The following is a 60,948-nucleotide window of genomic DNA, read 5'->3' on the forward strand; positions in this document are numbered from 1 at the left end:
CTAACCAGCCCAGTTTGGACCAATTAATGGTGGAGGGAGCCTCTAAACAGCCAAGTTTGGACCAATTCATGGTGGAGGGAGCCTCTAACCAGCCCAGTTTGGACCAATTAATGGTGGAGGGAGCCTCTAAACAGCCAAGTTTTGGGAAATTCATGGTGGAGGGAGCCTCTAACCAGCCCAGTGTGGGCAAATTCATGGTGGAGGGAGCCTCTAAAAAACCCAGTTTGGACCAATTCATGGTGGAGGGAGCCTCTAACCAGCCCAGTGTGGGCAAATTCATGGTGGAGGGAGCCTCTAAAAAACCCAGTTTGGACCAATTCATGGTGGAGGGAGCCTCTAAACAGCCCAGTTTGGGCAAATTCATGGTGGAGGGAGCCTCTAACCAGCCCAGTTTGGACCAATTAATGGTGGAGGGAGCCTCTAAACAGCCAAGTTTGGACCAATTCATGGTGGAGGGAGCCTCTAACCAGCCCAGTTTGGACCAATTAATGGTGGAGGGAGCCTCTAAACAGCCAAGTTTTGGGAAATTCATGGTGGAGGGAGCCTCTAACCAGCCCAGTGTGGGAAAATTCATGGTGGAGGGAGCCTCTAACCAGCCCAGTTTGGACCAATTAATGGTGGAGGGAGCCTCTAAACAGCCAAGTTTGGACCAATTCATGGTGGAGGGAGCCTCTAAAAACCCCAGTTTGGACCAATTCATGGTGGAGGGAGCCTCTAACCAGCCCAGTTTGGACCAATTAATGGTGGAGGGAGCCTCTAAACAGCCAAGTTTGGACCAATTCATGGTGGAGGGAGCCTCTAAAAACCCCAGTTTGGACCAATTCATGGTGGAGGGAGCCTCTAACCAGCCCAGTGTGGGCAAATTCATGGTGGAGGGAGCCTCTAAAAAACCCAGTTTGGACCAATTCATGGTGGAGGGAGCCTCTAAACAGCCCAGTTTGGGCAAATTCATGGTGGAGGGAGCCTCTAACCAGCCCAGTTTGGACCAATTAATGGTGGAGGGAGCCTCTAAACAGCCCAGTTTGGGCAAATTCATGGTGGAGGGAGCCTCTAACCAGCCCAGTTTGGACCAATTAATGGTGGAGGGAGCCTCTAAACAGCCAAGTTTGGACCAATTCATGGTGGAGGGAGCCTCTAACCAGCCCAGTTTGGACCAATTAATGGTGGAGGGAGCCTCTAAACAGCCAAGTTTGGACCAATTCATGGTGGAGGGAGCCTCTAAACAGCCCAGTTTGGGCAAATTCATGGTGGAGGGAGCCTCTAACCAGCCCAGTTTGGACCAATTAATGGTGGAGGGAGCCTCTAAACAGCCAAGTTTGGACCAATTCATGGTGGAGGGAGCCTCTAAAAACCCCAGTTTGGACCAATTCATGGTGGAGGGAGCCTCTAAACAGCCCAGTTTGGGCAAATTCATGGTGGAGGGAGCCTCTAACCAGCCCAGTTTGGACCAATTAATGGTGGAGGGAGCCTCTAACCAGCCCAGTTTGGGCAAATTCATGGTGGAGGGAGCCTCTAAACAGCCCAGTTTGGACCAATTAATGGTGGAGGGAGCCTCTAAACAGCCCAGTTTGGACCAATTCATGGTGGAGGGAACCTCTAAAAAACCCAGTTTGGACCAATTCATGGTGGAGGGAGCCTCTAAACAGCCCAGTTTGGGCAAATTCATGGTGGAGGGAGCCTCTAACCAGCCCAGTTTGGACCAATTAATGGTGGAGGGAGCCTCTAAACAGCCAAGTTTGGACCAATTCATGGTGGAGGGAGCCTCTAACCAGCCCAGTTTGGACCAATTAATGGTGGAGGGAGCCTCTAAACAGCCAAGTTTTGGGAAATTCATGGTGGAGGGAGCCTCTAACCAGCCCAGTTTGGACCAATTCATGGTGGAGGGAGCCTCTAAACAGCCCAGTTTGGGCAAATTCATGGTGGAGGGAGCCTCTAACCAGCAGAGTTGGTGGAAATCAGGGTGGAGGGAGCCTAGTATTAGCAGAATTGTGCAACGCTTATGGTGGATGAGTATGAGGATGCGGAGGAATTGGAGAGGTTGAGTACAGACATGGAGTTTCATGTTGGGGTGCTTTACACAGGTGGGCACAAAAATGACGGCTCTACCCAGTGGTGGTTCATTTTTATCAAAGTGAGCCTGTCGGCACTCTCAGCTGACAGACGGGTGCGCTTGTCAGTGATGATGCCACCGGCTGCACTGAACACCCTCTCAGATAGGACGCTGGCGGCAGGACAGGACAGCACCTCCAAGGCATATAGGGCAAGTTCAAGCCACAGGTCCAACTTCGACACCCAATACGTGTAGGGCGCAGAGGGGTCGGAGAGGACAGGGCTGTGGTCGGAAAGGTATTCCTGCAACATGCGCCTATACTTCTCACGCCTGGTGACACTAGGACCCTCCGTGGCGGCACTTTGGCGAGGGGGTGCCATCAAGGTGTCCCAGACCTTAGACAGTGTGCCCCTCGTTTGTGTGGACCGGTGAGAACTTGGTTGCCTACTGGAGGAACTGCCCTCCCTGCCGCCAACGTCACATGCTGGAAACATCTCCATCATATTCTGCACCAATTGCCTGTGGCAAGCATTGATGCGATTGGCCCTCCCCTCTACCGGAATAAAAGACGAGATGTTGTTTTTATACCGGGGGTCAAGGATAGCAAAGATCCAGTACTGGTTGTCCTCCATGATTTTGACAATACGCTTGTCGGTTGTAAAGCACCCCAACATGAACTCAGCCATGTCTGCCACAGTGTTAGTTGGCATGACTCCTCTGGCCCCACCGGAAAGTTCAATCTCCATTTCCTCCTCATCCTCCATGTCTACCCATCCGCGCTGCAACAATGGGACGATTCGAAGTTGCCCGGAAGCCTCCTGTATCACCATCACATCATCGGACAACTCTTCTTCCTCCTCCTCCTCCTCCTCCTCCTCCATTAAACGCAGTGAAGCGGACAGATGTGTGGACCTACTCTCCAGCTGTGACGGATCGGATGCTATCCCTAACTCCTCTGTGTGATCTGAGTTATCCCTGATGTCAATCAGGGATTCTCTCAGAACACACAAGAGCGGGATTGTAAGGCTCACCATCGCATCCTCAGAGCTCACCCTCCTTGTGGACTCCTCAAAGACCCGTAGGATGTCACAAAGGTCTCTCATTCATGGCCACTCATGGATGTGAAACTGAGGCAGCTGACTTAGTGGCACCCTAGGGTTTTGTAGCTGGTATTCCATCAAAGGTCTCTGCTGCTCAACCACTCTATTCAACATCTGAAACGTTGAGTTCCAGCGTGTGGGGACGTCGCACAAAAGCCGGTGTTGTGGCACATGCAGGCGTTGCTGGAGAGATTTTAAGCTAGCAGCGGCTACTGTCGACTTGCGAAAGTGGGCGCACATGCGCCGCACTTTCACCAGTAGCTCTGGAACATTGGGGTAGCTCTTTAGGAAACGTTGCACCACTAGGTTGAAGACGTGGGCCAGGCATGGAACATGTTGGAGTCCGGCAAGCTCCAGAGCTGCTACCAGGTTCCGGCCGTTATCACAAACGACCATGCCTGGGCCCAGGTGCAGCGGCTCAAACCATATTGCCGTCTCATCGAGGAGGGCATCCCTCACCTCGGAGGCAGTGTGCTGTCTGTCCCCCAAGCTGATCAGCTTCAGCACAGCCTGCTGACGTCTACCAACGCCAGTGCTGCAACGTTTCCAACTCGTAGCTGGGGTCAATCTAACAGCGGAGGAGGAGGCGGTGGCGGAGGAGGAGGCGGTGGCGGAGGAGGAGGCGGTAGAGGAGGAGGAGGAGGGGGGTGTTCTTCTCGTGTCCCTGCCAGGAATGTTAGGCGGGGAGACGAGGTACACCGGGCCAGTTTGGGAAGCAGTCCCAGCCTCAACTACATTCACCCAGTGTGCCGTCAGTGAAATGTAGCGTCCCTGTCCGCATGCACTTGTCCACGCATCGGTGGTCAAGTGGACCTTTGTGCAAAGCGCGGAACTAAGGGCCCGCCTGATGTTGAGTGACACGTGCTGGTGCAAGGGGGGACGGCACACCGGGAGAAGTAGTGACGGCTAGGGACGGCATAGCGAGGTGCCGCAGTTGCCATCAGGTCCAGGAAGGCGGGAGTTTCAACAAGCCGGAACGCCAACATCTCCTGGGCCAGCAGTTTAGCGATGTTGGCGTTCAAGGCTTGCGCGTGTGGGTGGTTAGCAGTGTATTTCTGCCGCCGCTCCAATGTCTGAGAGATGGTGGGTTGTTGTAAAGAAACGCCTGATGGTGCCTTTGATGGTGCAGGAGAAGGAGATAAGACAGGACCAGGGGAGGATGAGGTAGAAGTCAACAAAGTGGCGGAGGCAGATGAAGTGGTGTCCTGGCTCGTCCTCTGGAGTGCATCGCCAGCACAGTCAGCAGTGGCAGTGGCAGAGGCAGAGGCAGTGGCAGAGGCAGTGGCAGTGGCGTGAACGGCAGGCGGCCTTTGTCCTGCCGTTGCTGCCTGCCACTGATTCCAGTGCTTGGATTCCAAATGACGGCGCATTGAAGTGGTGGACAGGTTGCTCTTCTCAGAGCCCCTAATCAATTTCGAGAGGCAAATTGTGCAGACAACACTATATCTGTCCTCGGCGCATTCCTTGAAAAAACTCCACACCTTCGAGAAACGTGCCCTCGAGGTGGGAGTTTTTCGGGGCTGGGTACGAACTGGAACATCTTGGGAGATTCCGGGTGTGGCCTGGCTTCGCCTAAGCTGCTGACCTCTGCCTCTGCCTCTAGCTACCCTTTTTGGTGCTGCACCTGCCTCAACATCCACACTACTTTCCCCGCTTGACATCCCCCCTGTCCAGGTCGGGTCAGTGTCCTCATCATCCACCACTTCCTCTTCCAACTCCTGTCTCATCTCCTCCTCCCGCACAATGCGCCGGTCAACTGGATGCCCTGACGGCAACTGCGTCACATCATCGTCGATGAGGGTGGGTTGCTGGTCATCCACCACCAAATCGAACGGAGATGGAGGAGACTCTAGTGTTTGAGCATCTGGACACAGATGCTCCTCTGTTAGGTTCGTGGAATCGTGACGTGGAGAGGCAGGTTGAGGGACAATGAAAGGAGCGGAGAACAGCTCTGGGGAGCAGGGACAGTTTGGGTTATTGTTCTGTAAAGCTTCGGAATTTTGGGAGGAAGGAAGACAAGACTGTTGGGTAATAGGAGGAGAGGAGGCAGAGTCTGACTGGCTGCTGGACAATGTGCTGTAAGCGTTCTCTGACAGCCATTGCAAGACCTGTTCCTGGTTCTCGGGCCTACTAAGGTTTGTACCCTGCAGTTTAGTTAATGTGGCAAGCAACCCTGGCACTGTGGAGTGGCGCAATGCTTGCTGCCCCACAGGAGTAGGCACGGGACGCCCTGTGGCTTCACTGCTACCTTGCTCCCCAGAACCATTCCCCCGACCTCGCCCACGGCCTCGTCCACGTCCCTTTCCGGGAGCCTTGCGCATTTTGAATTCCTAGTTAGAAATTGGCACTGTATACCAGTAGTAAAAATTGTGGGTGCACGTAACCCCAATATATTCTTTGAATTACCAGTCAGAAACTGGCACTATATGGCAGTAGCAAGAAATGAGGGTATTTGTATTCCCAATATATTCTTTGAATTCCCAGTCAGACAATGGCACTGTATACCAGTAGTAAAAATTGTGGGTGCACGTAACCCCAATATATTCTTTGAATTCCCAGTCAGACACTGGCACTATATGGCAGTAGCAAGAAATGAGGGTATTTGTATTCCCAATATATTCTTTGAATTCCCAGTCAGACAATGGCACTGTATACCAGTAGTAAAAATTGTGGGTGCACGTAACCCCAATATATTCTTTGAATTCCCAGTCAGAAACTGGCACTATATGGCAGTAGCAAGAAATGAGGGTATTTGTATTCCCAATATATTCTTTGAATTCCCAGTCAGACAATGGCACTGTATACCAGTAGTAAAAATTGTGGGTGCACGTAACCACAATATATTCTTTGAATTACCAGTCAGAAACTGGCACTATATGGCAGTAGCAAGAAATGAGGGTATTTGTATTCCCAATATATTCTTTGAATTCCCAGTCAGACAATGGCACTGTATACCAGTAGTAAAAATTGTGGGTGCACGTAACCCCAATATATTCTTTGAATTCCCAGTCAGAAACTGGCACTATATGGCAGTAGCAAGAAATGAGGGTATTTATAACCCCAATATATTCTTTGAATTCCCAGTCAGACAATGGCACTGTATACCAGTAGTAAAAATTGTGGGTGCACGTAACCACAATATATTCTTTGAATTACCAGTCAGAAACTGGCACTATATGGCAGTAGCAAGAAATGAGGGTATTTATAACCCCAATATATTCTTTGAATTCCCAGTCAGACAATGGCACTGTATACCAGTAGTAAAAATTGTGGGTGCACGTAACCCCAATATATTCTTTGAATTCCCAGTCAGAAACTGGCACTATATGGCAGTAGCAAGAAATGAGGGTATTTATAACCCCAATATATTCTTTGAATTCCCAGTCAGACAATGGCACTGTATACCAGTAGTAAAAATTGTGGGTGCACGTAACCACAATATATTCTTTGAATTCCCAGTCAGAAACTGGCACTATATGGCAGTAGCAAGAAATGAGGGTATTTATAACCCCAATATATTCTTTGAATTCCCAGTCAGACAATGGCACTGTATACCAGTAGTAAAAATTGTGGGTGCACGTAACCACAATATATTCTTTGAATTACCAGTCAGAAACTGGCACTATATGGCAGTAGCAAGAAATGAGGGTATTTATAACCCCAATATATTCTTTGAATTCCCAGTCAGAAACTGGCACTATATGGCAGTAGCAAGAAATGAGGGTATTTGTATTCCCAATATATTCTTTGAATTCCCAGTCAGACAATGGCACTGTAGACCAGTAGTAAAAATTGTGGGTGCACGTAACCCCAATATATTCTTTGAATTCCCAGTCAGACACTGGCACTATATGGCAGTAGCAAGAAATGAGGGTATTTGTATTCCCAATATATTCTTTGAATTCCCAGTCAGACAATGGCACTGTATACCAGTAGTAAAAATTGTGGGTGCACGTAACCCCAATATATTCTTTGAATTCCCAGTCAGAAACTGGCACTATATGGCAGTAGCAAGAAATGAGGGTATTTGTATTCCCAATATATTCTTTGAATTCCCAGTCAGACAATGGCACTGTATACCAGTAGTAAAAATTGTGGGTGCACGTAACCACAATATATTCTTTGAATTACCAGTCAGAAACTGGCACTATATGGCAGTAGCAAGAAATGAGGGTATTTATAACCCCAATATATTCTTTGAATTCCCAGTCAGACAATGGCACTGTATACCAGTAGTAAAAATTGTGGGTGCACGTAACCCCAATATATTCTTTGAATTCCCAGTCAGAAACTGGCACTATATGGCAGTAGCAAGAAATGAGGGTATTTGTATTCCCAATATATTCTTTGAATTCCCAGTCAGACAATGGCACTGTATACCAGTAGTAAAAATTGTGGGTGCACGTAACCACAATATATTCTTTGAATTCCCAGTCAGACACTGGCACTATATGGCAGTAGCAAGAAATGAGGGTATTTGTATTCCCAATATATTCTTTGAATTCCCAGTCAGACAATGGCACTGTATACCAGTAGTAAAAATTTTGGGTGTATATAGCCCCAATTCTATTGCTAGGGGACTTGCAGGGTATTTCTGGGGTGAAGGTGGGGGGGCACACCGTTGGAACGGGTATCGGGGTATATATCGGGTATACGGGAATACACTGACAGTGTATTCCATTCAGGATCCTGGGAAAGCTGGGTTGCGGCGATTGAGCCCGTTAGTGCCACGTTACACTGACAAGCTTCTCCCTGGAATTTAGCTCTTATAAGAGCTGTTGGTTGTCTTCTCCTTCCTATCTAGCCTGTCCCTGCCTACCCAGAATCTAACCCCTAGCTAACTGGACGGAAACCTCCGTCCCCGGTGAATTGCAAGCTCAGAATGACGCGAAGCTGGGCGGCGCTGTTCTTTTAAATTAGAGGTCACATGTTTTCGGCAGCCAATGGGTTTTGCCTACTTTTTTCAACGTCACCGGTGTCATAGTTCCTGTCCCACCTACCCTGCGCTGTTATTGGAGCAAAAAAGGCGCCAGGGAAGGTGGGAGGGGAATCGAGTAATGGCGCACTTTACCACGCGGTGTTCGATTCGATTCGAACATGCCGAACAGCCTAATATCCGATCGAACATGAGTTCGATAGAACACTGTTCGCTCATCTCTACTCAAGACACTTTAGCCTTTTTCAAATAGATTGAAAAAGACTCAAGAGTCTTGAGCTGAAACATTGCATTTTTGTATGGGGCAATAATCCCACAATTTTCACCACTTTCTACGGAGTGCCGCCTATTTTTGCTATATATATTTATTTATCTGTAAAGATTTAATTTTTAAAAAATTACTAAAACTTACAGATGGGATCCTCCATGTATATAAAGTTCTTTTCTATGTATTTTTTCATTAAGGTGCAATCTGGGCCTTGATCCCTGGATCACACCTAGTCATGATATATGCACTCTACACCAAACTTAAACATTGTATGTTTACTATTGATGTTTAGCAAGAAGTTAAAACCCCTCATTGATATTAGTGAAATCAGCGACTCAAGCAGTAGATTGTCTGCCTTGCATACATCATCATTAGTATTCACTGCACACTGGTGATGTCACAGTGCAGTGAGTACTAAGCTGATAGTCAGGTGAAAGTGATCATTGACCAGTTTAGGGGGCCTGAGAGCTGGATGACTTGACAGGTGTCATTAATTAATTGATTGCTGAAATCTACCAAAGCTAAAAGCTGGTGTAGATTTTAATGCAAATCTAGTGATTGGCCGCGGCAGTCATGTTAGGCTCAAAACTTCCAGCCAGTGGCGTAAGTACCGGGGTAGCAGGGGTAGCGGCTGCCACAGGGCCCGGGACATTAGGGATCCAGCGACAGCCACTACCGCAGTGTTTTTTTTTTTTTTTTCTTAATAGGCTGTTTCTGGCTGGAGTTACTCCAGCCGGTAACGGGCCCTATTTACTTACCGATCTTGGCAGTGGTCGGGATCGGTAAGTGACGCCACAGGCCCCACAAACATCATTATTATACTCAGGGGTCTTTTCAGACCACCGAGTATAATGATCGGAGGTCCAGGGGTGGTAAGGTAACATAAAAAACCATGTTACTTACCTCTGCAGGCAGGCTTCAGGCTTACATCTGTGACTCCCTGACACCTGCATCCCGGGTCATGTGAAATCCCGGATTTCATTGAAGGTGGGCGACACCACCGAGGACTGCAGCGTAGCCGGGGATAGGTAAGTAACATTGTTTTTTATGTTTGTATCCCCCCCTTCGGTCTCCGATTATTATACTCTGGGGTCTGAAGAGACCCCAGAGTATAATAATTGTACATGGGTGTCCACAGTGGGGCATATTAGTGTGTGCAGGGGCCACTATGGGGATAATACTGTGTGTAGGGGCCACTATGGGACATAATATTATGTGTAGGGGCCACTATGGGGCATAATACTGTGTGTAGGGGCCACTATGTGACATAATAATGTTTGCAGGTGCCACTATGGGGCATAATAGTGCGTACAAGGGCCACTATGAGGCATAATAGTGTGTACAGTGGCCACAATAGAGAGCGCAGGAATGCGCGGGGGGGGGGGGCGGTCGGGGTCTTCGGCAGGTGTCGGTTGGGTGAGGCCCATGTCAAAAGTTCGCCATGGGAGAAGGCCTCTGTTCGCACTGGTCTTCTGCGCCACTCCTTGTCGGAGTTTTACGCTTTGCTGGTCTCCCCTTCTCCAGACCACAGACCTTCTTTTTTGTCTAAATGGTTATAAGATCCTAACTAGGAGGTATCATGTCCCTTCCCTGCTACACAAGTTCTTTCCATCTGCCTCCCCCTCTTGCTGGCGCTGTGGTTCGGAGGGGACACTCTTTCACGTCTTCTGGAGCTGTTCGGCCTTGCGAGAATTCTGGGATGGTGTCCACCGCTTGACGTCCCAGATTTTTCAGACTACCCTTTCTAATACACCGGCCTGTTTCCTCCTGCATCTTTCTGAGATCCCTCGCAAGGCTTATCTCAAATCAGCAATTCGCCATTTGATAAATGCCACTAGGGCCTGCATTCCAGCTCTGTGGAAGTCCCCCAACCCCCCGTCTCTTCACCATTGGGACCGCAAGGTCGAGGACATCCAAGCAATGGAGGATCTGATGGCGTCCCTTCGGGACACTCATGAGGCTTTCCTGAAGGCTTGGACCCCCTGGATTCTTTTCCAGGGTCCGGGCTGTACAGAGACATTATGGGTTAGGCCTGGGTCTGGGCGAATGGTATATCCCCGCCCCCCCCCCCCCTTCTTTCTGGTCGCTTCATGCTTTTTCCCCTCTTTCTTCCTCTGGGTTTTTTCCTTTACCTCCCCCTGTCCTCCTCTCTCCATCCCCCCCCTTACTTATCTCTCCCTCCCCCCCCTCTTCCCTCTCTTGACTTGTTGGATAGTGACCGGTGCCTCTCCCGGTTTCTTTGCTATGGAAAGATCCAGCCCCTGTGTTTTGCTTCTTGGATTGTGTTTATTGGGCCTTTGCTGTTCGTTGGCCCTTTCTGTTTTGTACCTATTATGATCATCGTTATGATCTGTTTTCCCCTTTTGTTATACTCTGTTTTTATAAATAAAGAATTTATTTTAAAAAAAGTTCACCACGGGGCCCCGCTGTTCCTAGTTATGCCACTGCTTCCAGCTCAATCAGTCCCAGCATTGAAGGAAATGGAGATGTACCACCAGAATAGGAGACTAGATGTATAAATCCCTTCTGCTTTTAATTTTCACCGCCCCTGGGTTTTCTCAGCTATCCTTAAAAACCACTGTAATATTGCACTATAGTTTCTGTAAATAGTAAATCATTTGCTATTTTACTTTCCAGAAGGATATATATGTGAAATAATAATCTTGAGGGGTGTCCGCTGTCACCAACATTATTTGTCTTAGCATTTAGAACCCTTTCTACAGGCAGTTAGGTTAGACCCATTAATAAAAGGAATTTCCATAAATGACTCTACCACCTATGCCACTGCTTTTGCAGATGACATTCTTTTTACATTAACCTCCCCAAAAGACAGTTTACCAGCACTGTTGTCCCTAATTGAAGAATATAATAAGCTCTCAAATTATAAGATAAATTGTGACAAATCCGAACTCTTACCGATAAACTTGACCCCTAAAGATATTTCTCAATTGAAACAGATCACACCGTTTGCCTGGGCCGAATTCCATGTTAAATATTTAGGTATACTGCTACCTAATGATTTTTCAGCAGTATATAACCTAAATTTCCCTCCCCTTATAAAAGATATAAAGTCTTTGTTAGCATCATATTCTAACTTACCAATTTCGTGGTTTGGGCGAAAAAATTTGATCTCGACTTATATATTGCCTAAAATATTGTACAAGATGACTATGCTCCCGATACACTTACCTCCTAAATTTTTTACGAGCATTAGATCCTTATTTCTCCGGTTCTTATGGAAGAATAGCAGACCACGTATTGCTTGGTCCCAATTGATTAGACACAGGCATGTGGGTGGCATCGGACTACCAGACATTAAAAAATATTATAAAGCTATACAATTAGCTTGGTGGATCAAGTTGGCTGTGTCGCACTCCCCTTCTAGCAGACTGATTCCCCCGATTACCAGACTTGCACTTTGGCTACCCCATTTGCAACAGTTTCGGAAACTACTACAAGAGCCTCTTTTGAAGGGCTGTGGAGAGGTATGGAGAGAAATGGCTTTGAAGAACTGTTGAGTTGATCCAATAGGACACACTCGCGCTTTCTGAAAATATGGTCCCCCTGGACTGCTTTGCCACGGGAATCACAGCTAATTTTGGATGAATGAAGTACTTCTCCTTTATCTGGACTTGATTTCTTACCTTCCTATTGTTACTTCCTTCCCCTCCTTCCCCCTCCTTTCCTCCCTTGTTCCCTTTTTTCTTCTACTTGTATTTTCTGGGTTACCATTTACAGTATTCCTAGAGGTAACGTAAGGCCTTAACCTGTCTGAAGGTGTTCTCAGCAATCAACCATTGATATCCTTTGCACTTTTTTATGGACTACCTAAAGAAACGGTTGCACTTATATCCAACTGTTACCCTTTATGGACTTTAGCAAATTATTCTACTGCTATTGTTATTATTATTATTATCTCTTTCAAAACTGTTTGAATTATTGCGTTACCATACTTTTTCTTCCTCTTGTTATATTGTGTATTATAAATGTTTGTACCCCCACTTACTTCAAAAAAATTTTCATTAAAAATTTGTATTAAAAAATAATAATAATAATAATCTTGCTAATTTCCATCTAGACAAAATATTTAGAAAATAGCTTAGACCCCCATGCACATAAGGCCCAGTTCACATGTATGTTCAGTATTCCGTTCTGGGAGTCCGCTTGGAGACCCCCCGAATGGAAACCTAATGCTTTAAATAGCAGTTAGCTAAGAAACCACACGGACCCCATAGACTATAATGGGGTCCGTGTGGTTTCCGCTCAGTGTCCACACAAGTCATATGGAGAGAATAGTACTGCATAAAGTATATATGTGGACATTTTACTGGGTATATAATAAGATAGCTTAGATAAATACACTCATTTACAAAATGAGTCGCGGTTTTGAAAATCGCAGCATGTCAATTATATCTATGAATACACAGGCAGCTTTCCCGTAGCTATAATGGTAACAGAAATTCTGCAGAGGAAAACTAAGTGAACTTTCTGTTCAAAGCGCTTTAGCGCGGCGTTTCCGTCCCGTGGGGCCTTAGCCTAAAGCTGGTTAAAGTCATTGTTAGGCTCTAGCTCAAACATGAAGGTTTCAATTTCAGCTGGTTAGAGGGATGTGATATTTACTCCACTGGCTATTACTAGGTTGGAGAAATAAATTGATGGTACCAAATATTATTGTGATTTTTTTTACCTTTTTGTCTCTGGAGGTGTGCAAGAGCAAATATTCACTTAGAAGGTGGTACTGACAGTGAGAGTCCACTTCACACTCCATCTTCTGATTATATTATAGTGAAAAATGAAAACACGCATACAGATTTAAAAGCTGCTTTGTCTTATGCTATAAAGCTGTACGAAATAATAAAGGAACTTTTAAAACCAAGATGACCTCAGCTGCAGCAGAGCAGGTTGTTGCAGAAATTCTATGGCATATTTCACTTGAAAACCATTTTCCAAACTTTTTGCATTACTTGTACTATTTATTTGTCTATTATTTCATATTCCTTGGGGACAGGTGGTGCTTCTTGTTAACAGTGTATTCTTAACTCAGCTAATACAGGAGCCACAGGTGGTCAGGGACTAAAAGCAGCTATTTGTAGTTACTAGGTTGCATTAACTGGTCCCTGTTAGCTGAGCTGAGCGCAGGCAAATGTCATGGAAGTGGTCTTGCCTTTTTGATACAAGAACAGAAACAATGGCTAAATAGTTTGATTAGTGAATACACAGAAGCAAAGTACAGTGGGTATCTGGAGATGGGAATTGACATACAGATATGCTTTTAATACAAGTACCATAAAAAAGAAAGCATCTATTAAAAACCGTTTCAATAATAGACCAAAAACTCAATATATACAAACATTCAAGTCCAGTTCTTGCTTTCTTCTTGAGATTTATACTTTGAAGTTAGTACCATAGAATGTTAATTCAATAATCAAAACTCAAACCAGTTTACTTGTGTCTGTGGAAGTTAAAACACAGAGTTTCATTAAATGTTTGCTGTATATACAGTCCTGAAAATGAAATATTTCTCCCAGAAAATTATTGACAATTGTATGTTTCATTACACACATGTTTATTTCTTTTGTGTATATTGGACAACAACACAAAAAAACAGCCAAAACAAAAATTATATATATATAATAAAAATGATATAATGGGCCAGACTACATTACTGGCACCCTCAACTTAATATATTTGGTTACATACTCTTTGGAAAAAATAACTGAGATCAATCTCTTCCTATAACCATCACCAAGCTTCTTACAACTCTCAAGTGGAATTTTGAAACACTCTTCTTTTGCAAGCTGATTTGATTTGATTTCGTGATGCCTTGCTCACAGTCAAGGCACCCTGTGGAAGAGGCAGCAAAACAACCCCAAAACATCTTTGAACCTCCACCATATCTGACTGTTGTAATGCACTGCATTAGAAGCAACGGTAGCATTATGAAGAACAATTTGTCTCGCAAAGATTAAGACCTCATATGGCTCTGAGAGCGGAAAAATAAAAATGAAAATCGAAATATGCCGTCGGCGGGAAGAAGTTAAATAACGGTGTTTTTTTTAGATTAGATGAGGCTATACTATTGTGTATATATTGTGGATTTCAGATTTGCTCAGGTGGAATAAGTGATTTGCTGTAAGAACAGCTATATGTATTTAATGAAAGAAATGTAAACTCTAGTCCAAAAAACTTCTTAACGAAATATATTTCACTAACAGGATTTGTTTGGTTTGTTAAAAACCAAACTATTTGGAATTTTCTATACGAACCCGGCTTCAAATCAAATCAAATAGGCTTTATTGGCACGTCCAAATGGATATTTGATATTTGGCATTGCCAAAGCTAGTAAAGTGTGTGTGTGTGTGTGTGGGGGGGAGTTGGAGTCGAGGGGGAGAGTATGGGGGGGTGGCTGATTTGGAGTATAACAGTCCGTGGAGTCTCATCTTTCTCTTAGTTGGTGACAGCTATATGGGGAGGTGGGGTAGGGCGGGTGGTTTGGGGTATAACAGTCAGTGGAGTCTCATCTTCCTCTTAGTTGGTGACCGCTATATGGGGAGGTGGGGTGGGGTGGGTGGTTTGGAGTATAACAGTTGGTGAAGTTTCATCTTCCTCTTCTTTGGTGACAGCTGGACACGTATTGGGCAACGATCTCCACAGTGGCCTCTTCTTCTCCCAGTAGGATGTAGAGTTTACTCTTCTCGTCTGCAGATATGAAGTCTGGGATGTGGGCAGAGAGTCTTTGGTAGTAGACAGACCTCACAGCTGAGTATTTGGTGCAGTGTAGCAGGAACTGGGTCTCGTCTTCTAGGGCCTCCTGGTCACAGTGCTGCCACAGTCTGTTCTCCCATGGCTTGTATGTCTGCCTGTGTCGCCCCATCTCCATCTCCAGGTTGTGGGTGCTCAGTCTGTTTCGGCTCAGGGTCTGTCTGTGTTGCAGAGACTGGTACACAGTGAGTTTCTTGGAGTTATTTATTGCGCTTCTCCATTCCTCGATGTACCGCTCTTTGACTCTCACAATGACTCCTTTTATTTGAGCCTTGTTCAGGGCATGTTGGGGGTTTTGGCTTGGCAGATGGTTGATGCTTGGTTGGGGGGTATCAGTTTTTCTCAGGGCTCTGTGGCTCAGCCAGGCTTGGTGGTGGTAAGAGCCAAGACTGCTGCCCTGTATGTGTGTCCAGAATGATAGCGCCCTCTTCTGCATGGTGAGCCATAGGGGGAGTCTGCCTAGCTCTGCCCTGCAGGCCATGTTGGAGGTGCTGCGATGGACATGGAGGAGGTACTTGCAGAACTCCAGGTGGAAGATCTCTGTTGGGCTGGAATCCCACTTTGACTGGTCTGGGTAGGTCGCTGGGCCCCAAACCTCACTGCCATAGAGAAGGATCGGAGCGATGACTGCGTCAAATATCTTCAGCCAGACCCTCACTGGTGGTTTGAGGTGGTACAGTTGTCTTCTGATGGAGTAGAAGGTTCTGCAGGCTTTTCCTTTCAGGGTTTCTATTGCTGCTTTGAAGCTTCCTGATTGGCTGAGCTCCAGCCCCAGGTAGGTGTAGCTGTTGGTTTTCTCCAATGTGGAGCCGTTCAGTGTGAATTGTGGGGTGGGGGCTTTGTTGTGGCCCTTCTTCTGAAATACCATGACTTTGGTCTTCTTGTGGTTGATGGGTAGAGCCCATGTGGTACTGAATTTTTCCAGCACTGACAGGCTTTCTTGGAGTTCTTTCTGGGTGGGGGACAGGAGTAGGAGGTTGTCAGCGTATAGCAGGAACTTCACCTCCCGGTCGTTCAGGGTGAGGCCTGGAGTTGGTGAGGCCTCCAGGGCTGTAGCCAGTTCATTGATGTAGATGTTGAAGAGTATTGGGCTCAGGCTAGCGGTGCAACCATCTCTACCTTTATCTTTTTGGATGACTTTTTAAGATAAGCTCCCATATGTGTGTATTCTGGGATATAAAATATTTCTTGTATCTGCATTTTTCCCCTCTGCAAGTTCTGTCACTAATTCTTTTTTGTCCCAAAGCTAGTGGATATTCCACAGACAGCTCATGAAAATAACATATGCTCATCAAATCCCTTGCTCACTCAGAAGCAAAGGCACCATTTTAGAGAAGTGGTGAGCAGTTCCAATGTGAATAAAACACTACGAGTACAATGCTTTCTATTATCTCCAGCAACATCTGTCTTCCTGAGGGGTCTATGCTTCTCTCTGACTAAAATCTCCTCTCATCTGCCTTCCCCTCTCCATAGACTTCTATGGACAGATAGAATTTGATACCTCAGTGAACTGGGGTGTAACTTAAGGGTCACGGTCTCTGGTGCAAAAGCTCAGCTTGGGCCTCCCATGAACTTCTTACAACTTCTAAATTTCACTTTTCTTCTCTTAGTCCAGATACAATATTTTCTATTAGCTCCAGCAACATCTGTCTTCCTAGGTGGCCTCTGCTTTTCCCTCTCTGCTGCTATGAAGAAGATGCTTAGGATTATCAGAAGCCCAGGAGAGGTAAGTATTTTTAGTCACCTACCCTGGGCTGACATCTATTGGAAAGGGGTCCAGGAACATGCTGTATTGAAGAGTCCGCAAAAATAGTACAATAGTATTTTGACAGTCCATGATAATGGACCGTTAAAATAAGTCATGAAAATAGTCCCCATTCACTGACAACAGACGTCACATGGTCAGTTTTCACTATCATGTGAATGTAGCCTAAATGTTGTGAGGGTAACTGTGTGATCATTCAGCTTCTGTGACTGTTTACAGCAGCGACTACTACAACCACAATATTTACGCCAGTGCTGTGAATGTATAGTTCATCTTGGAAAAATCAAGACAGATTTCAGAGGAGATTTCAGAATAAATGTCACTTTAGAAGTGGGGGTCGGGAAAGCCTAATAAGCAGAGAAAGACATTTTTTGGTAAAACTATATTGCTTATATTTGCTTATACTATTGATTTGTGCAGGGCTTATGACTCTTTATCATGATCATTCATTGCTTTATTTGTATACAAAGTCTAGTACGGCAAAAACAAATTAATTATCATTTAACCTCTTGTTGGCATTAATAAAAGCAGGAAGCGTATTCAGTTTACACATCTTCCATAATTCGTTCTTCTTTCAGGATCAAAGCTTCAGCAGAGTTATATTGTTTTACATCTTTATATTTTCTTTAAGAAAGTTAATGATGTGCACAGTAAGATTAATCATAATGTTACAGGGACGTCATTCTGCATGTCAATCTCCACTGACTAAATGAGGTTAAATGAATTATTTCTCACACAGATGGCCAGACTTTGCTTCCATAACATAAAAATCTCAATTTAACCATTAGTAACTATTTTGGATGTCATTAGTAGTGGTAATTTATTTGGGAAGATACTTGATATTATATAAGAAATTTTTGAAAGCCAGAAATCCAGAAAGTGATATAACCAATAAGGCTAAATCCCCATGTAGCGATGCGCAGCAAAACCCCCCACTGCGGATAACAACAAAATGTATTGCGTTTTTTTCCGCAGCATCTATCTTTGTGACTTCTCAGAGTTTTCCTCTGCGGTCATTTTTGAAAACGCAGCTTTTTCACTGTTGATTTTTTTCTGCAAAAAATCCAGAATCCCATCCATTTTGCAGGTACTGTAAAACTCAGCGCTTTTTGCTGCGGCATTTCTCGTAATGTTTTTTGTAATGAGGGGATCCAACCAAAAAATGTAACTTTTCCTCAAATTCGCCCAAAAAAGCCTATATTAGGTTAAAAAAAAACACTTTAAAAAACCCACCAGTACTCTAGATAAATAAAGAATTGTAACGGCACCTACAAAGGGAATGTACCACTAGAAAATGTCCTATTTTTAATTAAGTTTTTTAGCTATATATGTTTAAGACTTTTTCAATCAGAAGTCATCTCATTTACAACACAGACAGTTTAGCAATAGAAGATAACACCTCTATGGATAACACCACTCCCTCCCATGTCTAGAAAACTCTCCCTAGCAGCACACGATAGTGTTTCACTCGTTATTTAGCGGCTTGAACTTTGTGCTGGGAGCGGGGCTCCTAGAAGTATAGTCATCTTCATTGCTAGGTGTCCCTGCCTCCAAGAGACATACTGTCCCATATCAATTACAATTCAATTATAGATAACTATACTGAGAGTCTCGCTCCCAGCACGAAGTTCAAGCCGGAAAATCTGGTTGACACATGGACTGTGTTTCACAGGTGAAACACGGTCATGTGCTGCTCCCCTTAAAGTGGTTGTCCTGGCAAAAAAATATAAATAGGCTGGGGAAGTAAAAAAAAAAAATCTTCACCTTTCCTTGGTGCTCCTGTGCCTCCCATGGTGCAAGGAATGGTTACTGTACCTACATATGCCTCTTATTTTATACTGAGAGGGTTTGTTTTGTCAGATTCAAAAGAGAAATATTGTTCCATCTGATACCACATGCTCTGATTCAATTTTTTACTTGTAAGAATTTGTCACAAGCTGAAGAACAATGAACAATGGCTGGAGAGAAAAGTCCTACAAGGAGGAAGTGACCAAAAATTAACAACTCTGGGATTGTGACAGTCTTAGTCAAGATGAATGTTAAATATTATAATATTACAATATTCTCTAGCACACAAAGGGTTAAACTCTACTGACATCACACTTCTATATTCTGGGAACATGGGTGCGGTTAGAGTACACCATTTTAGAAATCTCCTCACATAGCAACAAGATGGAAGGTAACACCCCCTCTCATGAATATAAATGAGTAATAAATACACATGTCTGAGTCTTTGGGAAGACCAGAGTGGGTGGTCCTGCAGTTGGTCAGTCATAGACGTCGTGACCAGCCCAAGTCCATCAACCAGATGACAAGCATGAACCAAGCTGTAACTACAAGATATCCAGATGAAGAAATCTAACTTCTCTGAAGATGTAAGCTATTGAGACATTGACTGATATTTCTGTTATTTTGGACATTTTCCCTGTTCCTGTGTTTTCCCTCAAGATTTTAATTAAACTCTACATATTTTCATAACAAGCTGACAAGTTTCACCATAATACAGAATATTTTACAATGAGATACATTGGTACCAGTCCGAAGTAATTTACTTGTTGATCACTTTTATTAATTTTTTGACCACTTGCATATTACATTCTCTTACTTCTTCTTACTCATCATTTTCAGTTGCTTAGACTGCTGCAAAACTTGTAAAAGCTAAAAAAAATATATAAGTAGGAGAAGTAGAACAAAGTTTAGTCAGATTTATTCAATTTCAGGCAGATAGTGATAGAAATCAGAGATATGAGTGCTTTTGAAGGATTTTTTTCCTCTTCCATAAACAGTCTTGTAGCCTGTGCTAATCTGAAAAAAATCTCAATTTTATTGTTTTTAGTTTGTTGCTATTCTTCTTGAAATTGTTTTTTGTAAAAAATAAAAAAAAAGGTATACACATTATCAGAATTGTTGCCAATCACTATTATAATTAATCAGTGTGCAGTAAAATGTCTAGGGAAAAAAAAAAACACAGATCAGAGACAAAGTACAAGTACTAACAATAAAAATGTGCGTGGCAACATCTACACTACTTCTGGCTTTGGGCGCACAGAAAGTACAATACCTGCAGGATTGTTGTACTTTCTGAGAATCATCATCTCTTGCAGTCCAGTCCATCACATTATTCCATGCTGTACTGTCACTCATGTTGCCACAGCCACCCCCCCCACTTCCGTTAGTCAGCCAGGTATGTTCTGCAGTCTGATCCATCATATTAATCCATATTGTAAGGCTTGCCACTCATGTAACCACAGATTTCACTACTGCCACCACTCAGCCAGACATGTCCTGGCCCATCACATTTCACTATACCACACTGTTGGTGCCATAGTGTAGGCATTAAAATAAAAAATTACTTTGAAAAAGGTCCCCAAATGAGGAAATTCTATTCCATTGCATCTTTCAGTGGCAATGCAATTCAGATTTCACATCTGCTCCTATAAAGGGATCATTTTTGATGGCTTTTTGTTTTTGAAAGCCACTTTTTCATCACTTTTCAACTACACACACCACCACAAATTTGTCTCCCATATACCACACCTGTAGCACTAACATGTCATCAAAATTGAGTATTTTTTTCTATAAAACCATTGCTTTTATCCATGTAAAACTGCCACGTGTGTCTAAAAAACATGCTCTCTCCTTAAGGAGTGATATTATCCCCAGAACCTGGTCTAGAAGACTCTCATCTCAGCCAAACCAGTTTTCCCTTCGCTGTGGTGATGACATCCAACAGATTGAAACAGCGCTGTCCACAGCTGGGATTCTGTTCCTTTCGGAATAGATTTACTGGTTTGGCTAAACATCGCATCATAGCAATAGGCTTCTTGAAAAAAATCATGCATGATGTTAAAGGGGGTTGTCCCTAGAGGGCAGCAAGTAGAGGCATTCTTTTCCTAATTACATCCTCAAAAACAGATTTGCATATTTCCTATAATCCCCCAGTGGAGCGAAAATGGCTTTGTAAGTCTCCATACAACTGTAAAGGTGCCCTCTCCTTAAGGAGGAATATTATCCCCAGAACCTAAAAAACCATGGGCAAGCGCCTTTCCCAAGCAAAAAAGGGTAATTTTTACAGTGTTTTAAATATTAAAATGCATAAAAGTAAGTGGCAGTGCAGTATATGGTGTCAGGATCTGAGGTTTCTAGGTGGGGTGGCATAGACACACAAGTCCAGATTTTTAGTCCAAACAGGAAGAGTTTTATTTTTACTCCACAAGAAACAGTGCAGCAACACAAAAAGGAAAAAAAAAACATGCAAAACAAATACCTGCCCGGATAGACTCTAACTACACACATCAATAGGTTACCTCACCTATGATAGCAGATTCAATGGCAAAATTGAAGGGTACAAGACACAGCTCCCACAGTGTGACCATCTTGCTGGCCCTGCAGCCCAGCTCTATCCAAAGTCTTGCTGCTGAAGCTAACCTTTTAAACCTCACTGATGAGGACAATCCACAGCAGCTGACACGCTGCAGAAACATCCACAATGTATGGACTGGAGGGGGTGTGGAATGACAGGTCCCACTGCCAATCCTACCTGCCATTCCTAAAAAATCCAGCTCAATACTGAGCATGTAACAAAAATGCTCAGCAGACAAAAGCTGTCTGCTGAGAACAAGTCATCCCTGGACTTTGTCTCATCTTCCCCACCTGAGCAGTCTGGGCGAAATGTACACCCCCTCCATTATTATGCCAGCTATCGGCTTACTATGGGTAAACTCTGAGTTTTTATCCACTGCTTATCATCCGTTTTTCCATAGACATATATGTCACTTTTACTTTGGTATAACTTTGAATGTGTTTGCCTTAGAAAGCTAGAAATTGGACAGATAGGATCCTGGGAGCCCCGAAAGTATCTTGCACTATGTTGTAAGTCAATTTAAGCTGAAGTTTGTCCATCTCTACCTATAAGGTGATATCAGTTCATAAAATCGTAATATTTCTATCATTATGAAGTATAGTTATGCATTATGTATATAAACTGCAGCTTTCACCGAGGACCACTTTAACCATAGGGCAAACACTGCCCCTGTTCTATGGTAGTTGGGGCCCCCATGGGAAAGTGGGACAATCCTGCTTTTAGAGTACTTTTCTAGAAGTGGGTCTGGGCTGCCTGATACCTACCAACCATTTCAAATTCAGTGGGAGAGTCCTGGATTCCAGGTGCTGTTCTGCTGCCCTTGTCAGTGGGAAGTATTTCCCAACTTCAACTCATCTGCATCCTCTGGATGCAGATAAGTTGAATAGAATGGCAAGGCAGGAAGCTGTCCACTACCTACTTCATCATTCAACCCCTGTCTTTGTTCCTGGTGTCTAAGAAGTTGTAGCAGCAATATAGCTACTTCACATCACACCTGAAGCAGACTCCAAAGAGAAAAGTAGGGGAATGGGAAAAAGTGAGTATTAGGGATTTATTTTCTTTGTTTGTTTGGTCCATTGCACTATGGACACCATGAGAAGGCAATATACCATATATACTGTAAGGGCAACAGAAGGCGGACATTATAATATAATATCATATAATGTCTGAGAGGCCAATGGGGGGACATATTAATTAATGTGTAAAGGTCCACTTGTGGAGGGACCGGTTAACTAATATCTGGGGAGTGATGACAGATTAATGTCTGAAGGGCAACTGGGTGTACAGATTAATGTCTCAGAGCCACTGAGGGGGGACAGGTTCATCTGTGATGTGTCACTGGGGGGCTACTGAGGGACATTATATTGCATAGGGTTACTAAGGAGGCATTATACTGTCTGGGGGCCACTGAGGGGACATTATAATTTGTGCGACTCAGGGATAGCTAAGTGGTGTTGATGGGGATTTACTCTTGAGAAACCTTTATACTGGGCGCAATGTGTTAAAATGGCCTTGCTCTCACCTGACAAAGCAGTGTAAGCTTTCTGGCATAAGTTTAGTGTCTTCTTTTATACTTAGAATCTACATACTATAGAGTTAATTCCAGTCAAAGGAAAAGACACATCTGTCCCTATCCTTAGTGGTTAACTTGTTTACTGATTCAACCCTTATGTTTCTTCTTTGCATAGTTCACTTATCTTAGCTTTTGCAGTTTTTTGTAATCTAAGTCACTAATATGTCCCATCATATCTCTTTGATGCAACTACACCAAAGTACACTTTGTGATATGTGTTTTCCAGTTGCCCCCATACAAGGGATTTGCCTTCTATTTAGAGCTTTTTTTCTTTTCTTCTATTTCATTGTCTTCGAGAAAGGATATAAGGTCCAGAAACCATAGCATTTCTTGAAAGAGATTTTATATATCTGGCAAAGGATCACAGTGAAATGGTTACGTTAGATAAATCAAGATTATACTTTGTATAGGTTTAAAGAAGCTATCAGTCTGTTTTTGAGTATGATACCACACTTAGTTTCTCCTTGGTGTTTGAGCAAACAATCCATAATTGTATTACTAAGAGAGAGAATAAGAGGTTCTTAAAGGGGTTTTTTCAGGCCAAAAGTTTTGATTATTTAACTTTAGGATAAATTATCAGTATCAGGTTATTAGGGGTTTGACGCCGAGCAGCCCTACCAATAAGCTGATATCTATAACTGGGGTGCTATTAAAACTCAGTGTATAGAACTGGAAGCAGACAGCTCCAACCACTGTGTAGTGGCATTTGGGGGCTATTCATACCCCATTTAAAGGATCAATTGTAGGCTAAGGCCTCATGTGTTAGTTCTACTGTAGGATGTCTGTCACATGTATCCTCCAATGGAAATGCCCACAGAAAAAAAATAGCCAAATCTGTATGTTTTTTTGCCACAGCATTCAGACATGATTACCAGGTAGATACCCTTGTCTTTCAGCCTTTGCACTACAAAAGTTGAAAGACATCGACACACATGCAGCAATAACTGACATGCTGCATGTTAAAAACCTATAGCTCAATATACATTGTGCTGCAGGTTAGTTTCCAGAACTAATGTTCAGGAAAAAAAATTAACTTAGATCTGTTGGTTTACTACTATGCTGCACCTGTTTTCATAACACTATAAGGCTAGGTTCACACTAGCTTTCGGTCTCTGTTGGGGGTTTCCGTCTCCCATTCTGCTTGAAAAATTGTTTGGGCGGAAACCCAGCGGACCCCACTATAGTCAATAGGATATGTTGGACTCCATTGGTATTCATCATGAATCAAATCCATTGCCAGCTTGCTATGGTGGAACGGAAACACAGAATGTCTGATGGAGATGTGAAGATAAGGCTAAGCTGCTGTATCTGCTTCATCACCTAACTACAGATAATGAACTTTTCATTGAAGTTATGTAATAAGTCTGTTTTGAACCAACAAGAAAGCCACATTTGTAGATATTCTTCACTTGTGGATCTGAACATTTGTTCTCTGTTCTGAAGCATTTATACCTGAAATGTGAGTATTTATTGGTATCCCTTTCTGCTGTCTTTTGACATGAACAAAAGCTGTCATTAGCACAAACCTGAGCATGTTTGTGGTTCTGCCGTGTATGACAAATTAGCTTGTCAGGCGGCTGCCAGGAACTAATGCACCAGACATCTTTTCAATAGCTCAAACTATTTTAAAGCTGTTGTGGTATTCACAAGCTTTCTCCAACAGGACGGAACATAGTTCATCTTGCTAACACATATCCCTGCAGGCCAATCATTTTCAATTAATGGTAACCATCAAACAGCTTTATGCTTGAAAGCCTAGTATTCACTTCATAGTCTGAAGACACAGCAGACACAGTAAGGAAAAGTTTATGGTATTCATTGATTGTTAAAGCAGTTATTTGCTTTCATTGTTCTAATACGGCTGCAATTTTCTGGTCATTTGTAAACTAGGAAGAATAAATGATCACTTCTTTGGGATTTGCTGTATCACCTGGGGGTATATAAGGCTTGCACAAAATGTACTTGGTGCATTCTCCTGGGTAGAGAATTGGTAGTAGACAGGCCTGGAACATCTTCTTTGCAGAGTCCTTTGACAGCAACCTTTACATCAGGCCTGACAAAATGCAGATCTTCATCTTGTTGTTGATACCATGCACTGTAATAATGACTAAATTGGGAATGGAATATTCATTACTGAAATACTTTTAAGAATATTTTTTTTTGCTTTTTACAGGGAAGGTCTAGACAACTGGGTGCCAAACAAATTTTAATTTGTGTCTACCAGTCTGAGAAAGGTTAAAATGGAAATAATCGGTTCAAGACTGTTACACAATGAGACCATATACCGTATTTTACGGACTATAAGGCGCACTGGACTATAAGGCGCATTGCCCATGAGCGCCTTATAGTCCGTCTCGGTTCATATATAAGGCGCACCGGGCTATAAGCCGCAGTCCGGTGTGCATTATATGTTATTGAAAGCGGCGGCAGGAAGACTTTGCCAGCGGCCGCTTAACCCCCCCGCGTGCCAGCCGCTTCTATTGGAAGCGCTCGGCAGGCGAGAAGGGGCTCTATCAGCAAAATCATGCTGTTAGAGCCCAACCGTAAATGTTATATTAAACTACCCCCCCGTTTTAAAATAAAACCCTGAAACAGAATGTGAAATTACGGTGCAGGGCGGGCGGGCATTCAGGCCTCCTCTTCCTCCGATGTTCCGTCCTCCTCCTCCGGCGCTCGCTAACTGATAATGGCCTGGGCGCATGCGCAGTAGCCGTAGTAGAAGCATTATGATATTGCGCATGCGCCCAGGCCATTATCAATTCGCGAGCGCCGGAGGAAGTGGTCAGGACATCGGAGGAAAAGGAGGCCTGAATGCCCGCCCGCCCGCCCTGCACCGCTCGGTAAGTTTCACGTTCTGTTTCAGGCCGGCGTGACAGCAGGGCTGCCGGACACTTCCCATTCATTTCTATGGGAGCCGGCATGCGAGTGCTCCCCATAGAAATGAATGGACTGCTTTTTTCCATTCATTTCTATGGGGAGCGCTCGCATGCCGGCTCCCATAGAAATGAATAGGAAGTGTCCGGCAGCCCTGCTCCGTAGTGTGAATGCACCCTTACGGTGCCTTTTATGTATGTATGGAAGCGGCACGCAGACTTTGCCGCCGCTTCCATCCATATATAAGGCGCACCGGACTATAAGCCGCACTTACGATTTCTGAGGAAATCGTAGGTTTTTATGTGCGCCTTATAGTCCGGAAAATACGGTAATAATAAGCTGGATAATGTGTTAAAGCGTAACTCCAGTTATAAACAAGTTTTTATCAATGAATAGTGTATGTTAGCATAAGAAACTTTGCAAGATATCTTATTAATGAGATCAGTTTCATTCACCACTTATTGAGCTGTTCTCCTGCTCCTTACATTCATTCAGACTGTTGTTCAGACTCACACACACAACCCTATGGAGAAAGGAGGAGTAGAGTAGGAGGCTGCTGGTGGTTAGTTAATTCATTTATAGCCTCATTCTGTTCCCTGTTATCTAAGGGTAAGTTCACACAGGGTTTTTTGGTCCGGAACCTGAGGCGGAGCACTCTGCTCCGGATTAGGCCCAGATGAATGGGCCTAGTTGGGAGGGAGTGTCTTCAGGCGGATGTCACGAGGTGAATCTGCCTGAAAGAATGAACATTTTGCTTCTTTTTACGGAAGCCGAAACAAACGACTCCTGGAAAAAAAAGAACTGACCGGCTCCCATTGAAATCATTGGGAGCCGTCATTTTGAGGCAGATACTGCCTCAAAATCCTGACCAAAAGAAACCATGTGAACTTACCCTTATCAGCAGCCCTTCCCTGAACCACTGAGTTCAGGTTTATCCCATCAGTACTACCCCATATTCACATTCAAGCTATTTTGCCCAAGTAAGCTCAAAACAAGTCATTGTCTGCTGGAGGAGTTCAAGTCTACCATGCAAATAATTTTATTAGAGGGAGTCTATCATTAGAAAAACACATCTTTATATCTGCAAAATTCAGTTTCTTCTCTTAAGCAAATTAGGATCAAGGAGCATCGGGGGTATTCCCCGAGTACCCCTGTGTCTTAACTCTCCACCACCCTTTTATGCTTCTGATCAATCCCCTTCTCCTCTTGGTGATTCTCTGGGGAACTGAACATACTTAGCAAGCCAGGATGGCTTCATGTCACTTTACTTCCGGGTGTAGGGAGGTACTGAGCTACATACTGAGCATGCTCAGTATGCTCAGTTTTCCAGAGAACTACATGAGTGTACTGCACAGGCGCAGTACCCTTGTGGAGCAGACCTCCAAAAAATGGTCACTCGGACTTGCGCAATCGGATCTTTCCGAACCCGAAGTGGCAGAGCCAATTGCGGATGCACGATATTTTACATCCATACGGCTCTGCGTCAGATGCCTGTGAAAGGCAGAAGTCCCGGCCAAGAGGAGGAGGGGAGTGATCAGAAGCATAAAAGGGCAGGGGAGAGTTATGACGCAGGGGGTGCTCGGAGCACTGGGGGACAAAGGTGAGAACCAGATGTGTCTGTGTTTGCAGACTGAGAGTGTGACAAATACTATTCTGCACACCTCACTAATCGGTCCAGCTAATATGTTTACATGGAGAAGCACAGATTAAAGCACACGCTTCTACAATGAACAGATATATTGGATGTTGATGCCAATGAAACATAAACTACAAATTCTTCCCAAAGTAGACATTGACATGATCCCACTTGTTAGTCATGGCTGACAAACTTCCTCCACTGTCTTAAGTGCAAATGCTGATAGTTTTTCCCTAATATTTCCTATAGAATTCCGGATATTTGTCAATACATAGAAAAACATGTAAATGAATTCTGAAGAAATCTGAGACATATTTTCAGAGAACATAAAGCAATTATTTCTAAATATGGTTATCAGCTTATAGAAGTAAGACATATAAAAGAAAATAAGATATAACATAAATATATAAGAGCCTCTAGATTTTGTTATTCTTCAAAAAACTCATACATTTCTTGGTAGATGACAATTCTTTATTTAAAAGAAATATTTCTATTTGAATTCATAATTTAACCAATAAATGAATATACTACCACTACTACTTATTATTATAAATAAACAACTAAATTTAGATATACTCAATAGAGAAACAAAAAATGACTCATATAGTACCTATAAAACATATGTGCTATGTCCTCTCTTTCCACCCCTGCCTCCTCCTAATGCTTAACAATAGATTGAACCTCTTAAGGGTGCCCCCTATTATGGACTTTATGATGCAGTAATATTTGTAGCGTTTTCGCCTCTGCCTTTCCAAAGCCATAAATTTTCAATTTTCCATTGACATGACATGACATGAGTAGGAAGATATGTTTTTTGCATTGAATTGCATTTTTGCTCAGGATAAATTTGGTGTACTTTTAATGTATTAAACACCGCACAGTGACACTTACCAAAAAAACCATAGGAGTTAATCCTGTGTTGAGTGCGTCATATTTGTTTTTTTATATTTATTTGTTAATAAAAATTATGTATTTAAATTTTCTTTTATGTTTTGCTGTATGGTCTGTATCGATGATTTGGCACTTAATATATAAACTTTGCAAGGGTGGGATGAAAATCTGCTGATTGATTTTTTTGCTAACAATGTTCACTTTTTTTGTCAATGTTTTTTATGGTTTTCAAATTTTTCCAAATAAAAATCCTTTTCTGAAAAAATATAATTAGCTTTTGTTTATGAGTTATTGACCCATAACAGTTTTATTTATTTTTATACGAATAGCAGCACGAGGGCTTATTTTCTGTGAGATGACTTATAATTTTAATTCATGCTGTTCTAGGGTACATAGAAATTTTTGATTACTTTTTATTCTGTTTTAGTGAGGAAAGTTGAACAAAAACAGCAGCTTTGCCATTATAGTGGAGGTCCCTGCAGAACAGCTGGTTGAAGGGGCTTCAGTATTCAGGTGACCTCTATGACCTCTTCACTGATTACAAATTATAGACCCATACATAGGGGCTGTGCTTGATGTTGCTGTTCATCCCCTTTCACTTGAATGGGATTGAGCTGTTACTGTACCATGTGACTGGTGAATGTGACCTCATCAGCACAGTGAAGGGGCTGCAATGCTTGTGAGTGACATGGCCTCTTCAAACAGCTCATTGGTGTTGTTTCAGCTGTCAGACCTTACCTATTATATATTGATGACGTCTAAGGATAGGTCATCAATATGTAAGAGCAAACACACCATTTAAGGCCTCATTCACACATCAGTGCTTTGGTCAATTTTTTTTTTTATCATTGATTGTGAACCAAAAAGTGGGGTTCAAAAATATAGAATATGTGCAATTTTTCCCATTATATCTTATCCCACTGTTGTCTTCACTCTTACGCTAGGTTCACACTAGCGTTCGGGTCTCCATTCTGTGGTTTCCTTCTTCTGCATGCAGAATACGGAAACCTGTCAGACCGGATCCGGCCGTGAGCGGCGGTGAGCGTTTTATGCTCTCCGCCACAAAACCGTCGTACTGCATGTCCAACTGTGTAAAAAAAACGGTTTCGCGGCGGAGAGCATAAAACGCTCACCGGTGCTCACGGCCGGTCATCTTTCAAACCCATTCAAATGAATGGGTATGAAAGAGTCCTGCAGGTTTCCATCTCCTGCCTCTGTTTTGTGCAGGAATTGGAAACCTGCAGAACGGAGATCGGGCGCAGATGTGAACGAGCCCTTAGTTGCAGCTTACAAACACTGATCAAAACACTGAAATTTGAGCAGGGCCTCAATGGTTTTCTACATTTGGACAGTTCTCACTTTTTAAAATGGTCCCCCAACATTAAGTTGATCAATGGATTTCTCACTGCTGGAGCCATTAGTTAATAAAAAGGATGTATTGTAATGGACACATCCCCCATCCACAGTGACCCGCACTCCATTCACTTCTATGGGACTGTGCCCCCAGGTGGAGATTCCAGTTCCGGTTGTGCCTTGATTCTTGGCCTACCATGCCCACCTTGCAAAACTGGTAAGCACATAGGCAAAAAGGTGTAATTTTGTACAAAAACGCATATGCCAAAAGTTACACTTTATTTTCCCCTTATACACCATAAGAAATCAGCCCATTAGTTTCCACCAGTGCAGCAATGGCCCATGTATATTACTAACAGTATATTATTTCCATTGTGGAAGCACAATGCTGTTAGTAATATACCATTTTATGTGAAATATCCTGTCATTTGCTAGAGTGGTGACTGCTCGGTGCCATCATCCACATCAATGAATAAGAAAAGCAAAAGTAGTTTAATATAGCTCTGTTTATTAGCAAAATGTATATACAAAACATTACAAATAATTTCAGTATACAACAATGAATCCATTTACATGTCCGTTATGTACATAATAGACTTAATACACATTTATGAGGTTGCCCAATTGACATTTTATTTTTCTAAAATAAGCTCATAATGCTAGAAAAAATTGTAACTTCACTTTATTCCCTGTCTCTCTGTTCTGTGCCCTGGTTTCTGGGCAGTGGTCCCAGCGGTGACCCACCTCAGCCTCCAGTTGGCCAAGCAGTATTACCTGTATCTGAAGAGGCAACAGGAGGCCGAGATTGGCAGCAAACCTGGGTATTGTTCAAAAGTGAGCAGAATGGGATCCATGAGGGGAATATAACTTAAAAAAAAAGATTTACAGAATTCTGAGCTTTGTTTAGAAAAAATATCAGTTGGGAGAACCCCTTTAAGCTTTACATAGGACGTTCTTTCAATTTTATGACTTTCTGTGCACATAACAGTGGTATTTGCATTGAAGCATACAATATGCTTCATGTGACACTGAAACCATCAAATGATATTAATGTTCATGGTGTATGTAGTGATGATTTATTAGGACAGCCTTTGTGCCTGTCTATAACTTTCTTGAGAACTGTTGACGTTATTTCGCTTAGTGAATTGATACAACCAACAAAATGGATACCCTGATCATCTTTTGGAAATGGACCAGCAATCTGTAAGCCATCAAACTGACTTGTCAATTCCATAAATAATGTCAATATATTTTAGTAGTCTGTGTTTTCATATCTGTTAGGCTGTCCCGAGAAGCCATTGCCCATTAATGTACCATATCGATAACAGTCCAGGTTGTCCACTCTCTCGTGTTTTGTTGGTATTTGTTCTTGGTAGCCTAGTGCTGATTTGATAACTGTGAAATCATCTTGAGCTTTTACATCACTAAAGACGCCTTCTGCTATGCTGTCCTGCATGTGTGAATAGTTTTGCAGACTTTTGATATCACATAGATTGTCAGCATACTTAACCACAGGAGGCTTGTAGGCTTGGTAGGAAACCTTGGTGGTTGTTGTAATAACGGTTTGTAAGGCTGGAGATGGTGACCTAGCATATCTGCATGGATACTCAGCATTGTAATAAGAGTGACCAGTATTTGGCTGCATTTGCGCATAATCATTTCTGTCCACATATCCATTTTTTGAAAATATTTGTTTCCATCCATTGTGTTTACCAAGGGCATCATAACTCCGTTCATGTGCATTCAGCATGCCAAGATTAGATTGAGCCCCATTTAACTGAACTCGGTCAGTGCTATCTGTCAAACTACCCACTGCTTCTTTATAGAGTGGAGGGTATGAATTGGAAGTCATATATCCGGGGACAGGGAAATCATAACCACATGGAGTTCTTGGCACATATATTCTATTAGGGCATTTTGGAAACGATGGCACAGAATCCCCCTGATATCCAACAGGATCATGGTTGTTTTTGTAGGGGTCTGAATTCTGATACGATGAATAGTGTTGTGAGAGGGGAAAGTTTCCATCGGTAACAAGACTGAGACGTTCTGGTCCATCCAAGCAAGGTATGGAATGAGGAAAATGTCCACCACTATCATTGTATCTTCCCACCTGAAATGGAGCAAGCAAAAATTACTATTGTTTGTATATATCATGTGATAATGAAATAGATAATTCAAAGGGTGCACTTTTCCTGGTAAGAGGCAGGAATTGACATGGGATTGGTACAAAATTGATCAGACCTGAGTTTATGTAAAATATTTTGAGGTGATCTAGGAAGTCTTGATCATTAAAGGTGCTGTCAAATAGTGAGCAAAAAATATAAAATTAGTATTATTCTCCTCACTATATCCCCCTCCCCCAACCACTAATGTTCTTATGCTTACAGGGTCCCCACTAGAGGGTCACTGCTGCGGCCAGTGGTCAGATAAGTAGGTATTTCCAAGCATCTCTTGCATGTCAAGACAGGACCAAGAAACAGACACCATGGTAAACTCAGTAAGTATCAGAGGAGCAATGGTGGGGCATAGGTAAAGTGAGCAGGATTATAGCTAAGGTTTACATAATGTATACCCCATTGTTTTAATGGATTGAATTAAAATGGACTTTTAAAATTGAAGGAGTATTGCAAACCCATCACTTCACTTCACTTCATAGCTAAGGGGGTGCAGAGGTAGGTTAGATCCAAGCCCTGAACCCTGAGGAGCCCACAAGATTGCTCTGCCACATAAAATATCTCACTATTCTAAATGATACAGGGTAGGAAGGGGCCTTTTTTTATATATACATTTTGCATTGGGGTCCAGGGAACTTCAAGTTAGGTGTCTGGAAGTGAGTAAGACTTCTCTTATTTTCTAAACCAATTTATATCATCAAACAACTTCTTTAACATTAATGATATTAATCACAATAGGGATTGAACAATGAACATGGGTAATGAGCCATCCGTCAGCTGCCCTATAGGTGTGCTCCATGAAGCGAAACCTAAGTGCACAGTTACTCCTAGGAGCTATTTCCTCACCTCAGATTCCAGAAGTTTCTTTTTCTGTGACAGGTGAGAAGAAGACATTTGTCTTTTCACAGCACTTCGTCTAGCTTCTGTCTCTGATTTACTTTCTGGTCTTGGATGGTCATGCACTCCCTTTGCCTGAAAATAAATCATAAATTGTTGTTAAAGAAGAGATTGACTGCAGATTATTGGTTTCAGTAGAACATATGGATGATAGTATGTCCTGGTTGACTGACTGTCCTTTGTGGTTGTTTCAGCAGAATATGTTATACTGCATTCTTTTTGTTCAGCCATAACGAAGAGAAAGAAATGATGTGAATTTAACAGTCTTATGTTTTCCTGGTAAATCTATATAAAGCATGTATATAAACCGTATTCTTAAATATTACCTGAAAGAAGATAGCTTTTCCATCTAGGCGCCAGAAATTGGTGACTGGGTAACCACTGTGGCCTCGACATGGGATCAGCTCTAGAGCCGCATTACAGTTACTACAGAGCTTTTCTGCAAAGATAAAACTGTAATGAAATCACACAGGCCTATTGTATACAATGACAAGAACGGAAAGATATATACTTTATATTCAACCACATAAGTTGTCTGTTTTGGCTTTTATGTAATTATTGTATATACTGACATTCCTCACAAAATTAATGCTGATATAATAGATGTAATTTCTGTATCCCTGTAAATTACATTATGGTGATAGAAAGAGTAGAAGAAAATAAATAATATAATGCAGTGCATTATCAATATAACAATTCAGGTGGATATCTATTTTAATCCTGAAATTCACCTACAAGGATATTCTACCAGGTATGAGAATCTCACCTTCTATGTAACTTATGGTACTAAAATATAAACTGCATCCTTTCCCTGTGTAATTGTATTTCATCTATATGAGGTTATAAAAGTATAACTCATTTTAGCAATGTGTATTAGTATCATACAAGAGACTATGTGATGTGACTGGTTTCCCACTTATGTGTATAATCTTATAAATTTGCACTATAATATATATTTATGTTGTAGTGTCGATATCTGTAGACATGGGGTTGTACACAGCAGTCAAAGGTATGTATGGCAAGGATATATACACTACATACGAACTGTTGCTACTGTGGCTGTAATACTGGATTCATACACACTAAGTTTTGGGGCCAGGGCCCCACCTTGTGAGAATGCAGCCTTTTACATGACCTGTTCATCACAGCATTTTTATTGGTGTTTTTATGTGGTATATTTTAGGTCAAAAGTGCTTATATTATAGTCTATAAGAAATTACTGAAGAGTCTTTTGGTGTTATTTGGGACTTGGATCAGTTTTCTCAAAATTCATGTTCTAGGCATTAAACTCCAGAGAAAAATGTGTATCAAAATAATAAAACCTCAAAAACACTCGTAAAGTATGCTATGAAAAACACTGGGAATTTGCAGCATTATACACAAATGTACCTTGCATGTGGCAGCTCACATAGAAGTGCTCACTTGTGACATTAGGGAGTTATGGCAGTACAGATTACTGACACCAGTTAACATGAGGGTAAGAGTCCAAACCCAATGGTAAAAAAGAATAAACTTCACTCACTTTGTTGTTTCTGTCTTGCTTTGTCACATATGGCTGGCCTGAGCTGTAGTTTCCCCCCATCTGACAATGTACAGCCCCTGCTGCAGACCACTACACCCAGACAGGACTTCTTCAGGATCTGACAGTTGTGGTTATTGGTGTTCCTCATGGCCCAACCACTCAGATGGCGCTGAGCATTCTTGTCTTCCCCACTGTAAATGAATCTCACATAGCCATCTGTCCACTCCTGGAAAGGGTCAAACTGCTTTATATCCTGAAAAATGAAATGGGATGACTTATAGTGAAGATAGAACATGTAATAGTCCATTACTAATAGAAGAATTAATGAGTGATTTTTCCTGATTTATCTCTAAGGTGGTTGCTCTTCCTTGTCTTTGTAGCCAGTGCAAGATTACAGAAGGACAATCATTTTATCTTTGTAAACCTGCTCAGAGCCGAAGATCATTTTCTATCCTCTTGTGTTGTTAAAAGACTTAAATTACTGGTATAACTATGTATTGCGGCCTTTTAGCAAGCAATATGTACTATACATAAATATATATATATATATATATATATATATATATATATATATATATGAGAGACAGAGAGAGAGAGCACTAGTCCAAGTGGCTGATCCTAGGGAACAGGCAATAGTCTAAGATATATATATATATATATATATATATATATATATATTTATTTAATAAAATCATGCAGCACTCTCTGTAGATACAGTGTAAAAAGAGGGTCTTTACTGACCCATACTAGCAAACTTTCAACTCATTTTCATAAGCCTTTCCCATAAGTGATAAAGGTTCACACAAATAAGCTGACATTTTGCTGGTATAGGAGCTTTACACAATTTTCAGTATTAAGGCCACCTTCACATATTTTTGTCAGTAGTATTTTATATCAGTATTTGTAAGCCACAACAGAAGCGGATCAAGAAAGAACATAAAATAGTTACTTCCATTGTAGCTTTTCATTTTTTACATCATATTTTAATAATTTTTATTATTTATTATATTTTTAATATTTTATAGATAATCCCTATTATTATTATTTATTATATTTTTAATATATGACAGTATAAGAGAAGGTATATAGCCAATGGTATGAACAGCATAAAGTTATGGACAGGAGTGATATAATAAGCCCCATATTTAACCATCTAACATCATTTATTGGAGGGAAAGTGACCAAATACTGACTGTATGAAAGTGATCTAGTAGAACATTGTCATGAAATGATGTCCAGGTTATATTCTACTACAGAGTAAAATATAGTTTTTGCTCTTTTTTGTTTCTTGCGATCAAAATTTTTTGCTTTATATTATGGGAGTTAAGAGGAATAATATTACTAATAGGAGGAGAAACTTAATGTATATAACCCAATTACAATCCAGGAACATATAGATATCGTTTTTTACAATCCATGTTGGAGCAGTTTGACATCTGGTCTCATTCCGACCCAAATCCTGACCCTCTCCATGTCTCTATTACTGACCTCGGGGCTGTACACCGAGACTAATCCTCTACAAAGCTTATACTAGGGATTATTAGAGATGAAATATTACTGTACTAAAATCTAATAATGAACCTGTATTGTGATCTCTATAGTACATGCGAACGGTCCTATACAAGGATTCAGTGCAGATATAGACAATGTATACTTATCTGTGTACACATCTATTTTCTAAGTAAAGTCATTCTTGGCTATAAAACTAAAAACCTGAAGTTGTTCTATATCACGAATATCAGGGATTTGACAAGTTCTGGAGAACTTTCTTCCTATTGTCTGAGCAGAATTTCTAATGCCTTTAGGAGTAAGAATAATGTGCAATGTATTCTAATAGGAAGATAAAATAATAATTATCCATAAGGGAGTGTGTAGATATTTGAGGAGAAGATATGTTTGCCAATAGATTAGCAGCACACCATTGAGAATGAACAGTCCAGTAGCAGCGATGACATATTCCCCATTCATGGCTCACACTCGGATGTTTGCTTATACTTTACTGAGTACACACAGGATTATTCACAAGGGCTGGCTGCCTATATTGTGACTATATAAGTGGAATATATATATATATATATATATATATATATATATATATATATATTCGAATCTTGTAAGCCATTGAATGTAAGGCAATGGAAGCGAGAGCAGAGGGGAAAGGTGTGATAAAAGTGGAAATGTCTGTCCTGTCACCAGTTGTTTTTTGTTTTAATAAACCGAATTGATTACTTTACAACAAATGAGAAGGTTTTGACATAAGGATGCTTTCATATAGTCTTTGTTCTTACAGAATCTCACAGATATTAACCCATTTTTCATCGGAATTCTTCCCTCTAATTCAACCAAAACGAAGATTGTTTAGGAAATCTCTACGCAGCAGAAACCAGAATAACAGCAATGCAGCTACTTGTGAAGAAGACAGTCCTGCCCTTGAATATGACAGCAACAACTAATATATATATATATATGTATATATATATATATATATATATATATATATATGTATATATTATTGCTGATCATCTCATACTTGCAATATCACCACACCCGACTACTGTATGCGACTTCATTACCAGTACTACTACTACTAATAATACACATGTCTGGATTGCACTATAGTTACATCTACAGTATGTATTGTCATTGCCCGGAGCTCTTCCGAGTCTGATCACACTACAATTATTGTGTCACACTTGTAAGGCTTTTCTAATTGTTCTATTTTCCAGCAATGACTATTCATTCCGCACTGAAGGCACAAATACAGATTACTGCAAGTCTTCAAGAAGAGGATACATGGATTGGTAAAAGACAGACAGATGATGATGATGATGATGATGATAACAATATATAGATAGATAAATAAATAAATTCGTTCAGATAGATAGATAGATAGATAGATAGATAGATAGATAGATAACTGGTGTTAGTAGATAGTTGTCAGATGATGGTCAGATAGATAGATAGATAGATAGATAGATAGATAGATAGATAGACAGATAAATAGATAGGTAATTCTGATGATAATAGATAGTTTTCAATGTATTGTATGAAGTGAATTATATACCACTATATTACGTTTCTAGAGAACCAGAATTCCTTGTCACTGGTAATTGCAATCTCTTCCTATGTAAGATGTGAACAGACTTATAAAAGGTTCTTGTCCTGATGGTTATTGTGTTTGGGGCTGAGACAGCATATTACCCAGTATTTCATGCATGCAGTGTGAAAGTATCTGTCAGGCTCTACTTAGTATAAAAGGGACTGTTTGTAGACGCCGAGTCTTTGAACTTCTACTAGTCCTAGGTTCCCATCCAGCCTCGCCATAGAAGCTATGTATGTACCAGAGACATGTAAGGTGCCGGTGCAGCTCCTACCTGCGGGAGTTTGGGGTCATTGATGTCCCAGGTGAGTTTCATCCCATAAGAGCAGATACAGTCTGAGTCATCGTACATGTCCCCAGACACCTTGGACATGATCTCTACAGTGTCTGCTACCAACCTATGAAGAAGAAAGAAAATCAGACCATCCTCCATTGCTGAAACACTCCAAATACAAGTTCGAAACTTCTGAGTACTTTCTGCACATATATAGGCAGCTATAGTTAAATATTTCTAATCTCTTATACATGCCAGTATCCATCTCACACTCATGAAGTATGCAGTCAGTCAGAGGTATAGAGGGTAACAGAGCTGCAGGGTGACTTACCGGTGGTGTCTGGATGTGTCCTCTGGCTACAAGTGTCAGGTACAGGTAAACTGCAGCAATGTCTCCTCCTGTCTTATGTAGATGAGAGAGGCAGGATTGTCTTCCATATGCTGCTAACCCCACCTCTATATATAACACAGAAGGCAGCCCATTCACTGAGAACAAGAAGATCCAGGTGACAGAGTAATGCAGTCTTGACAGGCACACAAATATCACTTCCACATGTCATGTCCTATAGTCAGAGGACTTTGCAGTCAGTGGTCTAGCACGCCATAGGATGCTCTAGAAAGCCACAAGGCGATGTTACACTATTTAGCTCCGGTGCCATCTTACACTACCATTCACATTCATATTATAAGTTTAGCAAAAAAAAACAACTCATCAGAAGCAGAATTACAAAATAATACTGTATATAAAGATGATATGTATATGAGAGGGATTTCCTTACAATACAAGTAACAAGGGTGTAGGTTTTTAAGTAAAGGATTTTCACGAAGAAGCAGTGATATTCATGGAGAAAGGAGGAATTACTATAAAGACCCTATCTATGACATGAAATACACATCACATCACACAGAATAAATATTATACTTATATTATATTATACTTATTATCAATGCTTTATCAATCATATTTATTATCATTGCTTTATCAATGTTATTATCAATGCTTTGTGAAATATTCTTTACATACTACTATTACATACAAGCATCAGAGGAACTCTAAATATAATAACTATTCTAAAAACATCATGTCCTATCACTACATATACTACTAAAGTTACACCTTATATTTGTAATATCACAGTACAATGTTTTTGCTAAATATTGATATGCATATTATTTTTAAATAATTTCTAAATATTACATGACTATTATTATGTTTACTAATAATTCCATCTTTAGTAATAATATTACAAACGATAAATACAAATATCACTGATTCTACCACTGGAAACAGTTAAAGTAATGCCAACATAGCCTGTAAAATGCTTATTACATAGACTAACGGAGGACAAAGCTGCAAATATATAAAGCATATTCTGTCGAGCAGATATAATAGTATATAATAAACCTGCTATGTTACAGCTACTGTCTAAGAGAGCTCGTTCTTTTTACAATGATTTCTAAATTCCCAGCTTTATTTTTTTTTGTTTAGATCCCTTTATATGAAATGTATATAATCTCTGCATTGATCTAACGAGGCATCTGCTGCAAGATCCAATTTCCCTTAATACAATCGATTTATAAATCTATATAACGATATTAATATGTTATGTGGTGTTTCTACATATAGGTCTAGATATGACCCCTCTTCTTCGTTTGCTGCCTATTTATGACTTAAGTTATTACTAATTCTTATCGGAAAATATATTTTCAGACTCCCCAAGTATTGTTAAACTGTACTGTAAGTATTGGAAGTTTGTACTATTCCATGGACGGTGAATTATTGTTTTCCTAAGAGCTGGAGAGCTACAGGTTGTATAACCCTGCTGTATGTATGTATTGCTGTATCTCTGGCCACATAGGTAGTTCTGTCTATATATATAATGGAAAGCAATAGGTTTACTAACTGATAATGCATCTATTATATTATATTATATTACATTATAGTATATTATATTGTTATGTTATGTTATATTATACTAAAATATTATATTTATATATATATATATATATATATATATATATAATATCTAAGACATTGAACAGCGGTTTCCTTATTCATTTATATCATATGTTTACATAGTTGAACTTATTGTATGATTTGTGAATGGAAAAGAAATGTGAATGGTATATTCTGCACTATTAGACTGTTATATGGTATTGTATAGCCAAAAATGCACAGTTATGTAGCCTGATGTCTAGGAAGAATAAGGATATGTCCCGATAGTCTTTATCGATCATATATGGTACATTGTGTATCTGACTGTAGGCTGAATATTTTTATACAGGCTTCTTCCAAGGTGTAGAAATATTCCTTATAACTTACAGTTGGGGTACATTATTCCTTATAATTCACACTTCTCCTGCTTGGTACCAGTCTTTTCATTATTGATTGATATGAAAGCAAAAGCTGTATTTTATTTTAGGGAATAGTATTTTATAATGCTATATTCACATCTATCTTGGTGACTAGGCTGCAGATTCTGTAAAATTAAAATAAAACAATAGAGAAAATAACGAAACATGTGGCTCTGTTTTGTCTAGTAAAATGATGGACCACATGACAGTAACCCAGTAGTTCCAACAATAGACTCCAGTCTAAGGTTAAAGGGGTATTCCTATGAACATAACAATTTTTAAATCTGTAGATAATTAAAAGTTAAATATTTTTGCAAAAATAAGTAATTAAACATTTTGCAGAGTTTTAAAGATTTTTTCTACATATCTTGTAGTCACAGTCTGTTGTCTTGATCAGTTGCCAATGGATACAACCATGAAAGCAGGAACTTACTAATGTCAGAAAATCAGCCATGATTTCCTTATTGTGGATAGGTTATTTTCTGATACAAGTAGTGTGCTTGACTGATAACCTTTCCACAATAAGGAACTAATAACTGGTTTCCTGACAAGTCCCAGACCATAGAAAGTTTCTGCATTCATATCCATTGGCAACTGATCAAGACAACAGACTGTCATTGCTACGATAGTTAGAGAAAATCTTTAAAACTGCAGAATTTTTAAAAACTTATACTTGCAAAAATGTTTAACTTTTAACTATCTACAAATATAGATATGATTATGTTCATAGGAATACCCCTTTAAGGCCCCACAGCTTTTTTTGTTGAAGGTTTTGCTGTAAGTAAACAAATATGATGGAAGGTGGTGTCTGTCATGTTGTTTACATTAGTGTCAATGGGAACGGACACAGAATCAGTCTGTGTCCGGTCTCTGCAACAGTTTAATGTCCTTTGCTGTCAACCTTGATGGAAGACAAAAATGGATATTAACAATGGTAGTGTGAACGCCCTGTAAGGCTGTCACAAATCTAGATGTTTCAGTATTGGTTAAAGGGGCTCTATCATTGGAAAATGCCATTTTTAACTAATCACATCCTTGCATAGCCTTTAGAAAGGCTATTCCACTCCTACCTTATGTATGTAAATCACCTCAGTAGTTTTTTTAATGAGCTAGTTTTAATTCATATGCTAATTAGCTTCTCTGTGCCCCCGGAAGTCTCTTTGTGCACTGTCTTCTGTATATACAGCACAGGCTGCTGCTGCTGACTCCTCCTCCCTGCTCTCATACACAGCACACAGCAGGGAGAGGAGAGCTGGCTGACAAGTTCCTGTGCACCGAGAAGCTAATTAGCATATGAATAAAAACGAACTTATTCAAACACTACTGAGGCGATTTACATACAAAAGGTAGGTGTGGAATAGCCTTTCTAAAGGATATGCAAGTATGTGATTAGTTAAAAATGACTTTTGCGAATGATAGAGCCCCTTTAAGGTAAAGGGTGAGGGATTTACCAAGTCTGGCAATTATACGCCAGTCTAGATAATCCCTGCACTGCCTGGATTGCACAGCCTAAATTGCACTTTGGTTTATGATGTGATATACTAGTGCATCTCAATAAATTAAAATATCATCAATGTTCATAGCTGGCGTAGATTTGAAACATCATTTATATCAGAAAATTGGCGTAAATTATTGTGAATCTGACATGGCTGATGGCTCCACAGCATACTCTTGAGATGCCCATTTTTTTGGAAAGTAGGGAGGGCTATGTAAAAACACCACTTTCAACAATTGTCATAAGTGGTGTTAAAAAATAATAAACACAAGGTCTACAACTTATTTATGCTACGAATCTACAACAATAATACATCTGCCCTAATATTCTTGGGCCAGTGGTGCAGAGATCGAGTGATTTTTGAGGAGGCCACTTCATAAATCGCCCACCTGTCCCAAAGCCAGAATGTAAACCTAGGCCAGTTAGGAACTGTCTTAGATTTTCATGATCACTCACACCAGAAAACTCATGAGTGATGGAATGGGAGTTGTGGAGTGAATTTGGTGATAAATGGGGAACCAAGCAGAATTTGGTAGGTGTTTTAAATTTATTTACTTTCAGCATAGCAGATAACCACATTAAGGTTGAAACACCATATTGTGATATGAAACAAAAAAAAAACATGCTGGAGAGAATCACATTTATTTTTTCGCAGAATTTTTCATTGCATTTTTGCAGTGTTTTCCACTGTGGACTTTCTGCCCCTTTTATACCCATACAGAAAATGATAGATTTTTTCTGAAGTGTATGGATGGGATTAGCCAGTATCCCATCCGCTTTACAGGTACTGTAAAATGCGGCGTTTTAGCAACGTGGGGCAGGCTTGAGTATCAGTAATGACAGGCCTTCAGTATCAGAGTTGTGACACCCTTACCCCGCACCAATCAGCTGTTCCAGGCAACCTCCAGCGATAGAATCTATATAGTCGAGCTGGAAATACAAGGTTCTGTGCAATCTATGGCAACGTATCAGAGTACTGCAGTTCCACTCCTATTCACTAGAAAAAAGGAGCTATGAGACTTATCAGTTCTCCATACCTCTTTATCTGCTGTTAGAAACTATACTTAGGGCTGTTATAGACTATTACACAAAATCACTTATCCTAAGTGAAAACTAACTCAACCCTTGTGATCACAGTGGATTTCATTATCCGTTCCATCCTTTCTTCTCATATTGATCTAGAACATATAAGGCAGATTTTGGATCAAAACTTAAGGTTTAATAATCCTACTAATATTATAAATGTGAAAGTTTGTGTGTTCGTGTGTTTGGATGTTTTTGTGTTTGTTCCTCAATCACGCAAAAATGGCTGAACAGATTTGGATGAAATTTGGCACATAGATAGTTTGTAACCTTGATTAACACACAGTCTACTTTTTTTTTTTTTTAAATGTAGATTGTGAGCCCCACATAGAGCTCACAATGTACATTTTTCCCTATCAGTATGTCTTTTTTTTGGAATATGGGATGGAAATCCATGCAAACACAGGGAGAACATACAAACTCCTTGCACATGTTTTTTTTGCCCATGGCGGGATTTGAACACCAGGACTCCAGCGCTAACCACTGAGCCACCGTGTGGCCCCCAACACACAGTCTACTTTTTATCCCAGTAAATGACATGGCTTCACAACTATTATGAATTTATGGTCACATACTATATTCAGTGCTTTTGCAGCAGTTTATCTCAGGTTCTGATAAAGCTAGGTCTATTATCTCTTATGTAAACATTCAGCTAACCCTTAGCCCATTCTGTACATGCATTTGCATATTATCTGATCTGCTCCAGGCAGCATGCTGACACACTGGATGGGAAAACACCTTTAATCCAACAACATTCTCATTATATGGCATCCCAGTGAGCTGCTGAGATGCCAGAACAATCACGGGCACAGCACGAGGAACGAGTTCAGTGGCAGGCCAGCTTGACAGTTGCTGAAATTCCAGAGCAAGCGGATCATTGAAGCCAACAACATGCTCATTATATGGCGTCCCAGCGAGCTGCTGAGATGACGGAACAATAACAGGCACGGCGTGCGGACCAAGTTCAGCAGCAAGACAGCTTAAGAGCTGCCGAAACGCCGGAGCAGGCAAACCATCGACAGCAGCAATTTGCTGGATATAGGCGGATCATCGACGCCAACAACACGCAGATGAAGTCGCGGGCTGAGGCTTGTAGAGAATATAGATAACACAGTGCTCTGTATTGGCAGTCATAAAGAAGACAGGATCGTGGATATGATGGTGAAATCATTTGAATATTTGAGAAAATAGATGTAGAAAGTAGAATGTGATGCTTTATGCAGCTGGGAAATAGATACTGTTGTGATATCAAGAAATACTATAAAAAATATCCCTTTACAAATGGCTATTTATGTGTGAGGAAAAAAATCCACATTAAAAATTATTTAAAATATTAAAGTATTGCATATTAGGATGTCTGTATCCTATGCAACATGCTGGAGTAATGTAGCAGTAGTTAGACAGAAGTGTAAGTAAAGAAGAACCAGACCTAATGTATCCAGAGACTTGTAATACAAGTGTTTAATAGCTTATTTGCTATCAGAGGACCCATCATCACTCCTGACATGACTAGAAATAACAAGTCCCAATGTCTAATGCCTTTCCTCTGTTGTTCCTCCTAGAAATATAAAACTAAATTGAAACTGCACAACTGGGTGTTATCCTTCTACTACACTGTCAGCACGGATTGAACAGTATTAGAAGGCATATGAACATTCTCCCTACTGGAAACAGCTGGCATTTTTTTTCAGTATGACTTTCTATTTGGTATAACAAAGGGATCATAGGAATAATATACAGTAGAGATCACAAACATATGTTATGTTATTGAGAATACACATTTTTTACTAACACAGACAAGTAAGGAGATCTGACAGGTTCTCTTCAAGTTATAGGCCAGAAGCCCACAAAATGTTAATTCTGACCTTGCTCATTCTTGTCATGCGGACACATAGATGAAATGCTAGCTATTATGGATGACTGTCTTAAAAATGATAATAACAATCTGTTGTTCAGCTGTCCCTCTTTTATTCCCTTTCCAAGGCTTTTATCATTGAAGTGCCTAAGTAATCTCTGCTCCCAAGTGATGATGGGTTCATGGTCCAGCAGGTGGAGCTGGTTGATCAGTGAGCCAAGGTATATTTGTGCATGGGAATGCAGTTCTTCAGACAGGTTCTGCAACCATTGTTGCCAACTTGATTGATGTGTTTCCCTGTGTATGCTAGGAGATCCAAGCACTTTTGTCGTCAATGTAAGCAGCGCCGTTCATTCCTCCTCAGCACCTGGACACAGTTTTTACATAGTAGAAGAAACAATGTAACTTTATCTTGTCTGTTCTTATTTCCGGGGGCTGTAGAATACACTGGCGGCGTGAACACATGTAAGACATGATCAACCTTAATGAATACATGTGTTAACAACTCAATCAATCAATTTTTCTTACTGTTCTTTTGTCTAATGAAGGATACAGCAGACATATTTATTATTAAAGAATCCTCTCCTTTGTAAGCAGTCTGGCTCATCCAATGGAGGTATGACTGGGACTCTCAAAACCTACCTAAATCTAAAGAAAGTCATTCTTTTTTTACTAACACACCTTTTTTGCCAACATGAGTTACATTCTGCATAGACTGTAAACCTATTCAATAAAAGCAGTCTGTGTAAATCAAATATACAGTATACTAACAATAACCTAAAAGAAGTGGATACATAGGCTGCTAGTGCTGTGAAATAATTCATCTAAAATGGAGAGGAATTTAAATGATTACATTTATTATATACAGGTAGAAAGGGTATCCAGCCTCTGTTTAGTGCATATTTAGATTAGACAGGTCTATACTGCACCAGATTTATCAAAGTGTTTGATGCTGTTTGATAAATCTGGACTGATGCTTATTAGTTGACTTATAGATTTTGGTTAATTTTTGGTTCAATATGTTGCAAGTTTGGCCCTACATACATATTTTATTGCACTGTGGGGATGGGATAGGGTAGGATCCCATCCATTATGTATTGACTGTAGAATGCTGCATTTTGTCTGCAATGTTTACACCACGTACGGACCCAGTCCCATGTAGCATGCCACAGCCAAGAAGCACTGCAGGACAAACCGCGGTGGAAACGCATTGTGGTTTTGCCGTAGCAAGTTCTCCTCTCTGGACTTTCTGTGGACTTTCTGATTCTAGCAAAGTAGGGCCATAGCCATTATTTATATGTTTCTCCTGTACAAATGTTCCTCAATGCTTTATAAACTTTACTCACTGTCCCAAGCAGGGCCCACAATCTAAATTGCCTACCAATATGTCTTTGGAGTATGAGAGGAATTCCATGAACATATAAACTCCATGCACATATTGTCCATGGTCAGGTTTGAAACCAGGACCCCAGCAAGGCAAGCCAGTATGCTGTCCAGAATTTTGGGCACTATTTATATGCACTGAAACACAGTGTAGTCTAAGGGTGCATGCACACTACGTAACGCCGGGCGTGTATGAGAGCCGTACACGCTGGCGTTACAGCAGGGCTGCCGAACACTTCCCATTCACTTCAATGGGAGCGCTCGTAACAGCGGCATTTACGAGCGCTCCCATTGAAGTGAATGGGAAGTGTTCGGCAGCCCTGCTGTAACGCCGGCGTGTACGGCTCTCATACACGCCCGGCGTTACGTAGTGTGCATGCACCCTAAGGCTATGGCCCCACTTTGCTGAAAAGCAGTTTTTTGTTGCCGTTTTTTGAGCCAAAACCAGGGATGGATTGCCAAGAAGGTAGAAGTATAAGAACTTATTTTATATTTCCCATTACTTCTGTAGCCACTCCTGGGTTTGGCTTAAAAAACTGCACCAAATCTGCTTTTTCGTTATGTGGGGCCTTAGCTTAAGAAAGGTATTAGTCAATGAGGCTGAAGCCACACTTTACAGAAAAGCTGCAATTTTGGCTGCATTTTTTTAACCAAAGTCAGGAGTGGATTTATCAGAAGGGAGAAGTATAAGTTCTTCCTATATATTTCTCATTCCTTTTGAAGTCGCTCTTGGCTTTGGCTAACAAAAAAAAAAAAAAAAAAAAAAAAACCCACAAAAAATGGCAACAAAAAAGCAACTTTTCTGTAACATGCTAGGTCCATAGTAATAACCATGTTCTTTCATGGACCCAATGATTTCCTTCAGTGAACGTGGGCATTGAAATAGACCAGTATAGAACCTATCCTGAGTTTTGCCAAGTGGCGTAACTACCAGGTTAGCAGGGGTAGCAGCTGCCACAGGGCCCGGGACATTAGGGGCCCGGTGACAGCCGCTACCGTTGCGTTTTTTTTTTCTTAATAGGCTGCTACCGGCTGGAGTTACTCCAGCCGGCAACGGGCCCTATTTACTTACCAATCCTGGCAGGATAAGTGATGCCACGGGCCCCACAAACACTATTATTATACTCGGGGGTATTTTCAGACCCCCGAGTATAATGATCAGAGGCCTGGGAGAGGTAAGGGAATATAAAAAAACACAATTACTTACCTCTCCGTGCTCCATACAGGCATCGGGCCTAGTTGTGTGACGTTCCTGACATTACTTGACCGGGACCTGCGTATCGGGTCATGTGATGTCCTGACATCATTGAAGATCGCCGTCACCACTGAGGACTGCAGCAGAGCCGTGGATAGGTAAGTGACAGTGTTTTTTGTGTTTGTATCCACCCCTGTTCCCGTTTCATCCGTTTTCTGACATAAATACATTCATTATAGTCAGTTGATGAACTTAAAAAACAGATGCATCAATATTCCATCAGTGTTTCATCAGTATCGGATCAGTATTCCAAGTATATTTACATTCATTGATATTATTTTTTATTGGGCAAAAAACTGGACCTTTAAAACTAAAAAGCGCAAATACAGAGAATATACTAAAGGAGTACTGATGAAAGACTGATGGAATACTAAAATGTCCTGTTTCATTATATGTATTTCAGATACCAATATGCCCATGTGAAAGTGGCCTAAGCCTGTTTTTTTTTAAATTTTTCTTCTCATATAGATTATTACCCCTGTACATCAGCATAGATTGATCTGTACTAGAGATGAGCAAACACTGTTCGGATCAGCCGATCCGAACAGCACGCTCCCATAGAAATGAATGGAAGCACCTGTGACGCCGGCTGGCTGCCGGCAAAGTCAGCGTCACAGGTGCTTCCATTCATTTCTATGGGAGCGTGCTGTTCGGATCGGCTGATCCGAACAGTGTTTGCTCATCTCTAATCTGTACCAGTACAAAAATTAAAGAACATATCAGTAGGGTCTATACTTCAACGCATTTGAAGTGAAATGGTCAAGCATGAAAAGACAGCAAGAACAAGTAAAATTTGAAATCTATCTGCAAGTGCAACTTTATTCTACACCTCTAGATTAGATCTCTGCTGGAAATTGCCCATGACATGAGATTTAGGATAAATGTACCAAAGCTACAGCACTAGAGAACTGTGTTTGTTCTGGCTGTTAAGAAACACTAGTGAGCGCTAAACTTTTACACCTCTTTTACAAAGTCATTCCCATGAACACAAAGTTAAACAAACATAATGAACATCAATGTATTTGTGGCTTTGTACCCTAAAACATGTCATGAGTGACATTGTGAAAAAACAAACAAGTCAACAACAATGTGAGCTTAAAAGTATTCTCGAAATATTGGATATTTGCTTAACTAAAAACATGTGACTTAGAGTATAATACTGTATGGGAATTACATGTAAATTACGTAGTGACTGAGATCACTAGCTGACTCAATAAACCAATTTAAGTATAAGTCATCAATATTTCAGCCCTGGAAGCCCCTTTAAATGAGAAATAACATTTGCTAAACAGATTTATCATGCTTATGTAAGTATTTTCTTATTATGACATTGTCATCAGACTGGAAGCATAAATCTCAAATGTGTCCGTCACCAGGAAACTTGATATCAAACCAGCCACTGTGCACTGTAGGGGAAAAGAGCGCTATTACATCTTTAGATAGTCCAATAGTTGCACCATTTCCATTACCATTGAACAGAGACATTTTTAAAAGTATGCAAATAAAGAAAAAGCGTAATGGGCCATGGCAGAATCTCAGGTTTTAGGAACCTAAATACAGAGTCCTTGGAGACTCTGGTCATTCTGTACTGTCCATCCCTTCTGCTGCTACTCTATATCACAGCAGCTATCCAGGGGAATATACAGCATCTCAACAACTGCAAGTATGCCTAGTGTGTCCCTAGCTTAAATAAGCACTGTTGTTTCAGCAATCTTTGCAGAAATCGATAGTACAGGTGAGTGTAAGAAACTTTGTAGATTAGAGATGTCTCTTTCTGCTCTTCTCAGACTATTTCCCTACTTCTCTGCTAAAATTACTTTCTGTGAAAATCACTGCTGTATCTGTCTAAAGAGGGACTGCAGAGACGAGAGGGGAGGAGTGAATAAGAAGAAAGGGAAATAAGAGAAGAAAGACACAGATTAGATGCTTTATATCACAACCATAGTGCTTTATTCTTCAGTACAGATATATAGTTCTCAAAATATATCCTACACAGTTCTGTAACTGTTTCTCCTTCAGTTACTGTGCGTACTACATGGCATCTAGTCTTCACACACCAGCTCAGAGAGAACTACAATCTCTACAAACTACACATATAGCGTGCAGTAGGTGGAAACTCCAGAATACAAATCATAGAATGACCAGATAAAGTATTATTCTTCTTGTACATACAAAGGGCTTATCCTAAGAAGTCAAATTAAAGTCAGTTGTACACAACCCTTCATTCATATTTCATGTCAAATCGGACAGGAATAGGACCTGTTTCATATTTTGAAGCATGGACTGTTGGTCTGCTCATGGGACCGTGTAATTCATGGTCATGTGCAGGCCCATAGAAATGAATGGGTCACTGTGCAGATCCTGAAAAAAAACCCAACAAATAGCACACTGACTATTCATACAGTTGTCTGCAAGAGGCTGTGAATGAACGGCACAGGTGGCACAAGACACGGATCTCATCTGTGTGCCACCGATGCACCAGCCGTGCTTCTGCAGCCCCTTTCATTCAATGAATAGGAGCCGCAGAAGCATGACTGCAAAATTAGACAGGAATAGGGCCTTTTCCATATTTTGCAGCATGGACTGTTGGTCCACACACAGGTCTCTGTAATTCATGGTCAGACACCCCCGGAGCCATTAGCAATGGAGGACATGACTTTGGGATGGGGGAACCAATAACTCCTGCAGTTTCATCTTTGTGCAGTAGTTGTGTAGATTTATATAGGCTGGTTCAGTTTTAAGAGTTTATGTGTGTATATTCAGCTTTAGGAGTATATAGTGCTTAGTGTGTTACTGTAGGGAGAGAGGAGTTTAGGAATAGTTATTAGAGATGAGCGAACACTAAAATGTTCGAGGTTCGAAATTCGATTCGAACAGCCGCTCAATGTTCGTGTGTTCGAACGGGTTTCGAACCCCATTATAGTCTATGGGGAACAGATACTCGTTAAGGGGGAAACCCAAATCCGTGTCTGGAGGGTCACCAAGTCCACTATGACACCCCAGGAAATGATGCCAACACCTCTGGAATGACACTGGGACAGCAGGGGAAGCATGTCTGGGGGCATCTAACACACCAAAGACCCTCTATTACCCCAACATCACAGCCTAACAACTACACACTTTACACACTCAATACCACCTCTCTGACAGTAGGAAAACACCTTGAAACATGTGTATTTGGCACTTGCAGTGAGGAGAGCTTGTCACCAGCAGTGAATTTGGCCCTTGTAGTAAGTTGAGGTTGGCACCAACATTTGTTTTGAAAATCAGGGTGGATTGAGCCTCTAACCAGCAGAGTTTGGGCAAATTCATGGTGGAGGGAGCCTCTAAAAACCCCAGTTTGGACCAATTCATGGTGGAGGGAGACTCTAAAAACCCCAGTTTGGACCAATTCATGGTGGAGGGAGACTCTAAAAACCCCAGTTTGGACCAATTCATGGTGGAGGGAGCCTCTAAAAACCCCAGTTTGGACCAATTCATGGTGGAGGGAGCCTCTAACCAGCCCAGTTTGGACCAATTAATGGTGGAGGGAGCCTCTAAACAGCCAAGTTTTGGGAAATTCATGGTGGAGGGAGCCTCTAACCAGCCCAGTTTGGACCAATTCATGGTGGAGGGAGCCTCTAAACAGCCCAGTTTGGGCAAATTCATGGTGGAGGGAGCCTCTAACCAGCCCAGTTTGGACCAATTAATGGTGGAGGGAGCCTCTAAACAGCCCAGTTTGGACCAATTAATGGTGGAGGGAGCCTCTAACCAGCCCAGTTTGGACCAATTAATGGTGGAGGGAGCCTCTAACCAGCCCAGTTTGGACCAATTAATGGTGGAGGGAGCCTCTAACCAGCCCAGTTTGGACCAATTAATGGTGGAGGGAGCCTCTAAACAGCCAAGTTTTGGGAAATTCATGGTGGAGGGAGCCTCTAACCAGCCCAGTTTGGACCAATTCATGGTGGAGGGAGCCTCTAAACAGCCCAGTTTGGGCAAATTCATGGTGGAGGGAGCCTCTAAAAAACCCAGTTTGGACCAATTCATGGTGGAGGGAGCCTCTAATTAGCCCAGTTTGGACCAATTAATTGTGGAGGGAGCCTCTAACCAGCCCAGTTTGGACCAATTAATGGTGGAGGGAGCCTCTAACCACCCCAGTTTGGGCAAATTCATGGTGGAGGGAGCCTCTAACCAGCCCAGTTTGGACCAATTAATGGTGGAGGGAGCCTCTAAACAGCCAAGTTTTGGGAAATTCATGGTGGAGGGAGCCTCTAACCAGCCCAGTTTGGGCAAATTCATGGTGGAGGGAGCCTCTAACCAGCCCAGTTTGGACCAATTAATGGTGGAGGGAGCCTCTAACCAGCCCAGTTTGGACCAATTAATGGTGGAGGGAGCCTCTAAACAGCCAAGTTTTGGGAAATTCATGGTGGAGGGAGCCTCTAACCAGCCCAGTTTGGACCAATTCATGGTGGAGGGAGCCTCTAAACAGCCCAGTTTGGGCAAATTCATGGTGGAGGGAGCCTCTAAAAAACCCAGTTTGGACCAATTCATGGTGGAGGGAGCCTCTAATTAGCCCAGTTTGGACCAATTAATTGTGGAGGGAGCCTCTAACCAGCCCAGTTTGGACCAATTAATGGTGGAGGGAGCCTCTAAAAAACCCAGTTTGGACCAATTCATGGTGGAGGGAGCCTCTAATTAGCCCAGTTTGGACCAATTAATTGTGGAGGGAGCCTCTAACCAGCCCAGTTTGGACCAATTAATGGTGGAGGGAGCCTCTAACCACCCCAGTTTGGACCAATTCATGGTGGAGGGAGCCTCTAACCACCCCAGTTTGGACCAATTCATGGTGGAGGGAGCCTCTAAACAGCCCAGTTTGGGCAAATTCATGGTGGAGGGAGCCTCTAACCAGCAGAGTTGGGGGAAATCAGGGTGGAGGGAGCCTAGTATTAGCAGAATTGTGCAACGCTTATGGTGGATGAGTATGAGGATGCGGAGGAATTGGAGAGGTTGAGTACAGACATGGAGTTTCATGTTGGGGTGCTTTACACAGGTGGGCACAAAAATGACGGCTCTACCCAGTGGTGGTTCATTTTTATCAAAGTGAGCCGGTCGGCACTCTCAGCTGACAGACGGGTGCGCTTGTCAGTGATGATGCCACCGGCTGCACTGAACACCCTCTCAGATAGGACGCTGGCGGCAGGACAGGACAGCACCTCCAAGGCATATAGGGCAAGTTCAAGCCACAGGTCCAACTTCGACACCCAATACGTGTAGGGCGCAGAGGGGTCGGAGAGGACAGGGCTGTGGTCGGAAAGGTATTCCCGCAACATGCGCCTATACTTCTCACGCCTGGTGACACTAGGACCCTCCGTGGCGGCACTTTGGCGAGGGGGTGCCATCAAGGTGTCCCAGACCTTAGACAGTGTGCCCCTCGTTTGTGTGGACCGGTGAGAACTTGGTTGCCTACTGGAGGAACTGCCCTCCCTGCCGCCAACGTCACATGCTGGAAACATCTCCATCATATTCTGCACCAATTGCCTGTGGCAAGCATTGATGCGATTGGCCCTCCCCTCTACCGGAATAAAAGACGAGATGTTGTTTTTATACCGGGGGTCAAGGATAGCAAAGATCCAGTACTGGTTGTCCTCCATGATTTTGACAATACGCTTGTCGGTTGTAAAGCACCCCAACATGAACTCAGCCATGTCTGCCACAGTGTTAGTTGGCATGACTCCTCTGGCCCCACCGGAAAGTTCAATCTCCATTTCCTCCTCATCCTCCATGTCTACCCATCCGCGCTGCAACAATGGGACGATTCGAAGTTGCCCGGAAGCCTCCTGTATCACCATCACATCATCGGACAACTCTTCTTCCTCCTCCTCCTCCTCCTCCTCCTCCATTAAACGCAGTGAAGCGGACAGATGTGTGGACCTACTCTCCAGCTGTGACGGATCGGATGCTATCCCTAACTCCTCTGTGTGATCTGAGTTATCCCTGATGTCAATCAGGGATTCTCTCAGAACACACAAGAGCGGGATTGTAAGGCTCACCATCGCATCCTCAGAGCTCACCCTCCTTGTGGACTCCTCAAAGACCCGTAGGATGTCACAAAGGTCTCTCATCCATGGCCACTCATGGATGTGAAACTGAGGCAGCTGACTTTGTGGCACCCTAGGGTTTTGTAGCTGGTATTCCATCAAAGGTCTCTGCTGCTCAACCACTCTATTCAACATCTGAAACGTTGAGTTCCAGCGTGTGGGGACGTCGCACAAAAGCCGGTGTTGTGGCACATGCAGGCGTTGCTGGAGAGATTTTAAGCTAGCAGCGGCTACTGTCGACTTGCGAAAGTGGGCGCACATGCGCCGCACTTTCACCAGTAGCTCTGGAACATTGGGGTAGCTCTTTAGGAAACGTTGCACCACTAGGTTGAAGACGTGGGCCAGGCATGGAACATGTTGGAGTCCGGCAAGCTCCAGAGCTGCTACCAGGTTCCGGCCGTTATCACAAACGACCATGCCTGGGCCCAGGTGCAGCGGCTCAAACCATATTGCCGTCTCATCGAGGAGGGCATCCCTCACCTCGGAGGCAGTGTGCTGTCTGTCCCCCAAGCTGATCAGCTTCAGCACAGCCTGCTGACGTCTACCAACGCCAGTGCTGCAACGTTTCCAACTCGTAGCTGGGGTCAATCTAACAGCGGAGGAGGAGGCGGTGGCGGAGGAGGAGGCGGTGGCGGAGGAGGAGGCGGTAGAGGAGGAGGAGGAGGGGGGTGTTCTTCTCGTGTCCCTGCCAGGAATGTTAGGCGGGGAGACGAGGTACACCGGGCCAGTTTGGGAAGCAGTCCCAGCCTCAACTACATTCACCCAGTGTGCCGTCAGTGAAATGTAGCGTCCCTGTCCGCATGCACTTGTCCACGCGTCGGTGGTCAAGTGGACCTTTGTGCAAAGCGCGGAACTAAGGGCCCGCCTGATGTTGAGTGACACGTGCTGGTGCAAGGCGGGGACGGCACACCGGGAGAAGTAGTGACGGCTAGGGACGGCATAGCGAGGTGCCGCAGTTGCCATCAGGTCCAGGAAGGCGGGAGTTTCAACAAGCCGGAACGCCAACATCTCCTGGGCCAGCAGTTTAGCGATGTTGGCGTTCAAGGCTTGCGCGTGTGGGTGGTTAGCAGTGTATTTCTGCCGCCGCTCCAATGTCTGAGAGATGGTGGGTTGTTGTAAAGAAACGCCTGATGGTGCCTTTGATGGTGCAGGAGAAGGAGATAAGACAGGACCAGGGGAGGATGAGGTAGAAGTCAACAAAGTGGCGGAGGCAGATGAAGTGGTGTCCTGGCTCGTCCTCTGGAGTGCATCGCCAGCACAGTCAGCAGTGGCAGTGGCAGAGGCAGAGGCAGAGGCAGTGGCAGTGGCGTGAACGGCAGTCGGCCTTTGTCCTGCCGTTGCTGCCTGCCACTGATTCCAGTGCTTGGATTCCAAATGACGGCGCATTGAAGTGGTGGACAGGTTGCTCTTCTCAGAGCCCCTAATCAATTTCGAGAGGCAAATTGTGCAGACAACACTATATCTGTCCTCGGCGCATTCCTTGAAAAAACTCCACACCTTCGAGAAACGTGCCCTCGAGGTGGGAGTTTTTCGGGGCTGGGTACGAACTGGAACATCTTGGGAGATTCCGGGTGTGGCCTGGCTTCGCCTAAGCTGCTGACCTCTGCCTCTGCCTCTAGCTACCCTTTTTGGTGCTGCACCTGCCTCAACATCCACACTACTTTCCCCGCTTGACATCCCCCCTGTCCAGGTCGGGTCAGTGTCCTCATCATCCACCACTTCCTCTTCCAACTCCTGTCTCATCTCCTCCTCCCGCACAATGCGCCGGTCAACTGGATGCCCTGACGGCAACTGCGTCACATCATCGTCGATGAGGGTGGGTTGCTGGTCATCCACCACCAAATCGAACGGAGATGGAGGAGACTCTAGTGTTTGAGCATCTGGATACAGATGCTCCTCTGTTAGGTTCGTGGAATCGTGACGTGGAGAGGCAGGTTGAGGGACAATGAAAGGAGCGGAGAACAGCTCTGGGGAGCAGGGACAGTTTGGGTTATTGTTCTGTAAAGCTTCGGAATTTTGGGAGGAAGGAAGACAAGACTGTTGGGTAATAGGAGGAGAGGAGGCAGAGTCTGACTGGCTGCTGGACAATGTGCTGTAAGCGTTCTCTGACAGCCATTGCAAGACCTGTTCCTGGTTCTCGGGCCTACTAAAGTTTGTACCCTGCAGTTTAGTTAATGTGGCAAGCAACCCTGGCACTGTGGAGTGGCGCAATGCTTGCTGCCCCACAGGAGTAGGCACGGGACGCCCTGTGGCTTCACTGCTACCTTGCTCCCCAGAACCATTCCCCCGACCTCGCCCACGGCCTCGTCCACGTCCCTTTCCGGGAGCCTTGCGCATTTTGAATTCCTAGTTAGAAATTGGCACTGTATACCAGTAGTAAAAATTGTGGGTGCACGTAACCCCAATATATTCTTTGAATTCCCAGTCAGAAACTGGCACTATATGGCAGTAGCAAGAAATGAGGGTATTTGTATTCCCAATATACTCTTTGAATTCCCAGTCAGACAATGGCACTGTATACCAGTAGTAAAAATTGTGGGTGCACGTAACCCCAATATATTCTTTGAATTCCCAGTCAGACACTGGCACTATATGGCAGTAGCAAGAAATGAGGGTATTTGTATTCCCAATATATTCTTTGAATTCCCAGTCAGACAATGGCACTGTATACCAGTAGTAAAAATTGTGGGTGCACGTAACCCCAATATATTCTTTGAATTCCCAGTCAGAAACTGGCACTATATGGCAGTAGCAAGAAATGAGGGTATTTATAACCCCAATATATTCTTTGAATTCCCAGTCAGACAATGGCACTGTATACCAGTAGTAAAAATTGTGGGTGCACGTAACCCCAATATATTCTTTGAATTCCCAGTCAGAAACTGGCACTATATGGCAGTAGCAAGAAATGAGGGTATTTATAACCCCAATATATTCTTTGAATTCCCAGTCAGACAATGGCACTGTATACCAGTAGTAAAAATTGTGGGTGCACGTAACCCCAATATATTCTTTGAATTCCCAGTCAGAAACTGGCACTATATGGCAGTAGCAAGAAATGAGGGTATTTGTATTCCCAATATACTCTTTGAATTCCCAGTCAGACAATGGCACTGTATACCAGTAGTAAAAATTGTGGGTGCACGTAACCCCAATATATTCTTTGAATTCCCAGTCAGAAACTGGCACTATATGGCAGTAGCAAGAAATGAGGGTATTTGTATTCCCAATATACTCTTTGAATTCCCAGTCAGACAATGGCACTGTATACCAGTAGTAAAAATTGTGGGTGCACGTAACCCCAATATATTCTTTGAATTCCCAGTCAGACACTGGCACTATATGGCAGTAGCAAGAAATGAGGGTATTTGTATTCCCAATATACTCTTTGAATTCCCAGTCAGACAATGGCACTGTATACCAGTAGTAAAAATTGTGGGTGCACGTAACCCCAATATATTCTTTGAATTACCAGTCAGAAACTGGCACTATATGGCAGTAGCAAGAAATGAGGGTATTTATAACCCCAATATATTCTTTGAATTCCCAGTCAGACAATGGCACTGTATACCAGTAGTAAAAATTGTGGGTGCACGTAACCCCAATATATTCTTTGAATTCCCAGTCAGAAACTGGCACTATATGGCAGTAGCAAGAAATGAGGGTATTTATAACCCCAATATATTCTTTGAATTCCCAGTCAGACAATGGCACTGTATACCAGTAGTAAAAATTGTGGGTGCACGTAACCCCAATATATTCTTTGAATTCCCAGTCAGAAACTGGCACTATATGGCAGTAGCAAGAAATGAGGGTATTTGTATTCCCAATATACTCTTTGAATTCCCAGTCAGACAATGGCACTGTATACCAGTAGTAAAAATTGTGGGTGCACGTAACCCCAATATATTCTTTGAATTCCCAGTCAGAAACTGGCACTATATGGCAGTAGCAAGAAATGAGGGTATTTGTATTCCCAATATACTCTTTGAATTCCCAGTCAGACAATGGCACTGTATACCAGTAGTAAAAATTGTGGGTGCACGTAACCCCAATATATTCTTTGAATTCCCAGTCAGACACTGGCACTATATGGCAGTAGCAAGAAATGAGGGTATTTGTATTCCCAATATACTCTTTGAATTCCCAGTCAGACAATGGCACTGTATACCAGTAGTAAAAATTGTGGGTGCACGTAACCCCAATATATTCTTTGAATTCCCAGTCAGAAACTGGCACTATATGGCAGTAGCAAGAAATGAGGGTATTTGTATTCCCAATATACTCTTTGAATTCCCAGTCAGACAATGGCACTGTATACCAGTAGTAAAAATTGTGGGTGCACGTAACCCCAATATATTCTTTGAATTCCCAGTCAGAAACTGGCACTATATGGCAGTAGCAAGAAATGAGGGTATTTGTATTCCCAATATACTCTTTGAATTCCCAGTCAGACAATGGCACTGTATACCAGTAGTAAAAATTGTGGGTGCACGTAACCCCAATATATTCTTTGAATTCCCAGTCAGACACTGGCACTATATGGCAGTAGCAAGAAATGAGGGTATTTGTATTCCCAATATACTCTTTGAATTCCCAGTCAGACAATGGCACTGTATACCAGTAGTAAAAATTGTGGGTGCACGTAACCCCAATATATTCTTTGAATTACCAGTCAGAAACTGGCACTATATGGCAGTAGCAAGAAATGAGGGTATTTATAACCCCAATATATTCTTTGAATTCCCAGTCAGACAATGGCACTGTATACCAGTAGTAAAAATTGTGGGTGCACGTAACCCCAATATATTCTTTGAATTCCCAGTCAGACACTGGCACTATATGGCAGTAGCAAGAAATGAGGGTATTTGTATTCCCAATATATTCTTTGAATTCCCAGTCAGACAATGGCACTGTATACCAGTAGTAAAAATTGTGGGTGCACGTAACCCCAATATATTCTTTGAATTACCAGTCAGAAACTGGCACTATATGGCAGTAGCAAGAAATGAGGGTATTTATAACCCCAATATATTCTTTGAATTCCCAGTCAGACAATGGCACTGTATACCAGTAGTAAAAATTGTGGGTGTATATAGCCCCAATTCTATTGCTAGGGGACTTGCAGGGTATTTCTGGGGTGAAGGTGGGGGGGCACACCGTTGGAACGGGTATCGGGGTATATATCGGGTATACGGGAATACACTGACAGTGTATTCCATTCAGGATCCTGGGAAAGCTGGGTTGCGGCGATTGAGCCCGTCAGTGCCACGTTACACTGACAAGCTTCTCCCTGGAATTTAGCTCTTACAAGAGCTGTTGGTTGTCTTCTCCTTCCTATCCTAGCCTGTCCCTGCCTACCCAGAATCTAAGCCCTAGCTAGCTGGACGGAAACCTCCGTCCTCGGTGAATTGCAAGCTCAGAATGACGCGAAGCTGGGCGTCGCTGTTCTTTTAAATTAGAGGTCACATGTTTTCGGCAGCCAATGGGTTTTGCCTACTTTTTTCAACGTCACCGGTGTCGTAGTTCCTGTCCCACCTACCCAGCGCTGTTATTGGAGCAAAAAAGGCGCCAGGGAAGGTGGGAGGGGAATCGAGTAATGGCGCACTTTACCACGCGGTGTTCGATTCGATTCGAACATGCCGAACAGCCTAATATCCGATCGAACATGAGTTCGATAGAACACTGTTCGCTCATCTCTAATAGTTATATCTTCCTATCTTCTCCTCTTTCTTTCACCACAAGGACTGGAGGAAACATGTCTACAGAATCAGGACGTATAATATTGCGATTTATCATCTCGCATCCCACTGGTGTGACCACAAACATTGGACATCACTAGTAGTTTAGTATCACCATTCTACAACATACTGTATATACTGTAGTATTACCACAGGATTTATACAGTCACAGTGTCTTCCATGTACGTGGCCACACTTACCTCACACACTGCAGACATGGCTGCTATATTATAGACTAGCATCTACCCGCGACTTCGTCTGCGGGTAGGCGGTGGTTGGTGGTGGTGTACGCAATCGCTGGCGCTTCTGATTGGCGGTGCGCACACGTGCGAACGCCTGCGCGCCTCCGACTCCCATTGGCTCTCGTTGGGTCTCTGTACCTACCTATACATCCCAACTTTCGAGGAGCCGAAAGAGGGAGAAAATATGCATGCGCCGCGGGAAACTTAACGCCTCCCACTTTTATGTTGATTCCGCCCATTCTCTTGGTTTTTTTAATGTGCCCCCACACGGCCCCCCCCTTCATCTGCCCCAGTGTCATGCCGTGCTCCCCCTTCATCTGCAGCAGTGTGATGCCATTTCCCCCCCCTGCACCTGCCCCAGTGTCATGGCGTTCCCCCCCCATTCATCTGCAGCACTGTCATGTCATTCTCCTCCCCTTCATCTGCCCCAGTGTCATGCCGTGCTCCCCCTTCATCTGCAGCAGTGTGATGCCATTCTCCTCCCCTTCATCTGGCTCAGTGTCATGCCGTTCTCCCGCCCCTTCATGTGTCCCAGTGTCATGCTGTTCTCCCTCCTGCTCTTTATCTGCCCCCAGTTTCATAGGACCCTTACATTATGTCCCCCTGGATATGTAACACAAAGAAATAGTTGTACTCACCTTCCCAAGCTCCCACGACACTCTCTCCACTCTCTCACTCCACATAGTTGTCGGGCAGATGGCTGGGAGGTATGCGTAGCTGCTCTGCCTCATGTATGCCACACGCAGCCGGAGCTGCGAGTAGGCGCTATGCTGGCCGGGTTCTGGGGCGGAGAGCGGCCCGCCCACACACTGGCTTGGAGGTATCGGGCCGCGCTGCTTCTCCGAGCAGGCAGCCTGCTCTGCCTGATGTATGCCACAGGCAGCCGGAGCTGCGAGTAGGCGCCATGCTGGTCGAGCTCAGGAGCGGAGAGTGGCCCACCCACACACTGCCTTGGATGTATCGGGCCACGCCGCTTCTCCACAGGCCCGCCCAGGGCCTGGCATGCACCAATGGGAGCGCTGTGAACAGAGCAGTGAGGACGCCATGAGAGGCCGTACAGCGGAGCCGAAGTATCGTTTTGCCGGTCCTGGTGGGGCTGTCGGGGGAGTACGCACCTCAGGAGGTGGCTTATCATTCCTTCTGGCAAAATATCTAGGTATGTGTGAAATCTCAGCCAAATCCGTACAGGCATTTGGCTGTGATTGAGGAACAAACATCCAAACACACAAACCCACAAACATCCAAACACACAAACCCACAAACATCCAAACACACATACTTTCACATTTATAATATTAGTAGGATTACTGCTGTATAATGCAGCCTGTTCATGAGTCCTGGAGACTGATGGGCTCTCTATGGTGGAGATCAGAGGTCACATGTAATGGAGACATTGTGGTGAGAGGGACAGCATGGACTGGAGGCCAGGGATCATACAGTGTGGTGATGTTACTGGTGATATAGAATGGAGGCTGCACTGATATTCCTGCTATATGTCCTCCATCTCTGTGCTAATACTTTTCATGCAGGGGATAGGTTATGGCTAATAATTTCTATGTGACTTCTTTCTCAGGGATGTATAGGGTCATACTGTGTATACTGGCCATACTGTATACAGATGTTATTGCCTCTCCCTATATATGGAACCTATAGATTTGTATACACCCTCCATCTTAGTTCCATGTACTGGGCATGTTGTATACAGGACCCTCAGCAGTGGCGGATCCAGGGTTTGCGGGGCCCTGGGCAATTGACTTTGGCGGGGCCCTACTTACTGGGGGTCTCGCACTTCTAATCTGTACTTCCCAACTTTTGAAGAATAGAAAGAGGGAACAAAACGTGCGGCGCGCGCGCCGCAGCAAATTAGGCCCCACCCACTTTTATGTTGACTCCACCCATTCTCATTCAATTTTCATGTGAT

The 60,948-nt window shown here is 42.6% G+C and overlaps 1 protein-coding gene across 1 annotated transcript; it reads right to left on the reverse strand.

Annotated features, from left to right (window-relative positions):
- Nucleotides 1-30,823: 30,823 nt before the first annotated feature.
- GCM2 (glial cells missing transcription factor 2) lies at nt 30,824-37,640 on the reverse strand. The gene is made up of 5 exons (XM_075270838.1): nt 37,542-37,640; nt 34,168-34,420; nt 32,972-33,084; nt 32,595-32,720; nt 30,824-31,684 (listed from the first exon to the last, which is right to left on the reverse strand). Exons 1-5 carry the CDS (start codon nt 37,638-37,640, stop codon nt 30,824-30,826), a joined length of 1,452 nt encoding a protein of 483 aa, XP_075126939.1.
- Between the last annotated feature and the right edge of the window lie 23,308 nt (nt 37,641-60,948).

Source organism: Leptodactylus fuscus, chromosome 4 (genome assembly GCF_031893055.1).
Source record: "Leptodactylus fuscus isolate aLepFus1 chromosome 4, aLepFus1.hap2, whole genome shotgun sequence".
Lineage (NCBI taxonomy): Eukaryota > Metazoa > Chordata > Amphibia > Anura > Leptodactylidae > Leptodactylus > Leptodactylus fuscus.

What these genes read in the sequence shown, in the direction of transcription:
- GCM2 (XM_075270838.1), bottom strand. Translation starts at nt 37,640, where the DNA reads ATGTCCAAGGTGTCTGGGGACATGTACGATGACTCAGACTGTATCTGC. An exon ending in AGCAAGACAGAAACAACAAA is followed by an intron (nt 33,085 to 34,167) that starts GTGAGTGAAGTT and finishes TTATCTTTGCAG; the next exon opens with AAAAGCTCTGTAGTAACTGT. An exon ending in AGAAACTTCTGGAATCTGAG is followed by an intron (nt 31,685 to 32,594) that starts GTGAGGAAATAG and finishes GCTCCATTTCAG; the next exon opens with GTGGGAAGATACAATGATAG.